We start from the raw sequence: 72,089 nt of genomic DNA on the forward strand, positions 1-72,089 counted from the left end.
ATAGTTTGACTAATTGTGAGTGCCAAGTTCACTTATCTATGGGACTGGGAAAATGATTCAGAAAAGTAAATCTGAATTTTCTACCACTCCTATGTGTATGAATACACACATACATACATTCATTGCTTAGAGCTAAGTGAATTGCCTTTTATATTTTTTCATAGATCCTGAAGTTGTTAAGAAAAAAAATTTTTTTAAAGAATGCTATCACATGAAACTCACTGTATAGTTCTCTAGTGAGCAAGTTTGGACAGAGGACTTGGCACAAATTTGAAGTGAGCAATAGAATGCTAGAGGAATATTTGGCCTAGCATACACATTAGGCTTGAAATTAATTCAAATGCTGGCTGTCTGACATATTTCATATTTCCGCATCTGACTAGTTGGAGGCGATATGAAATGAACAAGTGACACACACAGTGGAAACAGCCTTACTTCTGATCTCATCACCTCAGTGGTCAGCTGCTACTCCGACTGATCAGACTTAGATGGTGACACCGGTGAGTTAAAAGAAAACAAATCAACAAAATAGGGCAGCACATAAAAAGGATAAGTTTTTTGGAGTGCCTGGCTGGCTCAGGTGGTAGAACATGTGACTCTTGATCTCGGGGTTGTAAATTTAAGGCCCATGTTGGGGTTAGAGATTACTTTAAAAAAATAAAATCTTAAAAAAAAGAAAAGGATAAGGGCGCCTGGGTGACTCAGTCGTTAAGGGTCTGCCCTTGGCTCAGGTCATGGTCTCAGGGTCCCGGGACTGAGCCCTGTGTTGGCCTCCCTGCTCAGCGGGGAGTCCGCTTCTCCCTCTCCCTCTGCTTCTGCCCCTGACTCATGTGCTCTCTCTCATGCTTTCTCTCTAATAGATAAATGAAATCTTAAAAAAAAAAAAAAGGATAAGTTTTTTAAAGAACCATCTGGGTTCAAACATTTTTATTCCTATTTATCAGCTGTGTGACCTAGAGTAAATCGCTTAATCTTGGTAAGTCACACTTTACAATCTTTACAATTGTGATATATAGTAGCGCTTAACTCAAAGGATGGTTGTAAGAGTAAAATGGCTTAAGATATGAAAAGTATTTATCCTAGCGTCTGATCCATAGTACGAGCAAAGTGAGCTGTCACTATCATTATTATTATTAAGCTCGGTATACAGTCGTGCATTTTACTCATCCTCTACTCTTGTCTTATCTCACTTTCCTTACAGCCAAATTATCCCAACTATCCCAATTTTCTGCATAGCACACTCAGGATTCTGTTAATTCCTGTTCCTCCATTCCTTCAAATCTTTCCAGCTCTGCATGTCCGTGTTTGTGTAGGAAAATGGCACTCCGCGAATGTAAACTCCTTACCTCTTCCCTCATCTGTGCTCCCTTTGCCTCGCCAGATGGCCCATCCTTTCAGTGCCCAGCAGGTCATTAATTACCGGGTAAGGGTAGTGCCACGCTAACCTACCTCTCCAATAATTATAATAAAATATTAATGCCAAAGCTACTGAAAAATTAAACTGTGTGTGATCTTCCTGAAAATTATGCAGCAGTAACTCTGAGAGTAAACTGTTGTTGCCCAAACAAACTGTTAAAGTAAACTGTTGTGGCAGCTCAGAGAGGCAACCATACTGAGGGCACATATTCTTCATGTCCCTTCTTTTTTGTTATTCGGCAGGAGATGCTCTTAGCATCCAGCTCTGGCTGGTGAAAAAAAAAAAACTGTAGCAGGGAGTTGTTTAAGGATTTCTTTCTCCTGTGAGAGAAGGGAGAGGGTCTGAACAAGGTCAGTTTTAAGGCGGGGTACATCAAGTGATCTTCCCACCCCTTTGCTTGCTCTTTGATTTTACAAATGAGAAAACGGAATCCCAGAAACATTGTCGCTTGCCCCAAATCTTGTATTGAGTACCATATTCAGTGTGTTTCTCAAAATCATCCATTTTCCTCTTTATTCTTTAGTTTCGCCAAGTGTTCCTCCTGCTAGGCCCTAGCTGTCCCAAGCATGGTCATTTTTGAATTACCCTGTTGGTGTCAGAAAAAAGGGGTGGTGGGGGGATGGGGAGAAAGGCTGGTATCACAAGGGCAACAGATGTGGCCAAAGCATCATCTCTGCTTAATTCAAATTAGTGCCCTGTGAACGTCAGCTAGCACCTGATGGTACTTGCCTTTATTTTTATGACTTGGCAGAGTGACCTCCTATTTTTCCCTCATCTTTACTGTGTCGGAATCCTCTTTCATGACTTTATTTTGGTGATTTGTATTTCTATTCTGATCCAAACCACAGGGTGTTGCTCCTGTCTAGCTTCTTTTTTTTTCTTATGATTTTATTCATTTATTTCAGAGAGAGAGAGAAAGCGCACACTCACAAGCAGTGGGGGGAAGGGGGGCAGAGAGAGAAGTAGGCTCCCAGCTGAGCAGGGAGCCTGATGCAGCGCTCTATCCCAGGATGCCGGGATCATGACCTGAACTGAAGGCAGCTGCTTAACTGACTGAGCCACCCGGGTGCCCCTCCTGTCTAGGCTTCTCCTCCTGCAAGATCAAGGCTAGACCTGTCTCTCTGCTTAAGATACTGTCACTCTGTTTCTGACTTCTCTAGGTTTTTCTCACTATTTTATCACCTTACCAAATGGTTATGGTTTAGTCAAAAATCCTAGGTGATAATAAGTGGAATGAAAGAAAGAAAAAAAAGCAGTCCAGGGGCACCTGTGTGGCTTAGTTGTTAAGCGTCTGCCTTCGGCTCAGGTCATGATCCCAGGGTCCTGGGATAGAGACCTGCGTCAGGCTCCCTGCTCAGCGGGAAGCCTGCTTCTCCCTCTCCCACTCCCCCTGCTTGTGTTCCCTCTCTCGCTGTGTCTCTCTCTGTTGAAATAAATAAATAAAATCTTTAAAAAGAAAAGAAAAGAAAAAAGCAGTCCATTTGAAAATTGTGATTTTAGAATTTAGAAAAGGAATGTTAACATCTAGTTGCTATCACTTAGGAGCTGTGTCTTCTTGATCAAATCATTTACCTTATGTGTAATGGAGGATAGATAATATTTGCTTTACATGGTTACTGTGTTTTTTCTTTTTTTTTGGATGACATGGTCGAATGACCTGTTTAAGCTCTAAATGTCTAAACAATTATAAGTCTTTTTAAAAAATAATTCTTAGGACCTGAAAAAGATTGGAAAAGTGTGTATTTAGTGTGAGGTTGTTGACACTATCATTTTAAATGATAATTTTCTTGTAAAAATGAATGTACATGTAAGTGAACGATACATTCTAAATGCGGAGGAACAAAATATATTAAAAGGACCTGAGAGGTAGTGAAAAAACAGAACGAATATATTATTGCAAAAGTTTACCTTTAATTTTCAGGTAGCTAATCAAAATATACTGGGTTCTTTGTCTTTTTTATATGAAAGCAGTCTTACAAGTATGTCTAGAGAGATTTGATTCAGGGACACATGCCAAAATTTCTAGTAGTTATAAAAATCTCCCTTTTTGTTAATATCATAATCATGCTTCATGTAAAGTTAATCATTTCCTACCAATCTCTTTGTCACACTTCCTGTAAATTTCTACACACTTAAATATATATATAGCAATATGCAAATATTTTAGTGTCTTTCACACTAAGATCACTTGTCTACCATTTTACAATGGCAAAGTACAATAGAGGAAAAACCCAAATGTCAAAATCCTGAGCTCTTTCAGCTAGGATATTGACTACTCCAGTGCCACTGGGAACAAATTTGCTCAAAATTGTTCAACAAGGCCAGGAAGGGCATGGTGTTGACCATGTCATGTAAATAAAAATGGCTATTTTTCTCTCAGTCCAGTTACTTCATAATATAATTTTCATTTGAAAATACTGAATTACTTTTGGAGTATTTATCCACGGTAAATCATCGTCATTTTATTTTTTTTTTTCAGAAGCTATTTTTTTTCTGTTACTCTTATGATACCTATGTGAATTCACCTTGCATTTGTCAAAATACTTTGAAAGTGTTGACAAAATCTGCCTCCTCTAATGAAGCAGCTTATTCTATTGAAACGCTTGTTCCTCATGACTTTATATTCTCTTTCTCCTTTTGCTCCGTGGAAATCTTATCTTTTTCTACATTTAAGTTTCTTTTTAAGTCTATGATTCTAAAAATAATTTATAACACACCTAGTTTAAATATCTTCTTGGGACTACTGTTTTGAAGTAGGTTTAATGGAATTTGTTCTGTCCCTTGAGAAATCTTTTCTTCCTACCAACTGCTTAATTTATTCTCTCTTTCCCTGTGTGTGTACACACACACACACACACACACACACACACACACACACACACAATTTATCTACTTTATATTCCCAGAAAATTAAAGCATCTTTACTCATGGAAAAAAATGGTTAAAAAATGCTTCTTGCTAGTAATTCCTGATGCAGCTTTCCCTACTTTTCATATAATGATGACAACAGAAAAATAGGCAAAGTTATCCACCTCATGCTAGAAACTGAGAGGTATTTTCACTAACTGAAGGACTATGGATTACATACGGGAACTCCATGTACAGAGCCATGAGAAAGAACATGGCCTGGTCTGAAAGAACATGAGAATATATTTCATTCTTTCTTCGGTCTTCTCCCTATGCTCAGACATGCAAGATTCCACTGAACAGAAGGCATGGTGGCTGTAATTGTATTTACTGCAAGGCTGTTCCTCTGTGAAGTGGACTGAGGGCTCTTCTCCCAAAGTATCCCTCAGTACCTCTCTGTACATGTCCATATAGTGACCATGAGATCCAAAAACAAACCAGAGCAGTGGGACCTGGTTATGGCAAACCTAATGTCAGGAAAGAGTCTCCCCATCATTAAAACGTGGCAAAATAGTATGGACAGAAGGAGCCTCAGATGCTGCGAACTAGGAGTTTTAGTTTGTCATATGTTTAAAACGAATTCAGAAAGCCAGAGAACTAAGCACAAAATGTAGGAGAAATCTCTTCCCAGTCCAACAGAGCTGCATATTATGAAAACACAAATCTGCTTATATGCAGAAGAAAGGAGTTCATTAATGAGCTAATTGACCTCTAGATTTATAAAGGAGAGCTGACCATCACTCCAGTGAATTGCACAGACAAAGGCAACTCACCCATGTAGCCGCGAGAAGATATCTAGGTTGATTTTATATCTTTCAAAATGATTAACCAAAAACAAAAGCAGCATTTGCTATATAAAATTTATGCATCTACTAAATATGTGTTGTGCCAATATTTGTTCTTGGCTCTCAGGATACCTTTAGGGAAATAGGAAGCAAAAATGACAAGGCAAGAAGATAAGATTAAAAAACCACTATTGAAGATAGAGAATAGATTAAGAAAAGATGACCTAGAATAAAAATTTAAAAAACATTAACAGGAATAGGAGCTTCATTAAAGGAATAGAGTGTTCATTAAAGACAATAAATAGAAGGCATGACAGGATTCTCTTCGCTGTTATTCCTTCCAGTTGCCCTTTTGCTCTATGTATTTGCTATCTTTCTTCCATACAAGTTGTTCCTGTGGAAAACTGTCCCAACTCTCATTTCTGGAGAGAACATTAACTCCACCAATGACACTTTCTCAAGACACTTTCTCAATGACTATCTCCATTCAAGATCAGCAGGGAAATGCCTCTGTTTTATGATCAGCTTGTTAAGGGGGTTTCCTTCAGCAGAATTTTTGGGATCTTAGCAATGAGAGAGAATCTTTCCTTACATATTAGAGTTCCTTCTTTAAATTACATTAGCTTTTTGGGAAGGGGATGTGTTATGGGTTGGACTGTGTCCTCCTCAAAAAAGATATGTTGGAATTCTAACCCCTAATGCTTCACAACATGACCCTTATTTGGAAATAAGATCATCATAGATGTAATCAGTTAAGATGAGTTCATACTGGAGTAGGTTGTGTCCTTAATCCAATATGATTCGTATCCTATAAGAAGAGAAATGATACACAGAAGCAAGGTGGTTATGTGAAACAAGGAGAATGCCATGTGAGGATGGAGGCAGAGGTTGGAGTGATGCATTTACAAACCAAGGAACACCAGGGATTGCCAGCCACCATCAGAAGCTAGGAGACAGGCATGGAATAAATTCTCTCTCAGAACTCTCAGAAGGAATCAACCTTGCTGTCTCCTTGATTTCAGACTTCTAGCCTCCAGGACTATAAGATAATAAGTGTCTATTATTTTAAGCCACCTGGTTTGTGGGACTTTGTTACAGAAGCCCTAGGAAATGAATACAAGCACTATACCTGGAACAATGGCTCCTTCCTACCTGAGGTCTCTAGTGATCAGTCTTCACTACTTTTCCAAATTTTTTGCTCACAGTAATCTCCTTTCAAGGATTCCAGTGTCTTTTCTTCTCGACTTCACACAGCAGTTTAACAGAGACACATCCCTGATGCAGCCAAAGGATTTATTATATGTATTCTTAAAATATGTGTACATACAATATGCATAATACTTTTTCTTTTCATATGTTTTCACTATAATATATATTCAAAGATAGTTTGATTCCTGTTTTCCATCATGCTTAGAAAAAGGAAATTATAATAAATAAATATCCCAGAAATAAGAGAAAGTTTCATGGTTTCATCTGTGAGGGTTTAACTAATTTTTTTCTTAACTTCTACATTGAATTTTGAATGTGTTCGGTTTTCTTAAGTATCCCAAAAACTGAGACACATAATCTTATCATTTTTCTCCAAAAGTGATATCTAAACAAGACATGATATTAAAAAATTATAGATTATCCCTCCAGAAATTTACCTCACTTGAAATTGGATAGAGCACACTAACCCTACAAATGCTAAGATTTCACAGTAACAGGAAGGAGGGAGAAATGTTCGCTACAAGGCTGCAGATGTGAGCTATGGCCTAGGTGATGGAAGAAATCCCTTCCTACATGTGTAGCCTAACAAGTTTTATTTCTATCCTGGGTCTTTCTGTTTTAGCTTTGTCTCTTATTCCATCTCATATAATTAATTCTGCATAAGCCAATGACACTTATTGTGATTTCAATCACAAATTTATGGACTCAAATATAGAAGCCCAACAGTATATAATGGCACCTACATGTAATTTGTGTGTGTGTGTTCAAGTATCTTGCTCACATCCCAAGGGATTCAAATGTTATCCTGCAGATGCTGAATATTCATTGAGGATTTTGCAGTACAAAATAAAATAATATCAGATTTCTAGTTCTAAAAAAGTCTTTAGCGAATGGTGACCTAGAGAGTATGAATTGGAGAGAGACAATACTAGCTGTTAGCAATGAATAATTGCAGTTAGTTTCAAAGTAAAAATTACACTGGACAAAGTGAAACAAGCAAAGAAGACTTTATTCAAGCCCATTGCAATAAAGGGAGAAAGACTAAGCTAAACTATGGTGAAACAAAAGGTGAGTTAGTGAAAAAGTCCTTGAGCATGTTAGGGTGGAGGCTGATCAATGGAATGCGTCAAGCGCGTTGTATTATTCCTGAGGTTGTGATTTTTTCTGTGATTAGACCATCTGTGTTTGCTAATTGGTGTGTCCATCAAAGTAAGTTTCCTACCCTCCCTCCCACAGAGACTGCAAAATAGAGGTGCTATCTCTTTTATGTTCTCATTTCAAAGAGATGGTTTCCAGGTCCTTGCAAAACACATTTGCTGGACTGTAAAACTGGCAAGAGGCTAGGAGACGATTTAAATATATTTCAAAAGGGCAAAGAAAGAATTTACATTTTGCAAGTTTTTTAAAATAAATGCTCTAAGCAAAGGGAGGCCTGGGACCTAGGGGCAGAAAGAAGGCTGTTTAAAGTTTGTTAAGGGGGGCCTGGGTTACTCAGTTGGTTAGGCGGCTGCCTTTGGCTCAGGTCATGATCCCAGCATCCTGGGATCAAGCCCCTCATCGGGCTCCCTGCTCAATAGGAAGTCTGCATCTCCCGCTCCCTCTGGCCCTTCCACCCACTCATGCTCTCTCTGCTCTCTCTCAAATAAATAAATGAAATCTTGAAAAAATAAAGTTTGTCAATCTGAGGGAGTCGCTAAGGACATCTTAGTCATTAATCATTAACTTTAATTATATTCCTGTAATTCTGTTAAGTTCTTTATTCAAATAATCCCACTAAACCTTCAAGCAGTATTATAAAGAAAGTATATATTTATCCTTATTTTATAGGTAAAGAAACTAAATCTTATCAGGGTTAAGTCATTTGCAAAGGTCATTCAGCTGATAAAGGGCACAGTTATGATTTCAAGTCATATCCATCTGTCCTCTGAAATTCATACTCTTCATCACTAAGATACATTGTCTCGAGACATGAAGACCACTATGATTCTATTGTTGTATGTAAGCTGAACAACAACAACAAAATTTTGAGGTTGTGGCAGTAAAGATGAAGAGGTAAGAAAAGACTTAAGGGTCATTTGGTACTTAGAGTCAATAGGTCTTTGTGATCACTTATGTGTACTAGATGAAGCTTCTATTCAATTCCGGGTTTCTGAATTAAAAAAAAAAAATGAATAGCTCATGGTAACTCTCATGAAGACAGGAAAGACCTAAACAACAGTCTGGAATATCAGATGAATTAGGTTTGGGACAATGTGAATCCAGCTGTGATACTGAAGATTAAAAAACAAAAGCAAAAAAGAATAAGGGATGAAAATATGGTATATAGTCTCTACAGTCAGTAACACAGAGTTGTATATTGAAGCCATTAGGGTAGAAGCAATCATTCAGAAATAGTGAATAGTGGGAAGAGGAAAGGATAAGAAAGGGTATTTTAATCAGGAACAAGAGATGCTTGAATTAGTTAGGTTAGCTCTGATGAAGGATGTTGTCAACTATGGAAAGTGCTATTGGTCTTACAGAAATAGACATAATCACAGTGACATGACTCGAGGTAAAGGGAGACTATAAAGTGTGACACAGCTTTGCACTAAGGAGGAAAATAAAATGGGTTCTCTGTGTCAAACAACTTCTAGAGAAATTCAAATACATGTGCCGAAGAAAATCTATACAAGATTTCTGTTGCAACATTGTTTATGTAAGAAAACCAACAAGAAAAAAAAGAAACAAATTATATCTATTAACAGGGGAATAGATTTAAAAATTTATCATTTAGTCACAGGGTGAAATATTATACATATTTTCAAATGAGTGAATTAAATATGCCCATATCAACTTGTCAGAAAAACATAAGGCCTGTAAGAAAAGGATATTACAAAATTGTAGGTAGAGTTTTATAACATTTATGTAAACAAAAAAGCACAATTAAACCCTATGTATGTGTTCTAAATGGATGATTAAAAAGCATCAAGATATGAATGGGAAAGACACACACGTAAAGCTGCCTATGAGATAGGAAGCAAAAGAATGACTGGGAAAGGTTAAAAGAACATTTGGACTTGCCCTAATATTTTACTGCTGATAATAAGAAATTATTAATTCAGACCAAATCTGAAGCTGATGATAAAACAATGTCTGGAGGAAATTGACCAAAAAAAAAGTTTACAAAGCATCACGCAGCTACCAAGGTAATGAGGAATGACGGGACAAAGATCTGAGATGATAAAAGTACAACAAATGATGGGAACTGAGAGAACCCAACCACTCAGAGCCGCTCTTGCTCTGGGAGCATTTCCCAATAAGGAAGAAGTGGTAAAGGGGCTGAGTTGCAATTCTGGTAATGTGTGAAGCCAGTGAGGCAAAAGATAGAATCCAGGGCCTGCCTCAGTTAGGAACACTGGTTAACACCTCCCTCAATGAGCTGCACTTGAGAAACAAGGGTAAACTGGATGAACTCTGGATGAATGGTTGAGCTACATATTATTTATATCATGTTAACTATAAATTCTTAAATTTAGATTAAGTGGATCCAAGTTGCTAGCACAATAAACACCCAAGCCCTTTACTTTCTCTGAAGGAAGATGTAATCATCAGAGATTGAATTATTTCTGAAAATAATTTTCAAACACAATGTCCCCCAAAACTAAAGTTTCTCTGGGCACATGTGGAGATAAGCCATTGTCAGCAGGAAACAACATAAACAAAAGACAATTAAAACAGTTGATTTATCAAAATTATGAGATAGACTTTAAAAATACTAGACTTCTCTTGTTCAAGGAAACTAGAGCCAATCCTATCAGGAGGCAACAGGAAATAGTAATGTATCTTAAAAAAAAAACTAAATAGAAATTTTAGAACTAAATAATAAGCAATATAAGAATTCAATAGATGGGTTAAATCAAGAGTTAGCAAATGATGGCCTGGGCTAAATCTAGCCAACAATTTGTTTTTGTATGGCACATGAGCCAAGAATGGTGTTTACATATTAAATGGCTTACAAATTAAATGTTTATGTGATAATCTACATAATATCCTCAATCTTGCTCCTTGAATGGCAAAGCCTAAAACATTCACTACATGGACCCTTAAGACAAAGTTTCCCAGCTCCTGGGAATGAATTATCTCCAGATATATCTCATTAAATTTGAGTTTAGATTTAAAAATATATTTTAAGGACAGAAAGTTCAAAAGTATTCTGGAGTATGAACTTATCTGGAATGAAGCCAGAAAGACAAAAAGAGAATAAAGAATATAAGTAAGAAACACAAAGGATACCTTAGGGAAAAAAATGACTAGCGAATAGCAAATATTTAATTGGAGTTTCAGGAGGAGAGGCAAAGGAGAATAGGTAATATTTAAAATGATTACAGATAACAATTTTCCACAGCTTATGAATGACAGCAATACACAGAGTCAAAAACCACAATAAATCCAAATCCAGATAAATAAAAAAGAAATCCATACCTAGACACAGCACAGTAAAACTCCATTAAAAAAACTTTATAAAACCAAACATAAAAGATCCACGAGGCAGGCAGAGGAAAAAATTAATAATTTTCCCTTCAAAATAAATGTTAAGATTTACAATTGACTTTGAAAAGCAAAAAAAGGTGATGGTATGGATTTAATTGTTTCCCCCGAATTTATATGTTTAAGCTCTAACCCCAATGTAACTATATTTGGAGATGGGGCTTTTAAAGAGATAAATAAGGTTAAAGGAGGTTGTAAGAATGGGGCCTTCATATAATAGGTCTGGTGACCTTATAAGAAAAGAAAGAGACACTAGAGAACTGCCCCCCATCTCTGAGCATGCACAGAAGGCCATCTGAAGACGCAGCAAGAAAATAGTCCACAAGCCAGGAAGAGAATTCTCACCAGAAACCAACCCTGATGGCATCTCGATTTTGGACTTTTAGGCTTCAGAACTGTGAGAAAATACGTTTCAGTTGTATAAGCTACACAGTGTGTGGTACATTGTTACGGCAATCCTAGTAGACTAATTCAGTAACCAAAAGGTAGAGAATTGTAGTTAATATATTGAGGAGAAATATTTTCCAGACTAGAATTCTATCATCAGCGAAACTGTTCTTTCAAAGATAAAAATAAAAATATAAAAAATGTTTTCACCCAGAGATCCACATTACAGGGGATTTTAAAAGGTGATATAGCAAGGAAGATTAGCTAACCACCAAAAATATACTCTCCTCTAAAATGAAGAGCTATGAATGAAAAGCACTTCTCAAGTCCGAGTCTATATATTTTCAGTCCCCTCTCATCTAGATGGGAAGAAGTTGACTAGACAAGAAGCAATGTGAAATTTAAACAAATTATTCACACCAAGATTTTTAAGTGTCTGGAATGGCTTCTGCAATTTCTATTTCCCTTCTTTGGTGACTTACAAGGTTGTGTTTTGAAAATGCAATTACCATAAATTGGAAGGACTGTGGACCCCTGAGTCGTCAATTGGAAGAGCCTCAACTTATAACACTTGATGTTTGGGGTCTCCCAAAATAACCATGCAATCATGAAGATCTTCATATTTACACGAGCAAAAATCTAAAATTGCATTGTGTTAAGAATAGATGTTTGGATTGCTTGCCACACCATGAAACGTATGCTAACTAGTTAGGTTCTTGATTAAGCAAAAAAGAAATAATCCCAATGTGAGGAAAAGAAGGAAGATTGAGAAATGGGAGCAAAATAAATGAGCAGAATCTGGTGAGACAGAAAGAAAAGAAACAGTAGAGAATATTTTTAAAAGACAAACATTAGTTCTTCGAAAATGTTTTTAAAATTAAAAAAATCCTGAAAAGACAAATCAAGAAAAAAAGCAAAAACATCCATTAATAATGTCAAATATGAAACTGTGACTATCACTGTAGATCTATAGACATTGAAAAGGATAGTCAGAAGTTTGTAAACATAGAAATTCCAAGGAATCCACAAAGAATTAATGGAACTAGTAAATGAATTTAGCAAGATTGCAGGATACAAGGTCAATATACAAAAATCAACTTTATATCTATATATGGCAATGAACAATTACACAATAAGGTTTAAAAATATGTACAGTAGCAAAAAACACATCAGATATTCAGAAACATATTTAACAAAGGATATGCAAATTAGCTACAAAATACAGCTTTGAGAAATTAAATCAGACCTAAACAATATGTTTACAATATGTCTTTTTTTTTTTAAAGATTTTATTTATTTATCCGAGAGAGAGAATGAGAGACAGAGAGCATGAGAGGGAGGAGGGTGAGAAGGAGAAGCAGACTCTCTGCTGAGCAGGGAGCCCGATGTGGGACTCGATCCCGGGACTCCAGGATCATGACCTGAGCCAAAGGCAGTCGCTTAACCAACTGAGCCACCCAGGTGCCCTACAATATGTCTTTACAAGACATTGCTGTGTAAAATTTTTAAAGACATAAATCGAGAGCTCACAGATTGATAAATTCAAAAATTTTAAGATGTGCATATTCCCCTACTTTATCTAGCAAGTCAATGCAATGCTAGTAAAAATTCAATTGGGATATTTTGTAGAAATTGACAAGTTTACTCTAAAATTCCTTTAAAACACAAGGACCTGTAAAATCGTGAAATAAAGAAAAAAAAAGTTAAAATTTTACCCTACCCAATTTCAAAAACTAGTATAAAGCTACAGTAATTAAATGTGATATTGATACAAAGATAGACAAATATAACAATAGAACAGAAAAGAGAGTCTGGAAATAGACGCAAACATAGATGTTCGCTTGGTTTTTTTTTTATGTCTTAGCCAACATATAATACATCATTAGTTTTTGATGTAGTGTTCAATGATTCATCAACTGCATATAACACCCAGTGCTCATCACCACACGTGCCCTCTTAATACCCATCACCTGGGAACCCCATTCCCCCACACCTCTCTCCCTTCTGTAACCCTCACTTTGTTTCTCGGAGTCCGGAGTCTCTCATGGTTTGTTTCCCTCTCTGATTTCTTCCCATTCAGTTTTCCCTCCCTTCCGCTATGGTCCTTGATTTTTGACCAAGTTCCGATTTAATTCAAGAGGGAGTGGCGCTAAAACAATTAGATATCTGTACGGAAGAGAATAAGCCTTGTATTCTAACTCATATAATAGATAAAATTAATTCACATCATGCCATGAACCAAAGAACTAAATGTGAAAACTAAATTTTAAGTATCATCAAGTAAAACATAAATGAATATTTCTATGACTTCTGTCAAAATTTCTCAAGGTAAGAAAGACACTAACCTTTAAAAAAATTAGATATAACATTTAAAATTTTCTTCTGAACAAAAGTGTTTTAAGGAAATAAAAACACAAATTACACATAAAATAAAATAGTAGCAATACATAATTCTACATAGAATTCATTTCCGTAATATGTGAAGAACACTTTCAATTCAGTGATAAAAAGACAATCCAGTAAAAACACTTTACCAACAAACATCACAATGGCCCTTAATTATATGAAAATTATTAGTTATTAGGGTAACACAAATTAAAAGCACAATGGAGTAATACACCCCCAGAATGGCTTTAATAAATAGATAATATCAAGTGTTAGCAATGATATGACCCAGTCAGGATTTCATGTATGGCTAACGGAATTATCACAACCAATACAGAAACTGATTTGACAGTTTCATAAAAAGTTAAATACTGAATAGCCTATGATCCCCAAATTCCTCTTATATAGTCAACAAAGAAACTAGAAGATAAATCTAAAGTAAATATTCATAGTGTAACACATAGCATAAAATCAATGGGAAAAGAAGATTTATATGCCTTTTATAAAGGTCTAACATATTAATCGGAGTAACAAAGAAGATTAGGAAAAAATTGGCAAAGATAATGAAAGAGAATTTTCTAAGTCTGTTAAGAGATATTAAACCACAAATTAGAGAAGTACTTTTAACCTACAATGTAAAACATGAAAAGAAGTTACATCGTGCACATGACGGTAAAATAGCCTAAAATCACCCAATAAAATAATCTTACTTTTAAACAGGTCAAAATGAGACAAACAGTTGACTTATAACAGAAGACAAATAAATGAATCTTTGGAGTGCTAAAATAATTTTCAAGTGGATCCTGTACCTAACAAAATGCCCTTCCAAAATACAACTTTTAGAATAGCCTCAAATGATCAAACAGATTTCAAATAACTACATCGCCTTCCAGAACAATGCCTGACACTCTTTCAAGGAATGCCAAAAAAATGCAGCACTAATAGTGTAAAATTTACAATGTCTGGCATCTAATCAAACATTGCTAGTTATAAAGGGAGCAAGGAAATTTGGCCTGAAATGAGGGAAAAAAACATAGAAATAGGGTCCAGAAATAGCAGATAATGGGATTTTCAGACGAGAACATTAAAATGTGATCATAAACATGTTCAGTATGTACAAAGATTGAAAGGAAAGCATGAATTTAAAAATGGAGTCTATAAGAAAAGAACTAAATAGAACATCTAGATGTTAAGTGCAATTTTTGAAATACAAATTTTACTAGATGAAAATAATAGCAGATCAGATATCTCAGAAAAAAAATGCAAATATACCAAAAAACATAGCAACATAAATTACTTAAAATGAAGAAAGAGAGGGGGGAAAAGGACTGAAAAATAATGAAACAGGGTCTCGGGAGTCTGTAGGGACATAACAAGCAGTCCAATGCACTGGAACTCTATTAGAAGAGGACTAAAGGTCACAGAAAAAATACTTGAAGAAAAAGTGCCTGAAAACTCTCCAAACTGGATAGAAAATCTAAAGCAACAGGTCCAAGAAGCTTCACAAATTTCAACCAGAATAGTTACACACACACACACAGCACACATCAAGGTGCATCATACATCATACATTGCTGAACATTAAATATAGAGAGAAAATCCTAAAAGAAAGGCATAATATGCACAAAGAAATAAAGAAAGAACATAAGCAGATTTTCTGTCAGAATTATGAAAGCCATAATTTAATGGAATGCCATGTACAAAAAGCTAAAATGGAAAAAAAAATCATTTATAACCAGTAAAAATTTCCTTCACAAAAAGTAAAACAGAGACCTTTTTAGATAAGAAAAAGCTTTCTGATGAGAAGGAAACTTGGATGTATGCCCCCAAAATAGAGAAATGGAAATGGTAAATAAGTGGGTAAATACATCAGATGTTAGAATTTCTTTAGAAGGTAATTTATGGTGTGCATGGATTACAATCTATTGCATGGATTAACACATGAAAAAAGGAATAGCAGTAAGCACGAGGAATGAAAGGTAGCAAAAGGAAGTATCCTGTCATAAGGTTCTTAACATTAGATGTGAAGGGCTATAATGCTATTTGAGGATAAACTGTGCTAATTTTAAAAGGTACACATTCTAAACACTACACACTCTGAGATACATAATAAATCAATGGTAGAGAAAAAAATGGAACCCTGAAGTAGTTAACTAAAAGAAAGCATAAGAGGAAAAACATCAGTTGAAAATACACCCAAAAAACCCACAACAACAAAACAACCCAGAAAAGAAGTGGTAAGATAATAGATTTCAACTCAAATATATTGAGTGATATGTTTAATATGAATGGTAAAAACCTTCCATTTAAATGGCAGTTATTGCCAGACTGGCTAAAAAACATAACTCAGTTATATGCTGCATATATGCAATTGGCTTTAAATAAAAAAGCTCAGCTAGGCTAAAAGTAAAAATAAATACAATGCACATCCTAATCCTAAGAAAATTAGAGTTACTGTATTAATCAAAGTAGCCTACAGAACAAAAATTATCACCAGGGATAAAGAGTATTATTTCATAATGACCAGTGAATGAATGAAGACTTAAAATTCCTAAATGTCCATCTTAAAGCTCAAAAATAGAGCGTAAAGATACATGAGGGAAAATCCTGATAGAACTGATAGGAGAAATAGACAAATCCACCATTATAGCTAGAGATTTCAATAGTCATCTCTCAGTAACTTATAGAAGTAGTCAGAAAATCAGTAGGTGTATGGAAGACTCTATAGTATCTAATTGATATTTTCAAGGCCTGCCCTACAAGAGGGGGATACACATACTTTCCAATTGCATGTGAAGCATTCAACAAATTAGACTGTCAGTTAACCTCTAAAGAGTATTAATTAATTTCCAAAACTTGAAATTATAAAGAGGATGTTTCTAACCACAAAAAAAAACCCACAATTAAATTAGAAGTAAATTACGAGAGACCTGGAAAAACCTGAAATAATTGGAAATTAAACAAAACATTAAGAAATAACACATTTGAACTGAATGAAAAATCAAAGCATAATATATCAAAATTTGTATAAATTACTATAAATAGTTGAGACAATATGGTATTAGCATAACAATAAAACATTAATGTTACAGAAAAGAGTCCAGGAATAAACTCACATACATAGTTGCTTGATATTTGAAAATGGTGCCAAGGTAATTCAACAGGTAAAAGATGGACTTTTCAACAAAGAGTGTGGCAGCAGCTGGATATACATAAGGAAAAAATGTGACTTTTATCTTATGGTTTACACAAAAATTAATCCTAAATATTTCAAAGGTAAACTGTAAAAGATAAACTCTAAAACTTGTAAAAGAAAACTTAGGAGGGAAATTTTTGCAGCTTTGGAGTAGACAAAAGATTTTGTAGGTCACAAAAAGCATGACCCAGAAAGAAATATAGTGATAAATCATACTTCATTAAAAGTAAAACATCTGGCCTTCAGAAGACTCTATTATAAAAATGTCCACCTTACAATTATTTGTTAAATTTTACTTATGTTTTATGTATTTTCTCTGTATATTATATTTCCCCAAACTAGAGTCGAATAAGGGGTAATTTCTATTTTATTTCCAAAGGTTATTTAATATTTATCTGAAGCAATATTACAAAAAAATCTTACTGTGGGTCATGTTATCTCAGCATGTTTGTGGTTACATTATCACTAATTTTTCTGACATTCTTGACATTTTTCATAATCAAAACATATATGAAGATCATGTGATATAATGGATTCCATGTGATATTATTAAGAAATACAGTATTTAATTCACCAGATAGTTGTGGGTTTATTTTTGGGCTCTCTATTTGTTCAACTGATCTATGTCTCTGTTTTTGTGCCAGTACCATACTGTTTTGGTTACTACAGCTTTGTAATATATCTTGAAATCTGGGATTGTGATAATTCCAACTTTGTTTTTCTTTTTCAAGATTACTTTGGCTCTTTGGGGTCCTTTGTGGTTCCATACAAATTTTAGAGCTGTTTGTTTCAGTTCTGTGAAAAATCCTTACTGGTATTTTGACAGGGAGTGCACTAAATCTATACATTGCTTTGGATGGTATGAATATATTTAACAGTATTTGTTTCTCCCATAAATTTGTTTGTGTCATTTTCAATTTCTTTCATCAATGTTTTATAGTTTTCAGAGTACAGGTCTTTCGCCTCCTTGGGTGAGTTTATACCTAGCTATTTTATTATTTTTGGTGTAATTATAAATGGGATTGTTTACTTAATTTCTTTTTGTGTTACTTCATTATTACTGTATAAAAATAAAATGGATTTCTGTATGCTTATATCCTGCAACCTTACTAAACTCATTTATCAATTCTAGTAGTTTTTTGGTTTTTTTATATATATTATCATGCCATCTACAAATAGTGAAATTTTACTTCTTCCTTACCAATTTGGATGTCTTTTATTTCTTCTTGCTATATGATGGCTGTGGCGAGGGCTTCCAGTACTATGCTGAATAAAAGTAGTAAGAGTGGACATTCTTGTCTTGTCCTGACAGGGGAAAAGTGCACAGTTTTTCCCTATTGAGTATGATATTAGCTGTGGGTTCCTCATATATGGCCTTTATTATGTTGCGGTATATTCCCTCTAAACCTACTTTGTTGTGGGTTTTTGTCATGAATGGATATTCTGCTTTGTCAAATGCTTTTCCTGCATCTATTGAAATGATCATATGATTTTTATCCTTTCTCTTGATGATGTGATACATCATGTTGATTAGATTTGCAAATATTGAGCTACCTTTGCATCCCAGGAATACATGAAAAGATGCTCAATATCACTGATCATCAAGGAAATGCAAATCAAAACCACAATGAGGTATCACCTCACACCTGTCAGAATGGCTAAAATCGAAAATATAAGAAACAACAAGTGTTGACAAGGATATAGAGCAAAGGGAAAGCTCATGCACTGTTGGTGGGAATGTAAACTGGTGCAGCTACTTCGGAAGGCAGTATGGAGGGTCCTCAAAAAGTTAAAAATAGAACTACCTTATGATCCAGTAATTCTACTACTTGGTATTTACCCAAAGAATATGAAAGCACTATTCAAAAGTATATACGCACCCCTATGTTTATTGTAGCATTATTTACAATAGCCAAATTATGGAAGCACCCCAAGTGTCCATTGATAGATGAATGGGTAAAGAAAATGTGGTGGATATATATACAATGGAATATTACTCAGCCATAAAAAGAATGAAATCTTGCCATTTGCAACAACATGGATAGAGGTAGAGAGTATAAAGCTAAGGGAAATAAGTCAGTCAGAGAAAGGAAATACCATATGATTTCATTCCTATGTGGAATTTAAGAAATAAAACAAAGAAAAAAGGAGATAAACCCCAAACAGACTTTTAACTATAGAGAACAAACTGGTGGTTTCCCAGAGGGAGGTAGATTGAGGGGATGAGTGAAATAGGTGAAGGGGATTAAGAGTACACTTATCATGATGAGCACTGAGTAATGTATAGAATTGTTGAATCACTGTAGTGTACACCTGAAACTAATATAACACTATATGTTAACTATACTGGAATTTAAAAAAAAATAAAAGCCAGAAAGAGAATTTCAAAAAAAATAAGAAATATTGTATTTTAAAATTATTTCTATCTTATTACAAGCTTCATAAAAATAAGAGATGTATATAAAAAATGTAAAAATGAAGACTATCAGTTAACATTTTATGATGGTAGGAAACGGCATACTTTTTCTTTAAAAAGCCTGTTGATTTTTTGACTACAGTTTATGTAATTAGTACATATTACATTTGACACATTCAGAAAAAATCTAATGAGCATTATAATTATGGTATTTCAGATATATTCAGGGTAGTGACCCATTCTTAAGAAAACCAGCCCTGTGCATTTCAGAAAAGGTCATCTTGAGTTCTAAAGTAATGACCTTTCTTTGGGAATGAGACAGACAAACAAGAAACTCCTGTTAAGACAGAGGATGGGGTGGCTGGGTGATAAGACATTGGGGAGGGTATGTGCTATGGTGAGCGCTGTGAATTGTACAAGACTGTTGAATCACAGACCTGTACCTCTGAAACAAATAATATATTATATGTTAAAAGAAAAAAAGAAGATAGTAGGAAGGGAAAAATGAAGGGGGGAATTGGAGGGGGTGAAAAACCATGAGAGACAATGGACTCCCGAGAAACAAACTGAGGGTTCTAGAGGGGAGGGGGTTGGGGGATGGGTTAGCCTGGTGATGGGTATTAAAGAGGGCACGTTCTGCATGGAGCACTGGGTTTTATGCACAAACAATGAATCATGGAACACTACATCAAAAACTAATGACGCAATGTATGATGATTAACATAACATAATAATAAAAAAAGAAAAAGAAAGACAGAGTCAGGCTAAGGAACCATTCTCACCAACAGATTTGCATGTTGCTAACAGCCGATTAATTCAGTGCTCACTGGTGGCACAGTGTGGGTGTCACTAAACTATTTTTAATGCTGCATACGATGGCTTTAAATCAACAGCTTTAAATATAGTGGGACTCATATTTATGTTTGAGTGGCAGGTTGTCACATACTTCTAATACTATGCTCATATTTTTTATTCAAGTGTCAATTCATAAAATGTATAGATGAATAAAATCTACCTAAAAATTGTATTAAGATATTTACTAAGGATGTCAAGTTTAAACAAAACATCCACTAAAAACAAATAAAACCAAAAGCTGTAGTGAAACAAAAATTAGGAGCCCATTTATTCAAATTAGAAGATTTTACTATAAAACATGGGTTTGGATTACAAAATAATACCTAACAACCTGTCTAACAAGGCAATCTCATTTAATGCAATACAAGGTTTTTTAAGTACCAACTATTTAGCAGCTACAGTGACAGGAATTGTACTTGGAAGTGGACATTTGGAGAGAAATGGCCCTTCCCTTAGAACACAGTTCTAGCCTTGCATTCTTTGTTGTTTGTGGTGGTTTCTATTGGAAATACCAATTTTAGATCAAATGCCCATGCCACTTCCCCGAAATGAAATCCATTTCAGCCCAGTTTAGCTTTAGGGCACGCCAATCTGAGGTGGTTTTAGCTTTCTGAACTCGTGCAGAAAGGATTTCAAAATCACCTGTTCTTGCCTGAAATTAACAGGCTTTTTGAATCAAAACCAGGGGCCAATGTCTGTTATCAAATCCAGTCTGTTGCATCTATGGACAAACCCTGTGACCTCTGGGACAATTGAGTTCTATAAACAGAATAATGGGAGGATAAAAGATTAAATCAGAATCTTTTGCACTAAGTTATTAATTAAAAACAAACGGAGGGGTGCCTGGCTGGCTCAGATGGTTAAGCGTCTGCCTTCAGCTCAGGTCATGATCCCGGGGTCCTGGGATCAAGCCCCACATCGGGCTCCTTGTTCAGCGGGAAGCCCGCTTCTTCCTCTCCCTCTGCCTCTCCTGCTCGTCATGCTCTCTCTCTCTCTCTCTCTCTCTGTATCTCTGTGTCTCAAATGAATAAATTTTAAAAAAAATCTAAAAAAATGGGAAGTTGCATTCCTGGGAGGATAGACATATTTTCCCTATCCCTTCCACTAAATACAACTAAAACAAACGTAAAGAAGACTCTGAAAGATGGAGAGAAGGAAGACTGGCTAGAGCCCTCAGAACCTGAGGAACAAAATGGTGGTGAGTTTTCTGGTTTTCTTTTTGCCTTATGTATCCCAAACTTGGAGCCTGAAGAAGCTGAGGAAGCCAGCAACCAGAATATGCCTACAGGTTCAGACCAAAATAAAACAACAACAAAAGCCTGCTCTCTATGCCCAAAGGGCCCAAACAAATACAGGATAGCAAGATGGAAAACTTTGAGGCAATAACCGTTCTATTCTAGCCAAACACCACAGAAATAACTCTGGTCTCTCCCCCATCTATGCCAGTAAAGGCTAAGTGAGGAGCCTAGACTTCTAGCCTTTGGCAACTGTAATGAGGTCCACTACCCCTGGCCCCCACCAGAGCAGTGTCAGAGGAAGATGAGAAGAGAGTACTTTTATCCCTGATGGGTGGTAACAAGCCACCCAATCCCAATGAGATGTCAGTGAAGACCATGTGAGGAGCTTGGACTTTCACCACCGCACAACAGTCATGAGGCATCCCTTAATTTCTCTCTTGGGGTGGTGTCAGAAGAGACCAAACGGGCAGCAAGGACTTTTGCCACCACTCAGCTATAAGACAAAGCTATGGGCCACATTGCCTCTATGCTTTATTTCATAAGGAGGCCATGATGATGGGACCAGTAACAAGGTACATATACCCAGGAAGGTATCAGTGGAGGACTAGTAGGAACCAGCATTCCCACACCCACTTAGCTTTAATAAGGATCACTGCTTGGGCGTCGGCCAAGGACAAATGGGGAACATGGTCTTTTATCCCCACCCAGCAGTAGTAACGAGGTAGTGTCCCTCTGTTCCCAATGGAAGACTACTATGAAAAACAGTGTGGAGGTTCCCACAGAAAATTAAAAATAGAACTGCTATATGATCCAGCAATCCTACTTCTGGGGACATATCCAAAGAAAATGAAAACAGAATATTGAAAAGATATCTGCACTCCCATGTTTATTACAGCATTATTTATAATAGCCAAGATATGGAAATAACCTACATGTCCATCAGTGGGTGAATGGAGAAAGAAGATGTGATTGATACATACATTGGAATCATGGATATATATATATATATGTCCGTCCAATGGAATCTTATTCATCCATGAGAAAAAAGGAAATCGTGCCATTTGTTACAACATGGATGGACCTAGAAGGCATTATGCTAAGTGAGAAAAACAAAGAAAGATAAATAGTATACAATATCCATAATATGTGGAATCAAAAAAGCCCAATTCATCAAAAGAGAGTAGAATGGTGGTTACCAGAGACTGGGCAGGGGGAGGAACTGGGAAGATGTTGATGAAGGACACAAATCTGCATCCAGAAGATGAATAAGCCCTGGAGATCGAATGCACAGCACAGTGACTATAGTCAACAATACAGTATTATATACTTTGAAGTTGCTAAGAGACTAGCTCTTAAATGTTCTTACCACAGAAAAGAAATTATAATCATGTGACATGGTGGAAGTGTTAGCTAATGGGTAATCATATTGCAATATTTAAATGTATCAAAGCAACATAGTGTACGCCTTAAACTTACACAATGTTATGTGTCAATTATAGCTCCATAAGAAAATTAAAATTTAAAAAATGTAATTAAAAAAAATTGGACGAAAATTAAAATTTAAAAAATGTAATTTAAAAAATTGGACGAAAATTAAAATTTAAAAAATGTAATTAAAAAAAAGAATCGGACACCTGGGTGGCTCAGTTGGTTAAGCGACTGCCTTCGGCTCAGGTCATGATCCTAGAGTCCCAGGATCAGGTTCCGCATCGGGCTCCCTGCTCAGCAGGGAGTCTGCTTCTCCCTCTGACCCTCCCCCCTCTCATGCTCTCTCTATCACATTCTGTCTCTCAAATAAATAAATAAAATCTTAAAAATATAAATAAAAAAAGAATCAAGTGAGAGGAACAAGTGTACCTGAATCTTAGATTTATTATATAGCAAAAGCAGTCAAGAGAGTGTCTTACTGGCAGAATGACAGAAACATAGATAAATGCAAGAGAATTGAGAATCCAGAAATAGACCCATGCAAGTATCTCCAATTGATTTTTGACAAAGGTATAAAAGAAATTCAATGAAGGAAAGACACCTTTTAAATAAATGGTGCTTGATCCACTTCGTATCCAGAGGGAAAGTAAACAAACAATGTTGACCTAAGTTTCACACCTTACATAAAATTTAACTCAAGATATATTACAGACTTCAGTGTGAAATGCAAAATGATTTAACTGTTAGGAAAAAGAACAGAAGAAAGTCATTGGAATCGAGAAAGAAACCAAAATTTCATTGTTTGGATACCATAAGCATGATTCATAAAAGAAAAAATTGATAGATAGGGCCCTGTGAAAATTAAAAACTTTGCTCTGCAAAAGACCATGTTAAGAGGATGAAAAGACATACTATAGATTAGAAGAAAATGTTTGTAAACTGCATATACAAGAGCATTTAACACCTAGAATATGTAAGGAACACAAAATAGTTTAAAAAATGCAATTAGAAAATGGGTAAAATACATGAATAGATATTTTCCTGAAGAAGGTGGATGGCAAATAATTACAGGAAGTTACTCGTCTTCATTAGACATTCAGAACGTGCAAATAAGAACTACAGTAAGTTATCACTACCCACCTATCAGAATGGCTAAAATAAAAAATAATGGTACTGACAAATACTGACAAGATGTAGAAGAACTGGATCACTCATACATTGATAATGAGAATGTAAAAATGGTACATTGTGAAAACACTTTGGCAGTTCATTAAAAACAACAACAACAACAACAACATAGACCGAATAACTGTACTTTTGGACATTTATTCCAGAGATGGAAACTTATGTTCACACAAAAACCTCTACATTAATACTTAGAAGAGCTTAAGGGGTGCCTGGGTGGCTCAGTTAAGCGTCTGATTTCAGCTCAGGTCATAATCTCAGGGTCCTAGGGATAGAGTCCCATGTCAGGCTCCATGCTCAGCGGGGAGTCTCCTTGTTGTTCTCCCTCTTCTTCCACCTCTCCCCCTGCTCATGCTCTCTCTCTCAAATAAATAAATAAAATCTTTTAAAAAATGTTTAGAAGAGCTTCGTTCATAATAGCCCCCAAATGGAGAGATATCCTTGAATGGATGAATGGTCACAGAAACTGTGGTATCTCCATACATAGATACTATTCAAGGGAAAAAGAAATAGAGTACCCAAACATACAACCACACCAACCTGGATGAATTTCCAGGGAATTATACTCAGTGGAGGAAAAAAATCCCCCCCAATCACATACAGCATGATTCTCTCTATATAGCATTCTTGAAATGACAATGTTATAGACATGAGAACAGATTAGTGTTTTCCAGGGGTTAGGGAGACATCCAGGGTGAAAGCTGTATATGGCTATGAAAGGGCAACACAAAGTATCTTTGTGATAATTGAAATACTGTGTATCTTAACTATGTCAATGTTCATATCCTAGTTGTGATGTGGTATTGTAGTTTTAGCACTTCACTATTGGAGAAAAGTGTGTGAAGGGTATGTAGGAATTCTGTATTACTTCTTTTTTTTCAAGATTTTATTTATTTATTTGAGAGAGAGATAGCCAGAAGGATAGCACAAGCAGGGGGAAAGGGAGAAGCAGGCTCCCCGCTGAGCTGGAAGCCCATTGTGGGGCTGGACCCCAGGACCCTGGGATCATGACCTGAGCCGAAGGCAGACGCTTAATGACTGAGCCACCCAGGCGCCCACTCTGTATTATTTCTTGTAACAGTGTGGAAATCTACAATTATGTCAAAATAAAAAGTTTAATTAAAAAAGTAAGCAGGGGACAGCCCACATAATAAATTAGAAGACAGTGTGTGATGACAAATGACTATATAAGCAAAGCATTGAGGAATCGAGTTAAGTTCAATAGATGAGGCTTAGGGATGGCATCTCAGAAGAGCTGGCATATAACCAGGCCCATGGAATTAGGTCCTAAAAGGCAGAGAGACTCGTGGCCAAAGGATGCTGAAAGCTGCCTCAGAGGAGCCTAAGGATGGGTGGAGGAGTGAAAGGGTAGGGGCAGGATGGGGGTACTGTCTGTGGAGGCAGTATGGCCTGGAGGGGGAGAATAACAGGGGCATTTCTAGGAAGCAGCTTCCACAAGGTTAGAAAGGAAAAAACTGGAAATTTCACAAGTTAAGAAGAATGTGTTCAGTGGAGCAAGGTGTATCAGAACTGCGATTTGTGAATGCCTGAGGACAAGGACACCTCTTACTCAATATCGTGTCACCAAACTGCTAATACCTGGTGCACAACACCTGCTTCGTTAAATTTGTTGTTGATTTCACTAAATGCAATTTTGGCGCAATGATGGGGCAGTAGACAGATTTCTGTGGGCAAAAGAGTCAAAGGGAAGTAAAAAAATAAACAACTCTTTTAAAAGACGTGGTTCTGAAGGTAAGAGCAAAAATAAAAATTAGAAGGCAAGAGCATATTTAATACTATGTTCTTTCTGTGGATTTTAAGATGTGAGAAACCTGAATATGCATCTTCACTAGGAAAAAGAGCCAAAGAGTTGGTGAGAACTTGAAAATCCAGGAGAGAAGATGAAAGGTGGATATGGAAATGAACCTTAAGGAAGTCAAATAGATGCAGATGTTTGTAGGTGGAGAGGTAGGAGTGCATGCCAGATGGCCTCTATTTTTCATGTAAGTGGGAGGTTAACTGCTCTGCTAGGAGAGAAGAACAAGAACGCAGGCTGGAAGAAAGCCTCAGGTTTGGAATACATGGAAAATAAGAGTAGAAACTGAACTGCAAGCATAAACTCATTTCTCATGGACATTTGTCTCCACTTGAGCCTCACCTTTGCTCATTGATGTATGCTTCTTCGCTTTGAAACTAATAACCCCAACCCCAAAGGAGGCATGTCTCTTCTGAACCAATAACTGAAGACCAAAAGGGCTATGAATAAATGTCTAGAACTATTTTCTAAATCATATTTAATCAACACAGCATATTCTTGGATTTATATAAACATGTTTTTCCAAAGACATATTTCAGCATTATATTTTTGTTCAAGGACAAAATAAATGGAGGAACCTAGAGATGGATTTGCTCACATACCTTTGTAAGTGCCCTCTATTGAACACAGAGTATCTTATGAGTCATAGGACAACATGATCTATTTTTAGACAGATACTTTTACAAATTTCATATGCACTGGTAGAAGAGTATTTTAAATCCTAATTGAACTAAGCTGTCTCATTACCTGGCTATACTGACTGATGAGCGTTGCCATGGTAATGAGGCAATCAAGTTAGCAGGCCCTACTGTGAGAATTTTCTATTCCAGATGCTTTATCAAGTTCCATCTTGCTCATTTTCCAAATGCTTTCTTTTTTTTTAAATATTTTATTTATTTGAGAGAGAGAGAGAGGGAGAGAGAGAGAGCATGAGAGGAGAGAGGGTCAGAGGGAGAAGCAGACTCCCTGCTGAGCAGGGACCCCCGATGTGGGACTCGATCCTGGGACTCCAGGATCATGACCTGAGCCAAAGGCAGTCGCTTAACAAACTGCGCCACCCAGGCGCCCCCCAAATGCTTTCTAATCAGCAGCAATATAAAGAAAATGATTCCGTGATACAGAAACAGGTACCACAAGGGAAAAAAAAGGGTTTTTTTTGGAACAAATCTAATGACAAAGTATGCTGACATAGAATTTACAAAGGAAGAATTTTTTTAAAAGTTCTAACGCTTTAAGCTTCTTGACAACAAATTAAAACATTTCAAGCTATATGTATCGATTTTGACATTTTAAAACTTTTATACATATTCAGGTAAAAATCAGAACTTAAACAATCAAATGTTTTATTGTCTGCACAAATGGTCTCAAAGATAAATATCACTTATGTTATCAACTCAATTGTTTCCTCTCCAAATTCATACGTTGAAATCCTAATCCCCAATGTCATGGTATTTTGGAGATGGGACATGGGGAGATAATTAGGTTGAGATGAAGTCATGAGGGTGGGGCCCCCATGATGGGATTAGTGCCCTTAAAAGAAGAGGAAGAGACACTAGATGGTATCTCTGGCCCCCTCCCTCTCTTTCTCTGCCCCTCTCTCCCTTCATCCCATAGGACACAAGAAATCTGCTTACCCTGCAAGCCCGAAATAGGGCCCTTACCAGGGAAGCAAATTAGCTTGCACTTTAATCCTGGAGTGTCCAGCTTCCAGAATTGTGGGAAATAAATTCCTACTGTTTAAGCTACTAAATCTATGGTATTTTGTTATTGCAGCCAGGATGAGTAATATGGATTGTTTAAATGAGAGTTTTGGGACCCAAATACAACTTACGACTTGGTGAAGGTTGGATATTGACAAACACTAAGTAACTTCCATGCTCAGAAATAAAATTTAAGAGCAAAAGTTCAGAGCAGTTTCAATTTTATCTCAGAAAGGGAGTACAGAACTATAAAGCAGTGCTTGAAACTATAAAAAAATTTAAAATTTTATCACTTCTGTATGTTTGTATTGTTATTTTCTCAGTCTAAGTGGCAATAAAAATTTTCAAATCCTAAAACATAAAATAGTGTTTAGGAGCAGAAAGAAGAGGAAAAACCTGAAAAAACTGTATTTTTTTTTTTTTGCCATTTGCATTATGGGAGGAAAATGGAATAGAATGCTTATGACAGGATTTAATCAAAGTTGCAGATAAAAATGGCAATAGACTAACCACGCCAATAAGTGTCTTCTAAATCTCTCATTAAAATTTCTGTGAAGGCATACTAAGATATAAAACAAAGATGGACAATCACACTGTAAATCCAAAAGGATCCAGGACAATATGCCCAAATCTGGACTTCATTTATACTAACTGGATTCTATGTGCTACAAAGGGAAGTATCAGCTCTATTTTATTTCACTCATGTTTGCCCAGAATCTAGAATAGTCCTTGGCACTCATTGGGTTCTCCATAAACATTTGTCATGATCATTGTTAACAAGATGATTACAGGGAGGGGTGCCTGGGTGGCTCAGTTGGTTAAGCAACTGCCTTCAGCTCAGGTCATGATCCTGGAGTCCCAGGATCGAGTCCCACATCAGGCTCCCTGCTCTGCGGGGAGTCTGCTTCTCCCTCTGACCCTCTTCCCTCTCGTGCTCTCTATCTCTCATTCTCTCTCTCTCAAATAAATAATAAAATAAAATCTTTAAAAAAAAAAGATGATTACAGGGAACTGATTGAGAAGAACCTTTTAAACCACATAGCATATGCTTTTCCCTTAGAAAGACAGCATCATGGAGGGGCGGAGCAAGATGGCGGAGGAGTAAGAGACCTGGATTTCCTCTGGTCTCAGGAATTCAGCTAAATAGGGATCAAACCATTCTGAACACCTACGAACTCAACAGGAGGTCGAAGAGGAGAGTAGCAACAACTCTCTGAACAGAGAAGCGACCATTTTCTGGAACGTAGGACTTGCGGAGAAGTGAATCCGAGGCGATATTCAGAAGGAGAGACGGCGGGGGAGGGGGCCTCCGTCGGCTGCTTCTGGCAAGTGATAGAGCCGCGGAGCACAAAATCGGAACTTTTAGAAGCAGGCTCTGCGGAGGGACGTCGCTCCAGTGGCTAACCGGGGGGTGGAACCCTCGCTAGGACAGGGTGGTCTCAGGACCCTTGGGATCACAGGAAGACCGGGGGTGCCAGAGTGCAGCAGAGCTCCCAGGTATCAGAGCGGGGAAGCCGGCTGCAGAGACGGAGCCGAGGCGCGGGCTCACAGCTCTGGGTGGCCATAAACTGTGATCCGTGGCCAAATTGGGCTACTGCTCCTCCAGCAGGGACCCAACAAGGGGCAGATCCAGGGAGACTCCCCTTCTCCGCTGGGGAGGAGCGGCACGGGAGCGCACCGCAGGGATCTCCTGGGTTTGGAGACTCCACACGGGGTCGGGTGCCAGACATAGAAACGCTCGGTCACAGGCCGGGTGAGCACGGAGTGCGGCCGGAGACGAGGGAGACGGGAGTGACTGCTTTTCTCTGGGGGTGCACGAAGAGCGGGGCCCCGAGTTCTCAGTTCCCCCAGGCGGAGATTGGGAGGCCACCATTTTCACTCTGTTCCTCCAAAGCTGTACCTAGAGCTTGCAGGGAACAAAAGCTCCTGAGAGCAAACCGGAGCAGCTTGCTTAGCCCGGACTCACAAGGGCGGGGCAATTCCGCCTCCGGCAAAGACATTTGGGAACCATGGCAACAGGCCCCTCCCCCAGAAGATCAGCATGAACAGCCAGCAAGCCAAGACCAAGTTTACTGGGCAAAGAGAACGGGAGAACTCCAGCGCTAGGGCAATACTGCACATAGAATTCATGGCTTTTTTACCATAATTCATTAGTTTTTCAAAGTTAATTTTTTTAACTGTTTTTTTTTGAATTTTTCTTTTTCCCTTTTTCAACCAACATCTTATCAATCCCTTTAAAAAAAAAACTTTTTATTTTTCATTTTTAGAGTCATATTTTTATCCCTTCATAGTGGTTACCCTTATTTCTGGCATATATATATAAGTTGTTCTCTCTTTAAAATTTTGAGATACAATTTCTTCTAACAGATCAAAATATACCCTAAATCACTAGTGTATGGCTTTGTTCTATTCTCCTGCATGATCACATTCTCTCCCTTTTTTTTTCTTTTCTTTTCTTTTTAAATCTTCTTCCTTTTAAAAAACAACTTCTTATCAATTCCTTTTATAAAATCTTTTATAATTTTCATCTTTACAGTCATCTTCCATCCCTTCATTGTATCAACCCTTATTTTGTATATATATGAGTCTTTCTTCCTTTAAAATTTTAGCAGGTGCTTTCTTCTAACAGACCAAAATATGCCCAGAAGCTAGTGTGTGGCACTGATCTATGCACTAGCAGGATCATATTTGATCATATTCTGTTTTTTTTGTTGTTTTGTTCTGTTTTTGTTTGTTTTTATCTTTTTCTTTTCCCTTTTTTTTCTCTTCTTTCTTTCTCTTTCATGTCCCCTGGTTTCAGGCCTTTTCTGACTTGTATAGAGTATATTTACTGGAGACGTTGTTAACCTGTTAGCATTCCGTTGTCTCATTCATCTATTCTCCTCTGGACAAAATGACAAGACGAAAAAAATCACCTCAGCAAAAAGAACAAGAGGTAGTACCGTCTGCCAGGGACCTACTCAATACTGACATTAGTACGATGTCGGACCTAGAGTTCAGAATCATGACTTTAAAGATACTATCTGGGCTTGAAAAAAGCGTGGAAGTTATTAGAGAAACCCTTTCTGGAGAAATAAAAGAACTAAAATCTAACCAAGTCGAAATCAAAAAGGCTATTAATGAGGTGCAATACAAAATGGGGGCACTAACTGCTAGGATAAATGAGGCAGAAGAGAGAATCAGCGATATACAACCCAAATGATGGAAAATAAAGAGGCTGAGAAAAAGAGAGAGAAACAACTACAGGATCACGAGGTCAGAATTCGAGAGATAAGCGATACGATAAAATGAAACATTAGAATAATTGGAATGCCAGAAGAAGAAGAAAGAGAGAGAGGGGCAGAAGGCATATTGTAGCAAATTATAGCAGAGAACTTCCCTAAAGTGGGGAAGGAAACAGGCATCAAAATCCAGGAGGCACAGAGAACCCCTCTCAAAATCAATAAATATAGGTCAACACCCTGACATCTAATAGTAAAACTTACGAGTCTCAGAGACAAAGAGAAAATCCTGAAAGCAGCTCGAGAGAAGAGATATGTAACCTACAATGGTAGAAACATTAGATTGGCAACAGACCTATCCACAGAGACCTGTCAGGCCAGAAAGGACTGGCATGAGATCTTCAGAGCACTAAACGAGAAAAATATGCAGCCAAGAATACTATATCCAGCTAGGCTATCATTGAAAATAGAAGGAGAGATAAAAGGCTTCCAGCAAAAACAAAAACTAAAGGAATTTGCAAACATGAAACCAGCCCTCCAAGAAATATTGAAAGAGGTTCTCTAAGCAAAAAGAGAGCCTAAAAGCAGCATGGATCAGAAAGGAACACAGACAATATACAGTAACAGTCACCTTACAGGCAATACAATAGTACTAAATTCATGCCTTTCAATAGTTACCCTGAATGTAAATGGGCTAAATGCCCCAATCAAAAGACACAGGCTATCAGATTGGATTGAAAAACAAGACCCATCCATATGCTGTCTGCAAGAGACACATTTTAGACCCAAAGACACCCCCAGATTGAAAGGGAGGGGGTGGAAAACCATTTACCATGCTAATGGACACCAAAAGAAAGCTGGGATGGCAATCCTTATATGAGACAAATTAGATTTTAAAAACAAAGACTGTAATAAGAGATGAAGAAGGACACTCTATCCTACTTAAAGGGTCTATCCAACAAGAAGATCTAACAATTGTAAATATCTATGCCCCTAACATGGGAGCAGCCAATTATATAAGGCAATTAATAACAAAAGCAAAGAAACACATTGACAACAATACAATAATAGTGGGGGACTTTAACACCCCCCTGACTGAAATGGACAGATCATCTATACAAAAGATCAACAAGGAAATAAAGACTTTAAATGAAAAACTGGACCAAATGTACTTTACAGACATATTCAGAACATTCCATCCCAAAGCAATGGAATACACATTCTTCTCTAGTGCCCATGGAACATTCTCCAGAATTGATCACATCCTGGGGTCACAAATCAGGTCTCAACCGGTACCAAAAGATTAGGATTATTCCCTGCATATTTTCAGACCACAATGCTTTGAAACCAAAATTCAATCACAAGAGGAAAGTCGGAAAGAACTCAAATACATGGAGGCTAAAGAGCATCCTACTAAAGAATGAATGGGTCAACCAGGAAATTAAAGAAGAATTAAAACAATTCATGGAAACCAATGAAAATGAAAACACAACTGTCCAAATATTTGGGATACAGCAAAGGCGGTCCTAAGAGGAAAGTATATAGCAATACAAGCCTTTCTCAAGAAACAGGAAAGGTCTCAAATACACAACCTAACCCTACACCAAAAGGAGCTAGAGAAAAAACAGCAAATAAAGCCTAAACCCAGCAGGAGAAGAGAAATCATCAAGATCAGAGCAGAAATCAATGAACTAGAAACCAAAAGAACAGTAGAACAGATCAATGCAACTAGGAGCTGGTTCTTTGAAAGAATTATCAAGATGGATAAACCCCTGGCCAGACTTATCAAAAAGAAAAGAGAAATGACCCAAATCAACAAAATCATGAAGGAAAGAGGAGAGATCACAACCAACACCAAAGAAATACAAACAATTGTAAGAACATATTATGAGCAACTCTATGCCAGCAAATTAGATAACCTGGAAGAAATGGGTGCATTCCTAGAGATGTATCAACTACCAAAATTGAACCAGGAAGAAATAGAAAACCTGAACAGACCTGTAACCACTAAGGAAATTGAAGCAGTCATCAAAAATCTCCCAACAAACAAAAGCCCAGGGCCAGACGGCTTCCCAGGGGAATTCTATCAGGCATTTCATGAAGAATTAATGCCTATTCTCCTGAAACTGTTCCAAAAAATAGAAATAGAAGGAAAACTTCTGAACTCATTTTATGAGGCCACCATTACCTTGATCCCAAACCCAGACAAAGACCCCATCAAAAAGGAGAATTACAGACCAATATCCTTGATGAACATGGATGCAAAATTCTCACCAAAATCCTAGCCAATAGGATCCAACAGTACATTAAAAGGATTATTCACCATGACCAAGTGGGATTTATCCCTGGGCTGCAAGGTTGGTTCAACATCCGCAAATCAATCAATGTGATACAATACATTAACAAAAGAAAGAACAAGAATCCTATGATCCTCTCAATAGATGGAGAAAAAGCATTTGACAAGGGACAACATCCTTTCTTGATCAAAACTCTTCAGAGTATAGGGATAGAGGGTACATACCTCAATATCATAAAAGCCATCTGTGAAAAACCTACAGCCAATATCATTCTCAATGGGGAAAAGCTGAGAGCTTTTCCCCTAAGGTGAGGAACGCGGCAAGGATGTCCACTATCACCACTGCTCTTCAACATAGTATTAGAAGTCCTAGCCACAGCAATCAGACAACAAAAAGAAATCAAGGGCATCCAAATCGGCAAAGAGGAAGTCAAACTCTCACTGTTTGCAGATGATATGTTACTGTATGTGGAAAACCCAAAAGACACCACCCCAAAACTGTTAGAACTCATACAGGAATTCAGTAAAGTAGCAGGATATAAAATCCATGCAGAAAAATCAATGGCATTCCTATACACCAACAACAGGACAGAAGAGAGACAAATCAAGGAGTCGATCCCATTTACAGTTGCACCCAAAACCGTAAGATACCTAGGAATAAATCTAACCAAAGAGGCAAAGGATCTGTACTCAGAAAACTATAAAATACTCATGAAAGAAATTGAAGAAGACACAAAGAAACGGAAAAACGTTCCATGCTCATGGATTGGAAGAACAAACTTTGTGAAGATGTCAATGCTACCTAGAGCAATCTACACATTCAATGCAATCCCCATCAAAATACCATCCACCTTTTTCAAAGAAATGGAACAAATAATCCTAAAATTTGTATGGAACCAGAAGAGATCCCAAATAGCCGGAGGAATACTGAAAAAGAAAAGCAAAGCTGGCGGCATCACAATTCCGGACGTCCAGCTCTATTACAAAGCTGTCATCATCAAGACAGTATGGTACTGGCACAAACACAGACACATAGATCAATGCAACAGAATAGAGAGCCCAGAAATGGACCCTCAACTCTATGGTCAACTTATCTTTGACAAAGCAGGAAAGAATGTCCAGTGGAAAAAAGACAGTCTCTTCAACAAATGGTGTTGGGAAAATTGGACAGCCACATGCAGAAGAATGAAACTGGGCCATTTCCTTACACCACACACAAAAATAGACTCCAAATGGTTGAAAGACCTAAACGTGAGACAGGAATCCATCAAAATCCTAAAGGAGAACACAGGCAGCAACCTCTTCGACCTCAGCCACAGCAACTTCCTAGAAACATCGCCAAAGGCAAGGGAAGCCAGGGCAAAAATGAACTATTGGGATTTCATCAAGAGAAAAAGCTTTTGCACAGCAAAAGAAACAGTCCACAAAACCAAAAGACAACCGACAGAATGGGAGAAAATATTTGCAAATGACATATCAGATAAAGGGCTAGTATCCAAAATCTATAAAGAACTTATCCAACTCAACAGCCAAAGAACAAATGATCCAATCAAGAAATGGGCAGAAGACATGAACAGACATTTTTCCAAAGAAGACATCCAAATGGCCACAGACACATGAAAAAGTGCTGAACATCGCTCGGCAGCAGGGAAATCCAAATAAAAACCTCAGTGAGATACCACCTCACACCAGTCAGAATGGCTAAAATTAACAAGTCAGGAAACGACAGATGTTGGCGGGGATGTGGAGAAAGGGGACCTTCCTTACACTGTTGGTGGGAATGCAAGCTGGGGCCACCACTCTGGAAAACAGTATGGAGGTTCCTCAAACAGTTGAAAATAGAGCTACCGTATGATCCGGCAATTGCACTACTGGGTATTTACCCCAAAGATACAAATGTAGGGATTCGAAGAGGTACTTGCACCCCAATGTTTATAGCAGCAATGTCCACAATAGCCAAACTGTGGAAAGAGCCAAGCTGTCCATCGACAGATGAATGGATAAAGAAGAGGTGGTATATATACACAATGGAATATTATGCAGCCATCAAAAGGAATGAGATCTTACCATTTGCAACGAGGTGGATGGAACTGGAGGGTGTTATGCTGAGTGAAATAAGTCAATCAGAGAAAGGCCTGTATCATCTGACCTCACTGATATGAGGAATTCTTAATCTCAGGAAACAAACTGAGGGTTGCTGGAGTGTTGGGAGTGGGAGGGATGGGGTGGCTGGGTGATAGACATTGGGGAGGGTATGTCCTATGGTGAGCACTGTGAATTGTACAAGACTGATGAATCACGGACCTGTACTTCTGAAACAAATAATGCAATATGTGTTAAGAATAAATAAAAGAAGAAGAAGATAGCAGGAGGGGAAGAATGCAGTGGAGTAAGTCGGAGGGGGAGATGAACCATGAGAGACGATGGACTCTGAAAAACAAACTGAGGGTTCTAGAGGGGAGGAGTGTGGGGGGATGGGTTAGCCTGGTGATGGGTATTAAAGAGGGAACATTCTGCGTGGAGCACTGGGTGTTATGCACAAACAATGAATCATGGAACACATCAATAACTAATGATGTAATATATGGTGATTAACATAACAATAAAAATTATTTAAAAAAAAAGAAAGACAGCATCATGGACAGCTTCTAAAGAAAGTAGACACACATGATTCCCCATCTCAATATAAATTTAATGACACAGGGTTTACACTGACCAGAGGAAAACACACTACCTAAGTGCTATCATGTAAGCCATTCAGAACAAGAATAATTTATTTCCTTTTTTTTAAAGATTTTATTTATTTGAGAGAGAGAATAAGATAGAGAGAGAAGGAGAGGGGGTAGGGTCAGAGGGAGAAGCAGACTCTCCGCTGAGCAGGGAGCCAGATTCGGGACTTGATCCCAGGAGCCTGGGGTTATGACCTGAGCCGAAGGCAGTCACTTAACCAACTGAGCCACCCAGGCCCCTAATCTATTTCCTTTTAACAACCGTTCTTACATATATCTGGCTCCATAACTCCCAGGACTTTCCAGCACAGTAACAAGAGAGGTGTGTAAGGTATTATGCTGCAACGTGGTGAATACAGACACAGATACCTACAGAAGTTTGAGATAACCAAATTTAGGGGCAATTAATTCTGGGTTATTTAGACTTTCATATCCTACATGATACAAAGGAGATGATAAACAACATTTGCTTCTTGGCTTATTCCTAGAATTGAACGGTCAGAGGAAAGTGGTTCAATTGGAATTAATTCCAACACATCCACACACAAAAAACCCCACAATACCCATTGACATGGCAAACCAGAATGGAGTGGGATGCTTATTTGCATAACATCCACCTCTAGATCTGACTGGGAAAAGGTGATATCATCTAAGTGAACAACAAACACTGAACCTAGGGTCATTCCATCTATGCTTCCTGGAGGTCAACATTAGAACACCAAACTATGAATTAAACAGAACACTGACCAAAGCAATGATAAATAGGACTTATGGAATGCTAGTTTGAAACTTGGAAAGGGTCACAGGGAAAACATGATTGAAAGTAACTTTTCTAAAAGGAAAAGAAGGAAAAAACATATATGTATATATTTATCACCAATGACTGCATTATTTTCTTTCATGCACTAAACATAGATTGAGATTCAGTAATAATTAAAATTATAACCTCTAATATAAAACCGAACCTTCCTCAAAATACTATTTTAGCACAAATATGCAGTATGAATGTGTAAAACCCTGGTTCATTGGTCAGTGATGAAACTTCTTATCACTGCCTAATTAGCCATGCTAATATTCTATGGGAATTCTGACAACTTTTTATGGCTTTGGACAATCTTTTAAGTTTGTTTTGCTCATTTCAACAAAACACCATTAGTAAAATGTGGTATGTCTTGAATAAAGAGAAGTGGAGCTCTCAGTAAGAAACTGAAGTTGGTGGAAGCATTTGTATCACTAACGTATTTTACCAACTACTGGCCCACGACCCTGAGAGGTACATAGTTACACCCACAGCCCAATTGATCTCCCATTCCCTTTCTCTATGACCGTAACTGTGCATGTTCTTTCTCTCCCTCCATTTCCTGTCTCACCAGCCAAACAGAAAGCCCATTTATAGTTTAGATTAGGAAATATTGATATAATGCCTGTAAAGAAGAATAGAATCTTAACCAGGTGATTCGATAGACTCTTTGTTCTCTGATCTTTTCTATTTGAGTTCCTTGGTTTCCCCTTCAACTCATAACTCCTCCAAAATTATTATACTGTAAATTTTTGTCAACTCATTCTTTTTTCCCTTCTTTTTTCTACCTCCCCATAAATTTCTATAACCTGGGTTTTCTACTAGGCTTGCTAGTGTTTTTATTTGGATGACCATATTGACACATGAAGTAACCTTTTCCAAAAATTCCTGTAAAAAGAAGCCAATTCACTAGATTTTCTTAGGATATGGGATAAGATTGCTCTAGTTTTTTATTTTTCCTCCTCCGCCCTGTAAAGTGTCAAAAATATCCCGACAAAAATTGAAAGAAATAGCTGTTGTAGAAAGTTGCATTTTTCTAGTTTTCCTTCTTCCTTCCCTCTATATTCAACAATCTACTAGGCTAACTGTCTCTTACAACAACAGATACTAATATTGCAGTAAATAAAATTTTGAAAATATTTCTGGAATTAGTTTTATGAGACATAAAATTTGGGGCTAAGTGCTCCTTTAGAATCACCATGGCTAGTCAATATTTCTGATTTGGGGAAATAGACTTCCAACAATCTCATGATTTAAAGTAGTAACTTTGTGGTAAGAGCCGACAAATACCTAATTATCCCACGTGTCATAAATGTGTTCTGTGGACAATTAAGCATGCCAACTTTATACAGACTTACAGAGATAGAAGATGTGACTTTAAGGTACGTGAATCCATGGAGGAATTCGTTATGAGACTGCCTTCTGCATTAGAAAAATGCAAACAAATTTTGCTTATGACCCAATAAAATCTGTAGAGCTATATTTTTGACTTGCAGTAAAATCCTTAATTCTCAAATTTCCTGTCTTCCTATGCACGCCCTTCTTCCATTCTTTATATTAGCAAACTTTCCACTATATCAGAGGGTTGGCTTGTACCAGGCACAGCTTTTTCAAGGCTGTCTCCCTGCTGATTTGTCTCCCCTGACTAGGTTCAGTTGGCTTTATAAAACACTTTCTGCATAGTTTTGAACTTGATCGATTTCCTTGAGACATGAGCTCACATTAGAAATGCATCTTTCCAGATGCTGAAGCACATGCTTTCTCTTTCTGGAACCCTGTGAGGCATGAATTCTGGTGACCCAGCCTGGCAATTGGAGTTTCTGTAGCAATGTATCACTAGTTTTCTTTAAATTGTGGCAGTGTGCAAATGCTTAAGCATTTGCTTACCAGAGCAAATGAAGAAATGTCCTTAGACCTATCTACATGCTATGATGTCACTCACCAATAATGCTTTCTCTATGAGGTCAGAAAGAATAGTCTACGTCCCAGACTGGGCCTCTGCTTGTCCCAGAATCACACATGATCATGGCAATTTTCTTCCATCAACTACAGCAGATGTTATCTTTAGGATCTTCACTGTTGATTAAACTTGATACATTCTAGTATTAGCAACTTGGCATTTCTCAACCAATGGTTGACAGAAAGAACATGATTTTTTTTTCTTGAGCATATATGATACATCTGGTACAGTATATAAGCTATATACCTATGTCAATATAGTAATATCAATGAACTTTGGGGAAAAATATGACTGTTTTTTTAGAAATGAAAGAAATCAACGTTCAATAGGGCTGATAAATGACTCACGACTACACCACCCCTCACTTGGAATAAAGTTTCATTAGGTTTTTACCATTTTTAAGGCTCCAGCCTTCTTTCCCAACATCCACTGGAGACTTTAGAATACCATTAACAGATTTCATTTCTACCTCAACCCCTGCCATCGTCTTAGAAATTCACTAATTGTGTCACACCTGCAAGTGCCCCACTTTCAAATTTCAAACTCTGTTTCACATTTTACCTTGACCTCACATCCCACCGATTCTGTTTTCCTTCCCTTGGAAACATGTGCTCATAACTCTGTTGAGCCTTCCATCACCTCAAGTCTCCTGTTGTCTTCTAGTCTTCCCAGATCTAGAATGGCCTCATTTTTTCAGCTGTCTCTCCCTGAAACTGCCCTTTCTTGAGCCCTATCACCTTCTCTACATACTACACCTGTGCTGCCCCTGCCACAGACTCCATAAATTGGTCCCGTTTAACCTACATTCCCACTGTCTTCATCTGAGGTATAGAGACTTCACTGGACAGCTAGGTAGCAATTTTAAATCCATGGTTTTCAAGTCTTTCGAATCTCAAAGTTAGATTATCGTGTTCCTTCTTTTGTAAATTTATCTTCTCTCTTTTAATACATCCCTCCAACTGGTATGTAAATATGTTCATGTTTTTCCCTTTTTAAAAAACACAAACAAAAATATCAGGATCCTACAACACCCTCTAGTCTCTGCTATTTCTCTCCTCTGCTTTACATCTAAACTTCTTGACTAGTCATCTATACACAATATATTCATTTGTATTCTGGATTTTATTCCCATTAAGACAGCTCCTGATAATGCCACTTATTGCCAAATCCAGCAGGAATTTTCCATCTTCATCTTACTTGACTTGTCTGGGGAAATTCGTACTACAAACCATTCCTTTTAGTAGTCCTTTGGACATCACTCTACTGAGCTTCTTCCTAGCTGTCAAGGTTTTCCTTCTCTGCCCATTTTTAGACTCATTCTATTCCTCATAGCCATTAAATATTGGAGTTTCTCAAAATAAGGCCATTTTCATATTTCAATTTCCACTTTTATACACTTGACTGATAAATGAAATCTCTATGCCAGAACTGTCCACTAGAACATTTTGCAATATTGGAAATATTCTATAATTTGTGTCATCTAATATGGCAATCTTATGGCATACAATGCTCAGTTTCTTGTACTGCTCCTAAGAGGAGCCCATTAGCACATGTCCAAGACCCTGCAGAATCATGTCTCTTAGCTTTCTCCTTCTTGCTCTAGCATCTTAGGCATCCTGAAGTAACTTAACCTTTTTTATTCTGCAATATTACATCCAGTTTTCCTCCTACTACAAGACTTTGAATGCTTCCTCAGGGAAACTTCCCTTGACTTCCATTATTATATCAATTCTCTCAATTATCTTCTGGAAATTTGTGTTAATTTCTGTGATTCTTTGTTTAATATTTGACTAACATGAGAACAAGGGCTTTTGCTTTTTGCAAATGTTTTATACACCATTTTATTTGTAGTGCCTACTAAAGTTACTGGAATATAATGGATATTCACTAAATATATGCTGAATGAATACATGAATAAATCTTTCCTTAAGTTCTAGACTTTCTAGATATCTCAAACTTCTCCCAAAATATCCTGAACTGTATGTCCCAAAGGCATCTGAAAATCATTTCAGTGCTTTCTCTCACTCCTACATAGACACACACACACACACACAAAGACACACACACACACACACACACACACACAAAGACACACACACACACACACACACACACACCTATTATGAGAGCATGATGGACTCTGTCATTCAAAACTGAAGATCTGGAAGTTTACTTTAAATCTGCTTTTACTGGGGCACCCGGGTAGCTCAGTTAGTTGAGTGTCTGACTTCGGTGGGGGTCACGATATCGGAGTCCTGAGACTGAGCCCTAGGTTGGCCTCCGTGCTCAGCGGAGTCTGCTTGTCCCTCTACCCTCCCCCTGCTTGTGTTCTCTCTCTCTTTCTCAAATAAATAAATGAAATATTTAAATCTGCTTTTACTTTCTCTTTAGCTCTCTACAGAGAAAATTACAAGTCATTATAGAGAATTATTAAAGAAATGAAAAAATATAACTTGTATATGATTTAGAAGACCCCAAATGTAAATAATGCTGTATAATTTTACACAAGTTCATCCATAGATTCAGTACAATTTCCGTACCCCTAATAATAGTATTGCTGTATTATGTTTGGAATTGCATTGAATCTACAGACCAATTTGGGGGCAACTATACAGTATTATTCATAGTACTGGGACCCTAAATCCTGTAGATAGTACATATTGTTGGGCGAGAATTTTGACACCCAAATTAACATTGGACTACAAAAGCCAAAAAATATTCAGAAAAAAAAATCTTGAAAAAGAACAAGTTTATAGGAATTACAATAGTACTTAGGTAATTAAGATATAAGGTCCTAGCAATTAAGATAGTTTAGTATTAACACATGGATAGGCAAATCATCCAAAGGAAGATAATAGATGGTCCAGAAATATACCTACATATACACAATCCCCTGATTTGTGACAAAGATGTCATTGCAGAGCAGTGGGAAAGCATGGCCTTTCTAATATATCATGCTGGGTGGGTGGTTATGCGTATTAAAAATCTATGGCCCTATCCGCAAAAATCAATTCAAGGTGGACTATACATCTAAATGTAAAAGTTGAAACAATAATTTCTGGAAGAAAATATAAGAAAAGAGCTTCATAACCTTGGTGACAGGGAAAGATAGTATAAATAAAGGACACAGGAAAATTTCCTGGGTTGATGGAAATGTTTTTGCAACTGTTTCATACACGATTTTTGGACGAGGATTACCAGGGAGTATACAATTTTTGGGCAGAACACTTAAGAAGCCTATTTTCCCAAACCTTGAATCTGAGTTGGCCTTGTTATTTGCTTTGGCCAATAAAATAAGGCAGAAGTGATGTTGTTCCACTCCTGAGCCTATGCTTCAAGAGGCATTGCTTGTGACTTTTTCTCAGAACTGTGCTGCTGCCCAGATTACTCTTTTGGACAGTGAAAGATCATTGGAAAAAGAGCCTAGTTTTCTCAACCTCCCAAATAGTGGCCATCCTACAGTAGATTGCCCTCAGTCAACTCCCAGCCTGCCATAGATACCTGATTCTTGCTGAGACCAGAACTATGCAGCAGACTAATACACTAGTGAGCAATAATAAATGCTTATTAAGTCACTTAATTCTAGATTGGCTTGTTATGCAGCAATAGCTCACTGATACATATGAAAGCAAAATTTGTCTTCCAGTTTTGTTGTGAAGAAAAAGTGACTTAACAGACTTAAAGGAGCATTTAAAGGAGAAATGAAAACTATTATAAAATATAAAAATTTGATCAGACAAGTATCTCCTTTACAATTTTCTCTGGGCCAATCAAGGTACTAAGAAAAACAACCCTAAAATATTAGAGCTGTATTTGAGATCTATTCAGATGTTATTTAGAGATGGGAGACGGATTTTATTATGTCTTATGTAAAATCTCATTGAGTAGGAATCACTGCCTGAGTGCTGCACCATGAAAGACTGTATAGTAAGATGTGTATTCAGGCAGAAAGATGACTTACTAATACCTGCATTAGGCATGGAACACACAAATGGTTTCTATGCCTTGTTTTGTCCATTCTCCTCATTTTGAGATGAGACCATGAGAGAAAAAATGTCTTAAAAAGTCATTAGTGGGGGCACCTGGGTGGCTCAGTTGGTTAAGGATCGGCCTTTGGCTCTGGTCATGATCCCAAGGTCCTGGGATTGAGTACTGCATCAGGCTCCCTGCTCAGCAGGAAGCCTGCTTCTGCCTCTGCCTGCAGCTCCCACTGCTTGTGCATATGCTCTCTCTCTCTCGCCCTCTCTCTCTGATAAATAAATAAAATCTTAAAAAACAGAAAAGATAAGATAAGCAGCCTCTTCTTCCTCCCCAAGTAGATTGCATTGATACTATGTTCTGTTTCTGAATACTATTAACCTAAGACTTACTATGATAAATACATTTGTTAAAAAGAGGGAGTACCCATTCTTATCTCTGATAATTCCATTTGAAGAGGATGCTGGGTCACCACAATTCCCAGCTGCAGTTCAAATCAAGTTTTTACCTCATAAGTAGTAGAGTCAAAGGCAAGCAGTAAGGAGAGCGACTTGTAGAAAATCATTGACTCTGGGGTAGGTAGAAACCAAGGAGAGTCCCATGGGAAAATTCAGTCAGAAAAAATCAAGCTGATTAGAGGAGAGATATTTTCACATTTGGAGGGAGATGTCAATTATACATGCATCCTTTGTGGTGTCCTCAAGAGATATGCAATAGAAACTGGCCTAAAAGACTTCTTAGTTTAGCCAAAAGAATATGATATTTAGGCTTCAGAGTTATAGTAGTTGACGTAGTATATTATCATATTCAACAAATTGGATCCAGGACATATCATCTCATTTACTTTGAATATGAATAACTTTTCACATCAGGGGTGACCAGAGAAAATAGTGCCAGAGCTCATTGAAGGGCTCTTCATATAAGAGAACAACATGATGTCCTATGGGGCTTCCAAATTGGGATAGATTTGTAGGCAGAGCCATTAACATATTGTGTCTAGTGGATCTGCCAATAGGCGACAGATGTGTCCAGTGTCTAGCCCTGGCATCCACTCATTCTTGCCTGGGCCCTAACAGATGTCATGCACTTCTCCAAAATGATGTGATGGAAACACTATCGATTTGGGATCAAACAGACTTGGGTTTAATTCTGGCTCTGACACAAACTGTGTGACTTTGCTCAAGTGAATTAACCTCTTAGAATTTCAGTTTCCTCCTTTTTTCAATGTGAAAAGTCCTTCATAGGGTTGCTTTAAATGTCAACCTCACAATTAATGTAAGTCATGAAAGTAAGGAATGTATATGTATAAGAAAGTGTCTAATCTATATCATGGGCTCAATAATGTCAGTATCCTTCCACCTAGAAGGCAAGGATCATGCCTCCTCCATTGTCGTCCTCAGTGATTGACAAAATGAAAGATAATAAATAATAGCAAAACTGCTATCCCTATTTCCAACACTGATACATTCATTTGAACATGGGAGGCTTTTTTTTTTAATTTTTTTATTGTTATGTTAATCACCATATATTACATCATTAGTTTTTGGTGCAGTGTTCCATGATTCATTGTTTGTTCATAACACCCATTGCTCCATGCAGAACGTGCCCTCCTCAATACCCATCACCAGGCTAACCTATTCCCCTACCCCCCCTCCCCTCTAGAACCCTCAGTTTGTTTTTCAGAGTCCATCGTCTCTCATGGTTCGTCTCCCCCTCTGACATACTCCCCTTTTCTTCCTCTCCTGTTATCTTCTTCTTTTTCTTTTTTCTTAAAATATGTTGCGTTATTTGTTTCAGAAGTACAGAACTGTGATTCAACAGTCTTGCACAATTCACAGCGCTCACCGTAGCACATAACCTCCCCAATGTCTATCACCCAGCCACCCCATCCCTCCCACCCCCAACCACTCCAGTAACACTCAGTTTCTTTCCTGAGATTAAGAATTCCTCATATCAGTGAGGTCATGTGATATATGTCTTTCTCTGATTGACTTATTTCACTCAGCATAACACCCTCCAGTTCCATCCACGTCGTTGCAAATGGCAAGATCTCATTCCTTTTGATGGCTGCATAATATTCCAATGTGTATATATACCACTTCTTCTTTATCCATTTATCTGTCGATGGGCATCTTGGCTCTTTCCACAGTTTGGCTATGGTGGACATTGCTGCTATAAACATTGGGGTACACGTACCCCTTCGGGTCCCTACATTTGTATCTTTGGGGTAAATACCCAGGAGTGCAATTGCTGGATCGAACGGTAGCTCTAATTTCAACTGTTTGAGGAACCTCCATACTGTTTTCCAGAGGGGTTGCACCAGCTTGCATTCCCACCAACAGTGTAGGAGGGTTCCCCTTTCTCCACATCCCCGCCAACATCTGTCATTCCCTGACTTGTTAATTTTAGCCATTCTGACTGGTGTGAGGTGGTATCTCATTGAGGTTTTGATTTGGATTTCCCTGATGCCGAGCGATGTTGAGCACTTTTCCATGTGCCTGTTGGCCATTTGGATGTCTTCTTTGGAGAAATGTCTGTTCATGTCTTCTGCCCATTTCTTGATTGGATTATTTGTTCTTTAGGTGTTGAGTTGGATAAGTTCTTTATAGATTTGGGATACTAGCCCTTTATCTGATATGTTATTTGCAAATATTTTCTCCCATTCTGTCGGTTGTCTTTTGGTTTTGTGGACTGTTTCTTTTGCTGTGCAAAAGCTTTTTATCTTGATGAAATCCCAATAGTTCATTTTTGCCCTGGCTTCCCGTGCCTTTGATGATGTTTTTAGGAAGAAGTTGCTGCGGCTAAGGTCGAAAAGGTTGCTACCTGTGTTCTCCTTTAGGATTTTGATGGACTCCTGTCTCACGTTTAGGTCTTTCAACCATCTGGAGTCTATTTTTGTGTGTGGTGTAAGGAAATGGTCCAGTTTCATTCTTCTGCATGTGGCTGTCCAATTTTCCCAACACCATTTGTTGAAGAGACTGTCTTTTTTGCCATTGGACATTCTTTCCTGCTTTGTCAAAGATAAGTTGACCATAGAGTTGAGGGTCCATTTCTGGGCTCTCGATTCTGTTCCATTGATCTATGGGTCTGTTTTTGTGCCAGTACCATACTGTCTTGATGATGACAGCTTTGTAATAGAGCTGGAAGTCCGGAATTGTGATGCCGCCAGCTTTGCTTTTCTTTTTCAGTATTCCTCTGGCTATTCTGGGTCTCTTCTGGTTCCATACAAATTTTAGGATTATTTGTTCCATTTCTTTGAAAAAAGTGGATGGTATTTTGATGGGGATTGCATTGAATGTGTAGATTGCTCTAGGTAGCATTGACATCTTCACAATGTTGATTCTCCCAATCCATGAGCATGGAAGTTTTTTCCATTTCTTTGTGTCTTCTTCAATTACTTTCATGAGTATTTTATAGTTTTCTGAGTACAGATCCTTTGCCTCTTTGGTTAGATTTATTCCTAGGTATGTAATGGTTTTGGGTGCAATTGTAAATGGGATCGACTCCTTGATTTGTCGCTCTTCTGTCTTGTTGTTGGTGTATAGGAATGCCACTGATTTCTGTGCATTGATTTTATATCCTGCTACTTTACTGAATTCCTGTATGAGTTCTAGCAGTTTTGGGGTGGAGTCTTTTGGGTTTTCCACATACAGTATCCTATCATCTGCAAAGAGTGAGAGTTTGACTTCCTCTTTGCCGATTTGGATGCCTTTGATTTCTTTTTGTTGTCTGATTGCTGTGGCTAGGACTTCTAATACTATGTTGAATAGCAGTGGTGAGAGTGGACATCCCTGCCGCGTTCCTGACCTTAGGGGAAAAGCTCTCAGCCTTTCCCCATTGAGAATGATATTCGCTGTAGGATTTTTCATAGATGGCTTTTATGATATTGAGGTATGTACCCTCTATACCTATACTCTGAAGAGTTTTGATCAAGAAAGGATGTTGTACTTTGTCAAATGCTTTTTCTGCATCTATTGAGAGGATCATATGATTCTTGCTCTTTCCTTTGTTAATGTATTGTATCACGTTGATTGATTTGCGGATGTTGAACAGCCTTGCAGCCCAGGAATAAATCCCACTTGGTCATGGTGAATAATCCTTTTAATGTACTGTTGGATCCTATTGGCTAGTATTTTGGTGAGAATTTTTGCATCCATGTTCATCAAGGATATTGGTCTGTAATTCTCTTTTTTGATGGGGTCTTTGTCTGGTTTTGGGATCAAGGTAATGCTGGCCTCATAAAATGAGTTTGGAAGTTTCCCTTCCATTTCTATTTTTTGGAACAGTTTCAGGAGAATAGGTATTAATTCTTCTTGAAATGTCTGATAGAATTCCCCTGGGAAGCCATCTGGCCCTGGGCTTTTGTTTCTTGGGAGATTTTTGATGACTGTTTCAATTACTTTAGTGGCTATAGGTCTGTTCAGGTTTTCTATTTCTTCCTGGTTCAATTTTGGTAGTTGATACATCTCTAGGAATGCACCCATTTCTTCCAGGTTATCTAATTGGCTGGCATAGGGTTGCTGATAATATGTTCTTATAATTGTTTGTATTTCTTTGGTGTTGGTTGTGATCTCTCCTCTTTCATTCATGATTTTGTTGATTTGGGTCATTTCTCTTTTCTTTTTGATCAGTCTGGCCAGGGGTTTATCAATCTTGTTAATCCTTTCAAAGAACCAGCTCCTAGTTTCGTTGATCTGTTCTACTGTTCTTTTGGTTTCTAGTTCATTGATTTCTGCTCTGATCTTGATGATTTCTCTTCTCCTGCTGGGTTTAGGCTTTCTTTGCTGTTCTTTCTCCAGCTCCTTTAGGTGTAGGGTTAGGTTGTGTATTTGAGACCTTTCTTGTTTCTTGAGAAAGGCTTGTATTGCTATATACTTTCCTCTCAGGACTGCCTTTGCTGTATCCCAAAGATTTTGAACAGTTGTGTTTTCATTTTCATTGGTTTCCATGAATTTTTTTAATTCTTCTTTAATTTCTTGGTTGACCCATTCATTCTTTAGTAGGATGCTCTTTAGCCTCCATGTATTTGAGTTCTTTCCGACTTTCCTCTTGTGGTTGAGTTCTAGTTTCAAAGCATTGTGGTCTGAAAATATGCAGGGAATGATCCCAATCTTTTGGTACCGATTGAGACCTGATTTGTGACCTAGGATGTGATCTATTCTGGAGAATGTTCCATGGGCACTACAGAAGAATGTGTATTCCTTTGCTTTGGGATGGAATGTTCTGAATATGTCTGTGAAGTCCATTTGGTCCAGTGTGTCATTTAAAGTCTTTATTTCCTTGTTGATCTTTTGCTTAGATGATCTGTCCATTTCAGTCAGGGGGGTGTTAAAGTCCCCCACTATTATTGTATTGTTGTCAATGTGTTTCTTTGCTTTTGTTATTAATTGCCTTATATAATTGGCTGCTCCCATGTTCGGAGCATAGATATTTACAATTGTTAGATCTTCTTGTTGGATAGACCCTTTAAGTAGGATGGAGTGTCCTTCCTCATCTCTTATTACAGTCTTTGTTTTAAAATCTAGTTTGTCTGATATAAGGATTGCCACCCCAGCTTTCTTTTGGTGTCCATTAGCATGGTAAATGGTTTTCCACCCCCTCATTTTCAATCTGGGGGTGTCTTTGGGTCTAAAATGAGTCTCTTGCAGACAGCATAGTGATGGGTCTTGTTTTTTAATCCAATCTGATAGCCTGCGTCTTTTGATTGGGGCATTTAGCCCATTTACATTCAGGGTAACTATTGAAAGGTATGAATTTAGTGCCATTGTATTACCTGTAAGGTGACTGTGAACTCTCTGTTTGTGTTCGTTTCTGCTCTTTGCTGCTTTTAGGTTCTCCCTTTGCTTAGAGGACCCCTCTCAATATTTCTTGGAGGGCTGGTTTCGTGTTTGCAAATTCCTTTAGTTTTTGTTTGTTCTGGAAGCTTTTTATCTCTCCTTCTATTTTCAATGATAGCCTAGCTGGATATAGTATTCTTGGCTGCATATTTTTCTCGTTTAGTGCTCTGAAGGTATCTTGCCAGTCCTTTCTGGCCTGCCAGGTCTCTGTGGATAGGTCTGTTGCCAATCTAATGTTTCTACCATTGTAGGTTACAGATCTCTTCTCCCGAGCTGCTTTCAGGATTTTCTCTTTGTCTCTGAGACTCGTAAGTTTTACTATTAGATGTCGGGGTGTTGACCTATTATTATTGATTTTGAGAGGGGTTCTCTGTGCCTCCTGGATTTTAATGCCTGTTTCCTTCCTCACATTAGGGAAGTTCTCTGCTATAATTTGCTCCAATATACCTTCTGCCCCTCTCTCTCTTTCTTCTTCTTCTGGGATCCCAATTATTCTAATGTTGTTTCGTCTTATCATATCACTTATCTCTCGAATTCTGCCCTCGTGATCCTGTAGTTGTTTCTCTCTCTTTTTCTCAGCCTCTTTATTTTCCATCATTTGGTCTTCTATATCGCTGATTCTCTCTTCTGCCTCATTTATCCTAGCATTTAGTGCCCCCATTTTTGATTGCACCTCATCAATAGCCTTTTTGATTTCGATTTGGTTAGATTTTAGTTCTTTTATTTCTCCAGAAAGGGTTTCTCTAATAACTTCCACGCTTTTTTCAAGCCCAGCTAATATCTTTAAAGTCATGATTCTGAACTCTAGGTCCGACATCGTACTAATGTCCGTATTGAGTAGGTCCCTGGCTGACGGTACTACCTCTTGTTCTTTTTGCTGAGGTGATTTCTTTCGTCTTGTCATTTTGTCCAGAGGAGAATAGATGAATGAGAGAACAAAATGCTAACAGGTTTACAACGTCCCCAGCAAATATACTGTATACAAATCAGAAAAGACCTGAAACCAGGGGAAAAGAAAGGGAAAGAAAGAAAAAAGAAAGAGAAAAAGAAAAAAAAAGATAAAAAACAAAAACAAAACAATACAAAAAAGGCAGAATATGATCAAATATGATCAGGCTAGTGCATAGATCAGTGCCACACACTAGATTTTGGGCGTATTTTGGTCTGTTAGAAAAAAGTGCCTCCTAAAATTTTAAAGGAAGAAAGACATATATGTACAAAATAAGGGTTGATACAATGAAGGGATGGAAGATGACTGTAAAGATGAAAATTATAAAAGATTTTATAAAGGACTTGGTAAGATAAGTTGTTTGAAAAAAGAAAGAGGATTTAAGAAAAAAGAAAAGGAAAAAGGGAGAGAATGTGATCAGGCAGGAGACTAGAACAAAGCCATACACTAGTGATTTAGGGTATATTTTGATCTGTTAGAAGAAACTGTACCTCAAAATTTTAAAGAGAGAACAACTTATATATTATGCCAAAAATAAGGGTAACTACTATGAAGGGATAAAATATGACTCTAAAAATGAAAAATAAAAAATGTTTTTTTTTAAAAAAAGGGATTTATAAGATGTTGGTTGAAAAAGGGAAAAATAAAAATAAAAAAAAAACAGTCAACAAAAATTAACTTTGATGAAATAATGAATCATGGTAAAAAAAAAAAAAAAAAGCCATGAATCTATATGCAGTATTCCCCTAGCGCTGGAGTTCTCCTATTCTCCTTGATCGATCAACTTGGTCTTGGCTTGCTGGCTGTTTGTGCTGATCTTCTGGGGGAGGGGCCTGTTGCTGTGGTTTCCAAATGTCTTTGCCGGAGGCAGAATTGCCCCGCCCTTGTCGGTCCGGGCTAAGGAAGCTGCTCCGGTTTGCTCTCAGGACTTTTTGTTCCCTGCAAGCTCTCGGTACAGCTTTGGAGGACCAGGGCAGAAATGGTGGCCTCCCAATCTCCACTCGGAGGAGCTGAGAACTCGGGCCCCACTCCTCAGTGTGCCCCCAGAGGAAAGCAGTCACTTCCGTGTCCCCGGTCTCCGGCCGCACTCCGTGCTCACCCGGCCTGTGATCGAGCGTTGCTATCTCTGGCACCCGACCCCGCGCGGAGTCTCCAAACCCAGCAGATCCCTGCAGTGCGTTCCCGCACCGCTCCTCCCCGGGAAGGAAGGGGAGTCTCCCCGGATCTGCTGCTTGTTGGGTCCCTGCTGGGGGAGCCGTGCCCCGACTGGGCCGCACAGCACAGTTTATGGCAACCCCGAGCTGGGAGCCCGCGCCTCTGCTCCGTATGTGCAGCCGGCTTCCCTGCTCTGATACCTGGGAGCTCTGGCGCACTCAGGCACCCCCGGTCTCTCTGTGACCCCAAGGGTCCTGAGACCACACTGTCCCGGGAGGATTCCACCCCCCGCTTAGCCACTGCAGCGACGTCCCTCCGCCGAGCCAACTTCTAAAAGGTCTGATTTTGTGCTCCGTGGCTCTATCACTTGCCAGAAGCGGCCGGCGGAGGCCCCTCCCCCGCCGTCTATCCTCCCGAATATCGCCTCGGATTCACTTCTCTGCACAACCTACCTTCCAGTAAGTGGTCGCTTCTCTGTTCAGAGAGTTGTTGCTACTCTCCTGTTCGATCTCCTGTTGAGTTCGTAGGTGTTCAGAATGGTTTGATCCCTATTCAGCTGAATTCCTGAGACCAGACGAAATCTAGGTCTCCTACTCCTCCGCCATCTTGCTCCCGAACATGGGAGGCTTTTAACTTTCATCTTCCTGAATCTCTTATTAATTATAAAATCAGTTGGATAGAGTTTCATCTTAAGCTCTAATTGACCAAACCCCTGGACCTCATTTATGCTATTTGTAGCCAGGTTATCTGTTGTCATTGAATGCTAAAGTTGCCAACTTACGAAAACACTATATATGTTTTGGGTATAAATCAGAAATAATCTTATAGTTTCCAGGGCAGACAGGCAACAACAGAAAGAGATGATTTTACAAAAATAAAGGGAATGAAATTTTTTCCATTAGCTATCTTCTGTATGATTTGAAAAAACAAACAGGATTCACCCTGTCATACAGTCTCACACTGTGACAGTCTCATTTATCAAAGTTATGGATTTTAGATATGAAGACATCAAAGAGAATTTGCAGCCTCCTCAGTAAAATCCAATGGTATATTATGTAGTCGTGTGTATATTATGGTAGAAGAATATCTCAGTCCAGCTGCAGGAAAAGAAACAGAGCTGAAGAGCCGCTGAGCTAACACCCTGCCAAGATCTGGACCCTTTGAGACCTGGCATCTTCCATCCTTCCCACCTAATTTCCCCCGACTCCCATCCCTATCATCTTCTAATAGTAGCCTGGAGCATAACTGCTTCTTTCTGAGAACCATGGACCTTTGACATTTCTTTATTAATCTTCCATTGTTATAATATTTTCAGAGAGAAGGAAGGGTGATTGTAAGTACAAAAATCAGGCTAGATTTAAGATTCATTGACTCCTCTTAATCCTATAGCTTTTGGGGCCACAGTGAGTAAATCAACTCACTTACCTGACCTGGAGCAAATCAATTCCCTTTTCTGAGCCTTGGTTTCCCCAAGTATAAAGAAAGGGAGAAGACTAGAGGAACTCTTCAGCGTTGAACCAATTCTAAGGCCTTTTCCAATTCATTGTCATCTCCTTTCACAGTCCACACTCTTCAAATGGAACCAATCCATTTATCTACTAGAGCAGCCACAGCTTCTATGGACAAACGGCTGGGGGCAGGCATAGAAAGGCAGTTCTAAGGCTATTTCTCCCTGTTATTGGCTAGTCAGTCACGTAGGAAGAAATTCCAACTACCACATTTTCAGAACCCAGATACTCTTCCTTTTGGTATTTCAGTACCTCCCATGGGTAACCTTAGTCTCCACTCTGAAACTCTGGGTTTTGTTCACACTTCCATGGTCACTTGGGGGGCCGCAAGTCTTTTTGACCCGTGCTCTTTCCTTCAGGTTGTGCTTAAAAACTATTGTGAGGAGGAACCTGGCTGGGTTAGTCAGAAGAGCACGAGACTCTAGGTCTCGGGGTTGTGAGTTCGAGACCCTCCTTGGGTGTAGAGATTTACTTAAAATAAAAAACTATTGTAAAAGCTCTGAGTCTATGTTTTAGGAACAACTGTTCTGAGTCAAGGTTGTTTCTGTTCCACAGCAGTGAATTAGCTCAGACTAACTTTTCTCCCCACCATAATGGGCTTGCTGGAGTCATCCTGTGGGACCGATGTCTGGCAGGGTAAAGTAAGTAGGCAGAACAAGGAAAGGATATGGAACAAGCCGGCAGCCCCTGGATGACAGGTCTCCCCAAGAGAGCCTCCCCCAGCGGGAGCCAGCCAAGCCTAGCCTTTCAGCTGACAGATGCTCCTGCTTCCAGCCATGTGTCTCCCAACATGTTATTTGAAAAGGCCTATAAGGTAGCTCTGTGGCCTCATTTTTCTGAGGATCTCCGGGGAAGCCAGCTTTTGTGGCAACTATATAATCTATACCTACTCCCCTTGCTTAAAGGCTCTCAAAGCCTCCCTATCACCTAAAGAATAATATGTAAGCTTTTTGGCATGACCTGCAAAGATAGCTTTCTCATCTGTAAAATGGGGATAATAATATCATACTCACAGGGCTGTCCTAGAAATAAATTACATAATCTACACTATGCCTAGGTTATTGCATAGTAAGTGGGGGTACTCAAAAATGACCAGCTTTCTTCCCCTTCCTACTTCCTGATCCGGTCCTTAACCATTTTATAGGCACATCACTTACCATTCACATCCCTCATTTTAGTTAAACAAACTACTTGAGTTCTTTAAACATTTTTCAAATTCTGGGTCTTTTCACACACAACCTGTCTTCAAACTGATGCTGACCTTTTTTTCTTGGGGAAAAAAACCCCTAACACTCCAGCACTTTAGTGAAACCTTCCTTCAGACTCCCTCTTTCTCAAAGAATGCACACTCTCCCTACCCCTTCCAAACCACTGCTGCCTGATACAGTTCCGCTACTGCACTTAGCATTTTGTCATTAATAGTAATAACTATCACCCCGTAAGTGTCTATTGTTTACCAGGAACCGTATTATTCACTTTATAAACATTATCCTTACTCTTCAAAATAATCCTACAATTGTGGCTATGTAGCCTGTATTTTGGGAAAGGAAAATGAAGTTGAAAGGAGATTGTATTGCCATAATATACAGCGTAGTTGCCTATTTGTCTTCTCAACTAGACTGTATTTAAATAATCGTGTAAGAGAGCTGGTCCTCAATGAATGACTACTCACCAAAGATAGGAATGTCTCAGAAAAGACTCATCTTTGGCCCTTGATTCTTTTCTTGCCCACAGCATGGGCTTCTCTTTTTCCTTTAAAGACATTTTTCTTTAACCCGGTTTTGTTTTAGTATACGCCATCAAAGAATTACAGAGGGACTTGACAGATCGATCAAGCAAAACATCTCTTGTTTTACAGATGTGGAAAAGCCTTGGAGATGATGGGCAAACAGCCTCGGAGACATTCAAGCCCTTGCTGAGGTCAAAAGTGAAGTAGTGAGGGGGCTAGAATTCCAATGACATGCACTTTGTTTTCAAGCCAGGGTTCTCTGCACAGCACTGGTTAGCAGGTTTGCAGAAATGATTTCTTCTCAAATCTATAAAAATTTAAGCACAACTAGAAAGGCTTCACAACCTGTGCGGATCAGTTGAGAGCTGATCTAAGTCAGGTTGTCCATTTATATTTAGAATCTTTGGTAAATGTTGGCATCTTCCTCAAAATAAGAGGTGGATAGAAATTATATGTCTGCTCTCCCCACAAGCCCAACTGAGTGGTATACAGTGAAAGCAAGTTCTAGACAAAATACTGTCACCTGAAGGACATATCCTGGCTAAGCAGGCATATAACCATATTACTACCAATTCTTTAAACTTGTTGAAGTCCTGACTCTCTGTCGAGTAGAGGCCTGACATGAAGCCCTTGTCTGAAAGACTCACCCCAAGGCAAGGCGACAAATATGTTGATAGCATGATCAACTATTCTTATAATGTCCAGTGGCAGGATATGGAAAACACCACACGGAATTTTAGTTCTAGAGTACTAGTGTGAGGGGTTGAATTATGTCAGAGTAGATGTAAGCACACAAATTATTATAGCCAAATAGCCAAGTACATATATTAAACACCATAAGTTTTCACTAATGAAGTGTTTTTTTTTCTAATGTATTATATAATTGACAACCCCCTGAACATATTCTGATACCAGTATTTGAAACACACACCTCTAGAGTGCCAATCTCTATGTGTAAAGGTAACTCACCATACCTAGGACCTGAATTTCTTATTAGAAATCTTTGGGTGTTAACCAATTCTCCTAGCATATACATTAAATTGATTCACATACACATGTGTTACCTTGTCTACAGACAAGTAAATTGTAGATGATATAACACTACCTCCTTTGTGATTCTGCTGAAAACCTCATACTTCTCTGTTGGAACCTTCAGTGCATGGAGTAGTTGTTCTACGTAATATGTCTACCAGTGACAGCAGAAACTTTAGTTATTTCTGTCCTCCTAAGAACTCATCTGGCACCATGACCGGCATAAAATGAACATGCAATAAATGCATATGACCTTTGAATGAATGACTAAAGTAATGAATACAATGAATAGATTAGAATAAGCAGCTTTAGGAATGACTGCTTGTAGTAGTCAACTCAGGCTGCTATAACCAAATACCATAGACCGGGTGGCTTAAACAACAAACATTTATTTCTCACAATACTAGAAACTGGAAGTTCAAGACCTCAAGACCATGGTGCCAGCAGATTCAGTTCCTGGTGAGAACCCTTTTTCAGGCTTGCAGAAGGCTGCTATCTCTCTGTCCTCACGTGGCAAAGAGAGAGAGCGAGCTCTGGTCTCTCTTCCTCCCATAAGGACACTAATCCCATCATGGAAGCCCCACTCTCATGATCTCATTTAAGCCTAATTAACTTCCAAAAGTCCCAACTCCAAATACCATCACATCAAGGGATAGGGAGGGCTTCAATATCTGAATTTGCGGGGGAGACGCACAAACATTCAGTCCATAAAAGCACTCTAGTCCGCTTCCTCCATTGTGATCATTCTGAACAAAACAGCAAAAATGGTAGGAAAAGCACTCTTCTCTCTTAGAAACAGCTGATGACATAGAAGTGGATGAGGAAAACTAGAGTTCTGTATTAAGTTAAATTCCACTTGTATCTGACTTTCTCATCCATCAGAGGGGCCAATATGCTCCTTGGAGAACCAGTGTTTTAGGGTAGGCTGACCTCACTATGGAAGGCAGAATCTCTGTGGTCAGCTGTGATATGCTGGGGGTGTGCAGGGGCAGAAAGAGGTTCCAGGTTAGTAGACAATTTGCCATTCCAAAACCAGCTTTGTTCATTCTTACTCTGTTTGCTTTACTGCAAGAGTCTTGATTCTAATGTTACCCAGATAGAAACTGGCCTTCAGAGTTTACTGCATATCCTGAAATGAAGGGTTCTCATCATCTAATTTGCATTCTAATAGGCACAAAATTGATTGACAAAACCTTGGTGCTGCTTAACAGGACAAATGAATCATTTGCTTCCCAAATTACAGGGAGCTTTGAGGTCAGGCAGCCTGGGTAACCATAGTGCCTCTCCCTCAAAGACAGAGGAATGCAGACAAGCAGCCCCTGGCTTTGGGAGCCATCTCCATTCTGAGTGGTCATTGTCATCATCCTATTACAGTCCTCAGGGGATCAGGGTATTGGCATGCCCAAGCCAGCATATGGTGCACATCTTATTAACTTAATCGTGGGACAACAGCAAGCTGTTTTCAAGATAATTTGGGCCCCTGTGAATAGTCATCCCTCTTCCTGGCCCCCGTTCAGCTCTGGAAGTGATGATGCATGTATATCTCCTTTGCCCAATAGACTCCAATGAAATCTTGCCAGTGTTTGTAATGTCCGCAAAACCCCTCTGTAAATAACACCCAGGCCACACTGAGCAGATTGAAGGCATGAAGCTCAGTTCCGCCTGACAGCTTTTCCCCCAAGTTGTTATATTTGCAGTTCGGAAGGGAAGAAAGACCCCTGAACAGAAGATTCACAGCAGTCTTAACTTAGACTTTTTTTACGGCTGCTTTATGGAAGGTCATTTTTTATATTTTTGAAGGATAAAGTAAATTCAGCTTCTCCATCTGGAAGCCTCTTTTTATGCTGGTCAGAGACAAGTTTTTTTGTTGTTTTTTGTTTTTTGTTTTTGTTTTGCTTTGTTCTGTTTTAAGAATAATGGTAAAAAGTAGACCTTAGTTATAAAAACACACATGTAAATTGGTCTCTGTTCAGGCAAGGACCTCCCTCCTCAGCCTCAATCCCTGTATCTTCAAGCCTTTCAACCATGAATACCAAGGTTTGCAAGGGATTTTTTAGCAAACAGTGTCCTGGGAAACATCTCATCTGGAAGATGAGAAATATATTAGATATGTATCTTTAAGATAAAATAAGAGACTTCATTCAACCTTCAGAAGAAGTATTTGTGACTGATTCCTAGAAGAGGGAAGATCAATAGGGACATTTCTGTACCCACAGGTACAGGAGAAATGGAGACACGGTAGAAGAAACTAATATTTATCACCTACTTATGGAAATAAACAATGACCACCCAAGTGAGATAAGTACAGGCTATTTATTCAGAGCTTGTTAAACCAAAGGAATTAGCCAACATCTCTTGTGTTCAGCAAAGACTCAAAGGTAGGCAGAGGAGTGGGAAAGCTTTAGAGTGGGGAAAAAGGGAAGTTTCAGGTGTGCCCTGAGTGGAAGCCGTTGGTATGGAAACTGTAGGTGGCTGACCAGAATTAGGTACATCCTATGTGATTGGATTGGGAAGTTTTTAGCCTTCTCTGGTTGGTTCTGTGTCAGAAGCAGAGGAATCAGATACGGAGTCATTAAGCAAGCCCTGGCCCTTCTGTGCAGATTGCTACAAAGGCTATGGCTTGACTTTCTGGATTGCTTGCTGAAGAGCTTATCAGTCAGGGTTCAATTATCCTGTATTTTTTCCACTTGTCATGCCGTGTCATGTCCAGTGACATTTTCTCTGTTATAATCTCTCAAATGGCAGGTACCATAATTTCATTTAATCTTCACAATGGTTCCATAAAATAAAATTTTAAAAAAAGACACTGTTTCTCTGTCTCCCAAAAGAAGAAACTGGGGCAAGTTGTTCAAGGTTAAAGAGCTAGTAAGTGGCAAGTCTAGGTCTTGGATGTTGGGAAGTCTGACTTAGAAGCCCCCACTTCAACTGCAATTCTATGCAGCTCCATTGACTGAGGTGGGAATGTGCACTCCTGGAGGCCACTGTTGGGAGCAACTGCAGAGATCAGGGGATGTAGGATGGAACCGGTTCTTCTGTTTCTAGGATGTTAGGTCCAGCCTGGCTTCAATATGGTCTTTGCGCCTATCAGCTAATAACTAAAAACTATTCCAAAGTTTACACTAAGGTATCTGTTTCTAAATTAAGAGGGATCTCTAGTCAAGTAGGGGATGCCTACTGTTGAGATCATTATCTCAAGTAACATAGGCCATTAAAACTTTTTTTTTTCAACTGAGCTTTTATAATCTGAATCATGCTTTAGGTTGCATTAGGAGGAAACAATATTGAAAAATGGTGCCCCCCCCTAAGGTCAGGAATGTGGCAGGGATGTCCAGTATCACCACTGCTATTCAACATAGTATTAGAAGTCCTAGCCACAGCAATCAGAAAACAAAAAGAAATCAAAGGCATCCAAATCAGCAAAGAGGAAGTCAAACTCTCACTCTTTGCAGATGATATGAAAATTTATGTGGAAAACCCAAACGGCTCCACCCCAAAACTGCTAGAACTCATACAGGAATTCAGTAAAGTGGCAGAATATTAAATCAATGCACAGAAATCAGTGGCATTCCTGTACACCAAGACAGAAGAGAGACAAATCAAGGAGTCGATCCCATTTACAGTTGCACCCAAAACAATAAGATACCTAGGAATAAATTTAACCAAAGAGGCAAAGGTTCTGTACTCAGAAAACTATAAAATACTCATGAAAGAAATTGAGGAAGACACAAAGAAATGGAAAAACGTTCCATGCTCTTGGATTGGAAGAACAAACATTGTGAAGATGTCAATGCTACCTAGAGCAATCTACACATTCAATGCAATCCCCATCAAAATACCATCCACTTTTTTCAAAGAAATGGAACAAATAATCCTAAAATTTGTATGGAATCAGAAGAGACCCTGAATACCAGAGGAATGTTGAAAAAGTAAAGCTGGCAGCATCACAATTCCGGACTTCCAGCTCTATTACAAAGCTGTCATCATCAAGACAGTATGGTACTGGCACAAAAACAGACACATAGATCAATGGAACAGAGTAGAGAGCCCAGAAATGGACTCTCAACTCTATGGTCAACTTATTTTGACAAAGCAGGAAAGAATATCCAATGGAAAAAAGACAGTCTCTTCAACAAATGGTGTTGGGACAATTGGACAGCCACATGCAGAAGAATGAAACTGGACCATTTCCTTACACCACACACAAAAATAGACTCCACATGTTTGAAAGGCCTAAACGTGACAGGAGTCCATCAAAATCCTAGAGGAGAACACAGGTGCATCCTCTTCGACCTCAACCTCAGCAACTTCTTCCTAGAAACATCACCAAAGGCAAGGGAAGCAAGGGCAAAAATGAACTATTGGGATTTCATCAAGAGAAAAAGCTTTTGCACAGCAAAAGAAACAGTCCACAAAACCAAAAGACAACCGACAGAATGGGAGAAGATATTTGCAAATGACATCTCAGATAACGGGCTAGTATCCAAAATCTATAAAGAACTTATCAAACTCAACACCTAAAGAACAAATGATCCAATCAAGAAATGGGCAGGCGACATGAACAGACATTTTTCCAAAGAAGACATCCAAATGGCCCACAGACACATGAAAAAGTGCTCAACATCGCTCGGCATCAGGGAAATCCAAATCAAAACCTCAATGAGATACCACCTCACACCTGTCAGAATGGCTAAAATTAACAAGTCAGGAAATGACAGATGTTGGCGGGGATGCGGAGAAAGGGGAACCCTCCTACACTGTTGGTGGGAATGCAAGCTAGTGCAACCCCTCTGGAAAACAGTATGGAGGTTCCTGAAACAGTTGAAAATAGAGCTACCATACGATCCAGCAATTGCACTCCTGGGTATTTACCACAAAGATACAAATGTAGGGATCCAAAGGGGTACGTGCATCCCAATGTTTATAGCAGCAATGTCCACAATAGCCAAACTGTGGAAAGAGCCAAGATGCCCATCGACAGATGAATGGATAAAGAAGAGGTGGTATACATACACAACGGAATATTATGCAGCCATCAAAAGGAATGGGATCTTGCCATTTGCAACGACGTGGATGGAACTGGAGGGTGTTATGCTGAGTGAAATAAGTCAATCAGAGAAAGACGTATCATATGACCTCACTGATATGAGGAATTCTTAATCTCAGGAAACAAACTGAGGGTTGCTAGAGTGGTGGGGGTGTGGGAGGGATGGGGTGGCGGGGTGATAGACATTGGGGAGGGTATGTGCTATGGTGAGCACTGTGAATTGTGCAAGACTGTTGAATCACAGATCTGTACCTCTGAAACAAATAATGCAATATATGTTAAGAAAAATAAAGAAGAAGAAAATAGCAGGAGGGGAAGAATGAAGGGGAGTAAATTGGAGGGGGAGATGAACCATGAGAGATGATGGACTCTGAAAAACAAACTGAGGGTTCTAGGGGGGACAGGGGTGAGGGGATGGGTTAGCCTGGTGATGGGTATTAAAGAGGGCACGTTCTGCGTGGAGCACTGAGTGTTATGCACAAACAATGAATCATGGAACACTACATCAAAAACTAATGATGTAATGCATGGTGATTAACATCACAATAAAAAAATTAAAAAAAAAGTGGTGTCCCCCCACTCCAGATTAAAGGAACTTAAAGTGAAGCCCATGGAGTTTCTAAATGTATACCTGGGGGCCTAAAACATACACCTAAAGAAATATGCAAAATATTGTGCTTCTAAATATGTGTGCATTTTTCTTCCCTGGGTAAAGTCCTGCCCTTTTATAACATTTTGACAATATTTATTGACCTCCAAAAACAAAAGTCCTAACATCTGTAATTTAAACAAACAACGAAAGCATTCCACAGTCGATGGTAATGTGCAGTCAGGACTGAGAACTGCTCTAAAGACAGAAGAATTTTGTTTTATTTATTTTTTTTAAAGATTTTATTTATTTATTTGACACACAGAGAGAGCAAGAGAGAGAGAGAGGGAGAGAGCACAAGCAGGGGGAACGGCAGGCAGAGAGAGAAGCAGGCTTCCTGCATGAGCAGGGAGCCCGATGTGGGGCTCGATCCTAGGACCCTGGGATCATGACCTGAACTGAAGGCAGTGGTTTAACCAACTGAGCCACCCAGGCGCCCCAAGAATTTTGTTTTAAATATGGTTAACTTTACAAAGTCTCTGCCATCTTTGTTCATAGTTTGAATGCTGTGTGTCCACCTCCAAGTGGGAGAGCACCAGGCATCCACTGCTGTAGGCGCTGCTGACACAAAAGCAGCTTCTTCCTGCCTCCTGTTTACATTTCTTTTCCTAGATATCTGAAATATTTATTGGTCCTATGAGTTTCAGGTAATATTTTGTTTGAAAATAGGCTATAGTGCAAATTAAAGTTTTGAAAATTACTAAACAAAATGAACTTGAACGATTCTTTTAACTCTAAAAAATATCAAATTTTATAGGTAACTTTTCTTTAGTGTCTGTCACCTATGAAAGAACCAAATAAAAGACCTTCCCAGAAAAGAATATTCATGACACGCCCCTCTCTCCTCCAACCTCCTAATGGTTTCCACAGCTAACCTATTCCCATGAAAAGGAAGGGGAAGTTGAGAGTTACATTCTGCCACCTGATCCTTTCGATTTAACAACTGTCATATAACTATGGTTCTCATGGGCAGAACCAGTCTTAAAATTAGGGAAAAGCAAATTAGTTCTTTTAGGAATTTACCTCCTTTTTTTGTTTGTTTGTTTTAATTTTATTTTATTATGTTAATCAAGACATTACATCATTAGACCTTGATGTAGTGTCCCATGACTCATTGTTTGCATCTAACACCCAGTGCTCCATTCAGTATGTGCCCTCTTTAATACCCATCACCAGGCTAACCCATCCCACCAACACCCCTCCCCTCTAGAAGCCTCAGTTTGTTTCTCAGAGTCCATAGTCTCTCATGGTTCATCTTCCCCTCCAATTCCCCCCGTCATTATTCCTTTCCTACTATCATTTTTTTTAACATATAATTTATTATTTATTTCAGAGGCACAGGTCTGTGATTCAAAGGTCCTACACAATTCAAAGCACTCACCATAGCACATACCCTCTCCAGTGTCTATTACCCAGCCACCCCATCCCTTCCACCCCCAACAACTACAGCAACGTTCAGTTTGCTTCCTGAGATAAAGAATTCCTGATAACAGTGAGGTCATATGATACATGTCTTTCTCTGATTGACTTATTTCACTCAGCATAATACCCTCCAGTTCCATCCACGTCATTGCAAATGGCAAGATCTCATTCCTTTGATGGCTGCATAATATTCCGTTGTGTATGTATACCACCTCTTCTTTATCCATTCATCTGTCGAGGGACATCTTGGCTCTTTCCACAGTTTGGCTATTGTGGACATTGTTGCTATAAACATCGGGGTGCACATACCCTTTGGACCCCTACATTTGTATCTTTGTGGTAAATACCCAGTAGTGCAATTGCTGGATCGTATGGTAGCTCTATTTTCAACTGTTTGAAGAACCTCCATACTGTTTTCCAGAGTGGCTGCACCAGCTTGCATTCCCACCAACAGTGTAGGAGGGTTCCCCTTTCTCCACATCCCCGCCAACATCTGTCGTTTCCTGACTTGTTAATTTTAGCCATTCTGACAGGTGTGAGGTGGTATCTCATTGAGGTTTTGATTTGGATTTCCCTGATGCCGAGCGATGTTGAGCACTTTTTCATGTGTCTGTTGGCCATTTGGATGTCTTCTTTGGAAAAATGTCTGTTCATGTCGTCTGCCCATTTCTTGATTGGATTATTTGTTCTTTAGGTGTTGAGTTTGATAAGTTCTTTATAGATTTTGGATACTAGCCCGTTATCTGAGATGTCATTTGCAAATATCTTCTCCCATTCTGTCGGTTGTCTTTTGGTTTTGTGGACTGTTTCTTTTGCTGTGCAAAAGCTTTTTATCTTGATGAAGTCCCAATAGTTCATTTTTGCCCTTGTTTCCCTTGCCTTTGGCAATGTTTCTGGAAGAAGTTGCTGCAGCTGAGGTCGAAGAGGTAGCTGCCTGTGTTCTCCTTTAGGATTTTGATGGACTCCTGTCTCACATTGAGATTTTCAACCATTTGGAGTCTATTTTTGTGGGTGGTGTAAGGAAATGGTCCAGTTTCATTCTTCTGCATGTGGCTGTCCAATTTTCCCAACACCATTTGTTGAAGAGACTATGTTCCATTGGACGTTCTTTCCTGCTTTGTCGAAGATGAGTTGACCATAGAGTTGAGGGTCCATTTCTGGGCTCTCTACTCTGTTCCATTGATCTATGGGTCTGTTTTTCTGCCAGTATCGTACTGTCTTGATGATGACAGCTTTGTAATAGAGCCGGAAGTCGGAATTGTGATGCCGCCAGCTTTGCTTTTCATTTTCAAAATTCCTCTGGTTATTCGGGGTCTCTTCTGGTTCCATACAAATTTTAGGATTATTGTTCCATTTCTTTGAAAAAAGTGGATGGTATTTTGATGGGGATTGCATTGAATGTGTAGATTGCTCTAGGTAGCATTGACATCTTAACAATATTTGTTCTTCCAATCCATGAGCATGGAACGTTTTTCCATTTCTTTGTGTCTTCCTCAATTTCTTTCAGAAGTATTTTATGGTTTTCTGAGTACAGATCCTTTGCCTCTTTAGTTAGATTTATTTCTAGGTATCTTATGGTTTTGGGTACAACTCTAAATGGGATTGACTCCTTAATTTCTGTTTTTTCTGTCTTGTTGTTGGTGTATAGGAATGCCACTGATTTCTGTGCATTGATTTGATATCCTGCCACTTTACTGAATTCCTGTATGAGTTCTAGCAGCTTTAGGTTGGAGTCTTCCGGGTTTTCCACATAAAGTATCATATCATCTGCAAACAGTGAGAGTTTGACTTCTTATTTGCCGATTTGGATGCCTTTTCTTTCTTTCTGTTGTCTGATTGCTATGGCTAGGACTTCTAGTACTATACTGAATAGCAGTGGTGATATTGGACATCCCAGGCACGTTCCGAACCTTAGGGGGAAAGCTCTCAGTTTTTCCGCATTGCGAATGATATTTGCTGTGGGTTTTCCATAGATGGTTTTATGATATTGAAGTATGGACCCTCTACCCCTATTCTCTGAAGAGTTTTGATCAAGAAAGAATGCTGTACTTTGTCAAATGCTTTTTCTACATCTATTGAGAGGATCATATGGTTCTTGTACTTTCTTTTATTAATGTATTGTTTCACATCGATTGATTTGGGATATTGAACCAAACTTGCAGCCCAGGTATAAGGCCCACCTGGTCATGGTGAATAATCCTTTTTAGTGTACAGTTGGATCACATTGGCTAGTATTTTGGTAAGAATTTTTGCATCCATGTTCATCAAGGATATTGGTCTGTAATTCTCCTTTTTGACGTGGTCTTTGTCTGTTTGGGGAGAAGGTAATGGTGGCCTCATAAAACGAGTTTGGAAGTGTTCCTTCCATTTCTATTTTTTGGAACAGTTTCAGGACACTAGGTATTAATTCTTTAAATATTTGGTAGAATTCCCCTGGCAAGCCATCTGGCCCTGGGCTCTTGTTTGTTGGGAGATTTTTGATGACTGCTTCAATTTCCTTAGTGGCTATAGGTCTGTTCAGGTTTTCTATTTCTTCCTGGTTCAGTTTTGGTAGTTGATACATCTCTAGGAATGCCTCCATTTCTTCCAGGTTATCTAATTTGCTGGCATATAGTTGCTCATAATATATTCTTATAATTGTTTGTATTTCTTTGGTGTTGGTTGTGATCTCTCTTCTTTCTTTCATGATTTTGTTGATTTGGGTCATTTCTCTTTTCTTTTGGATAAGTCTTGCCAGGGGTTTATCCATCTTGTTAATTCTTTCAAAGAACCAGCTCCTAGTTGCGTTGATCTGTTCTACTGCTCTATACTTTCCTCTCAGGACTGCCTTTGCTGTATCCCAAAGATTTTGAACAGCTGTGTTTTCATTTTCACTGGTTTCCATGAATTGTTTTAATTCTTCTTTAATTTCCTGGTTGGTCCATTCATTCTTTAGTAGGATGTTCTTTAGCCTCCATGTATTTGAGTTCTTTCCGACTTTCCTCTTTTGATGGAGTTCTAGTTTCAAAGCATTGTGGTCTGAAAATAGGCAGGGAATAATCCTAATCTTTTGGTACCGGTTGAGACCTGATTTGTGACCTAGGATGTGATCAATTCTGGAGAATGTTCCATGGGCACTAGAGAAGAATGTGTAGTCTGTTGCTTTGGGATGCAGTGTTCCCGAATATGGCAGTGAAATCCATTTTGTCCAGCGTGTCATTTAAAGTCTTTATTTCCTTGTTGATCTTTTGCTTAGATCATCTGTCCATTTCAGTCAGGGGGGTGTTAAAGTCCCCCACTCTTATTGTATTGTTGTCAATGTGTTTCTTCGCTTTTGTTATTAATTGCCTTATATAATTGGCTGCTCCCATGTTAGGGGCATAGATATTTACAATTGTTAAATCTTCTTGTTGGATAGACCCTTTAAGTAGGATAGAGTGTCCTTCTTCATCTCTTATTACAGTCTTTGTTTTAAAATCTAAGTTGTCTGATATAAGGATTGCCACCCCAGCTTTCTTTTAGTATCCATTAGCATGGTAAATGGTTTTCCACCCCCTCCCTTTCAATCTGGGGGTGTCTTTGGGTCTAAAATGAGTCTCTTGCAGACAGCATATGGATGGGTCTTGTTTTTTAATCCAATCTGATAGCCTGTGTCTTTTGATTGGGGCATTGAGCCCAGTTACATTCAGGGTAACTATTGAAAGGCATGAATTTAGTGCCATGGTATTGCCTGTAAGGTGACTGTTACTATATATTGTCTGTGTTCCTTTCTGATCTATGCTGCTTTTAGGCTCTCTCTTTGCTTAGAGGACCCCTTTCAGTATTTCTTGGAGGGCTGGTTTCATGTTTGCAAATTCCTTTAGTTTTTGTTTGTCCTGGAACCTTTTTATCTCCCCTTCTATTTTCAATGACAGCCTAGCTGGATATAATATTTTTGGCTGCATATTTTTCTCGTTTAGTGCTCTGAAGTTATCATGCCAGTCCTTTCTGGCCTGCCAGGTCTCTGTGGATAGGTCTGTTGCCAATCCAATGTTTCTACCATTGTAGGTTACATATCTCTTCTCCCGAGCTGCTTTCAGAATTTTCTCTTTGTCTCTGAGACTCGTAAGTTTTACTATTAGATGTCAGGGTGTTGACCTATTTTTATTGATTTTGAGAGGGTTTCTCTGTGCCTCCTGGATTTTGATGTCTGTTTCCTTCCCCACATTAGGGAAGTTCTCTGCTATAATTTGCTACAATATGCCTTCTGCCCCTCTCTCTCTTTCTTCTTCTTCTGGGATCCCAATTATTCTAATGTTGTTTCATCTTATCGTATCGCTTATCTCTCGAATTCTGCCCTCGTGATCCAGTAGTTGTTTCTCTCTCTTTTTCTCAGACTTTTTATTTTCCATCATTTGGTTTTCTATGTCACTGATTCTCTCTTCTGCCTCATTTATCCTAGCAGTTAGTGCCCCCATTTTTGATTGCACCTCATGAATAGCCTTTTTGATTTCGACTTGGTTAGATTTTAGTTCTTTTATTTCTCCAGAAAGTGTTTCTCTAATAACTTCCACGCTTTTTTCAAGCCCAGCTAGTATCTTTAAAGTCATGATTCTGAACTCTAGGTCCGACATCATACTAATGTTCGTAATGAGTAGGTCCCTGGCTGACGGTACTATCTCTTGTTCTTTTTGCTGAGGTGATTTTTTTCGTCTTGTCATTTTGTCCAGAGGACAAATGAATGAGAGAACAAAATGCTAACAGGTTAATAACGTCCCCAGCAAATATACTCTATACAATTAGAAAAGACCTGAAACCAGGGAAAAAGAAAGGGAAAGAAAGAAAAAAAGAGAAAAGAAGGGGAAAAAAAGCCAAAAGAAAAAGATAAAAACAAAAACAGAACAATATGAAAAAAACTGAATATGTTTAAATATGATCAGGCTAGTGCATAGATCAGTGCCACACACTAGATTTTGGTGTATTTTGGTCTGTTAGAACAAAGTGCCTCCTAAAATTTTAAAGGAAGAAAGACTTATATATGTACAAAATAAGGGTTGATACAATGAAGGGATGGACGATGAATGTAAAAATGAAAATTATAAAAGATTTTATAAAAGTAATTGATATGATAAGAAGTTATTTGAAAAAAGAACTAAGATTTAAAAAAAAAGAAAAAAGGGAGAGAATGTATCAGGCAGGAGACTAGAACAAAGCCATACACTAGTGATTTAGGATACATTTTGATCCATTAGAAGAAACTGTATCTCAAAATTTTAAAGAGAGAACAACTTATATATATATGCCAAAAATAAGGGTAACTACTATGAAGGGATAAAGTATGACTCTACAAATGAAAAATAAAAAATGTTTTTTTTTAAAAAAGGGATTGCTAAGATGTTGGTTGAAAAAGGGAAAAAGAAAAATTAAAAAAAAACTTTTAAGGAAATGAACTTCAAAAAACTAATTAATCATAGTGAAAAAGGCCATGAATTGTATGTGCAGTATTCCCCTAGTGCTGGAGTTCTCCCGTTCTCCTTGATCGGTAAACTTGGTCTTGGCTTGCTGGCTGTTCTTGCTGATCTGGGGGAGGGGCCTGTTGCCGTGGTTCCCAAATGTCTTTGCTGGAGGCAGAATTACCCCACCCTTGTCCGTCAGGGCTAAGCAAGCTGCTCGGGTTTGCTCTCAGGAGCTTTTGTTCCCTGCAAGCTCTGGTACAGCTTTGGAGGACCAGGGTGAAAATGGTGGCCTCCCAATCTCCACTCAGAGAGGGTGAGAACTCGAGGCCCCGCTCCTCAGTGCGCCCCCAAGAGAAAAGCAGTCACTCATGTCTCCCCATACCTTACTGGAGGTAAGGTTCAGAGAGTCTCTGTTCAGAGAGTTGTTGCTACTCTCTTCTTTGATCTCCTGTTGAGTTCGTAGGTGTTCAGAAGGGTTTGTTTCCTATTCAGCTGAATTCCTGAGACCAGACGAAATCTAGGTCTCCAACTCCTCCACCATCTTGATCCGCCCCCCAAAATAAAATGGATTTTTAAAAAAGACATTGATGAGATGTTTGTTGAAAAAGGGAAAAAGAAAAATTCAAAAAAATATAGAAGAAAAAAAAGAAAATTAAAAAAATTAACTTTGGAAGACTAAAGAATCAGGGGGAAAAATGCCATGAATTTTATGTGCAGTATTCCCCTAGTGCTGGAGTCCTGCCATTCTCATTGATAGGTAAATTTGGTCTTGGCTGGCTGTTCTTGCTGATCTGGGGGAGGGGCCTGTTGCCGTGGTTCCCACATGTCCTTGCTGGAGGCAGAATTGCCCTGCCTTGCTGGTCCGGCCTAAGTAATCTGCTCAGGCTTGCTCTAGGGAGCTTTTGTTCCCTGCAAGCTTTTCAAACAGCTTTGGAGGACGAGAGTGAAAGTGGCGGCCTCCCAATCGCTGCCCTGGAGAAGCTGAGAACTTGGGGCCCTGCTCCTCAGTGCGCCCCCAGAGAAAAGCAATCAGTCCCATCTCCCCGGTCTCCGGCCGCACTCGGTGCTCACCCGACCTGTGACCGAGCATTTCTATCTCTGGCACCCGACCCCGTGTGGAGTCTCCAAACCCAGCAGATCCCTGCGGTGCGCTCCCGCGCCACTCTTCCCCGGGGAGGAAGGGGAGTCTCCCCAGCTCTGCCACTTGTTGGGTCCCTGCTGGAGGAGCAGTGGCCCGACTGGGCCGCGGATCACAGTTTATGGCCACCCCGAGCTGAGAGCCTGCGCCTCCGCTCTGTCTCTGTAGCTGGCTTCCCCGCTCTGATACCTGGGAGCTCTGCCGCACTCAGGCACCCCTGGTCTTTCTGTGACCCCGAGGGTCCTGATACCATACTGTCCCGTGAGGGTTCCACCCCCTGCTTAGCCACTGGAGCGACGTCCCTCAGCGGAGCGACTTCTAAAAGTTCCGATTTTGTGCTCCGCGGCTCTATCACTTGCCAGAAGCGACTGATGGAGGCCCCCTGCCCAGCCCTCTAGCTTCCAGAATATCGCCTCAGATTCACTTCTCCGCATGTCCTACCTTCCAGTAAGTGGTCACTTTTCTTTCTTTTTTCTTTTTAAGATTTTATTTATTTGAGAGAGAGAATTAGAGAGAGAGAGAGAGAGCACATGAGACGGCAGGGTCAGAGGGAGAAGCGGACTCCCTGCCGAGCATGGAGCCCAATGCGGGACTTGATCCTGGGACTCCACGATCATGACCTGAGCCAAAGGCAGTCGCTTAACCAACTGAGCCACCCAGGCACCCAAAAGTGGTCTCTTTTCTGTTCGGAGAGTTGCTGCTCTTGTTTTCTTTGATCTCCTGTTGAGTTTGTAGTTGTTCAGAATCGTTTGATCCCTATCTAGCTGAATTCCTGGGACCAGACGAAATTTAGGTCTCCTACTCCTCCACCATCTTGCTCCTTCTGGAATTTATGTCCTTTTCCCACATACCTTCAACACCAGAACCACCTGCCCTCCCTATATGCAGAGTGTCAGTTGGATGTGTTAACCTCCTGGAAAGGATCATGTATCCCCTTCCCCCAAGTCCCATCACTTTACACAGTTTAAAGCTGGTTCCAGCTGTCATTGGACCTATACTACAAATACTTAGTCTTAAGATTTCTTATATGATTTTATCTTGATGTTTTGAAGCTAGATTATATGACCATTAAATACTGATATTACTCAGGACTCTGCCCTGGACCATCCCTGGGTCCTCATCCCTTCTTCTTCTTTTAAACACATTTATTGAGATATAATTCAAATGCTATACAATTTTCCCATTTTAAAATATACAATATGAAGGTTTTTAGTATACTCACAAATATATGCAACCATTACCACATCATCACATTCATTTTTAGAACATTTTCATCACCTCAAAAAAGAAACCCTACACCCTCTAGCTATTAACCCCCAGACCCGAGCAACCACTAATATACTTAATTCTTCTGTGACTTAGTCCTTTCATATAACATGTTTTCAAAGTTCATCCATGTTGTAGCATGTATTGACTACTAGATTCCCTTTTTATGGCCAAATAATATCCCACTGTATGTATTATAATATTTTATTCATCCATTTGTCAGTTGATGGGCATTCAGTTTACTTCCCTCTTTGGGCTATTATGAACAATGCTTCTATGAACATTTGGATACATGTTTTTGTATGGGCATATGTTTTTACTTATCTTAGGTATGTACCTAGGAACACTCCTAGGTATATGACAATATATTGCTGGGTCATATGGTTACTCTATTTTTTTTTTTTTGGTTACTCTATTTTTAATAGATTGACCATTAATAGCCAAAGCAGCTGCATCATTTTAGATTCCTACTAGCCATGTTCCAATTTCTCTACATCTCCACCAACACTTTTTGTGATCTGACCTGTTCATTCTAACTATCCTCATGACTGTGAAATGGTATCTTATTGTAATTTTGATATGCATTTTCCTAGTGACTATTGATAATGAACATCTTTTCATGTGATTATTGACTTTTTTTATATTTTCTTGAAAGAAATACTTTCCTATTCAGAGGCTTTGACATTTTTTAATTGGGTTGTCTATTAGTGAGTTGTAAAAGATCATGATCTATTCTAAGTATGAATGCATTATTAGCATATGATAGAAGATAATTTCTCCCATTCTATGCATTTGATTTTTCACTTTCTTAGTCATGTCTTTTGAAGAACAAATTTTTAATATTGATAAAGTTCAATCTATTTTTGATGCCCATGTTTTTGCTGTCATACCTAAGCATCCTTTGCCAAACTCAAGAACATGAATATTTATCCCTGTTTTCTTCTAAGAGTTCTATACCTTTAGCTCTTAGTTCTTGACTGATTTTGGGTTGATTTGTGTATATAATGTGAGATAAGGTCCAACTTCATTCTTTTGCATGTGGGTACCGAATTGTCCCAGGACTGTTTGTTGAAAAGACAATATCAATAGTCTTTTCTCATTAATAATCTTGGCACCCTTATTAAAGATCAAAAGACCATACATTTATGAGTTTATTTCTGGATTCTCAATTCTATTCCTTTGATCTGTATGTCTATCTTTGTGATAGTTTCACATTGTCTTGATTATTGTCGTTTTGCAGAAAGTTTTGAAATCAAGAGGTGTGAGTCTTCCTACTTGTTCTTTTTAAGGATTATTTTGGCTATTCTGGGTCCTTTGCAATTCTATAAGAATTTTATTTTATTTTAAAGATTTATTTATTTATTTGAGAGAAAGCACACATGCGGGGAGAGGGAGAGGGAGTGGGAGAGGGAAAGTAGCAGACTCCCTGCTGAGCCTGGAGCCCAATGCATGACTTGATCCTAAAACCCTGAGATCATGACCTGAGCTGAAATTCAGAGTCAGACTCAACAGACTGAACCACCCAGGCACCCCAACTATAAGAATTTTAGAATCAGCTTTTAAATTACACAAAGAAGTCAGTTGGGATTGTGCTGAATTTGTAAATTGATTGGGGGCTATCTTGATAATATTAAGTATTCCAATCCATGAACATAGATGTTTTCCATTTATTTAATGTTTAAACATTTGAAAAATGTTTCCATTTATTTAAACTTTCTTTAATTTCTTTTGACAATGTTTTGTAGTGTTCAGAGTACAAGTTTGCACACTTTTTATTAATTTAATCCCAAGTATTTTGTGCATTTTGAGATTTAAAATGTAATTGCTTTATTATTTTTAGATTGAATACTGCAAGTATACAGAAATACATTTGATAATTGATTTTATGTATTTATCTTATAACCTGTAACCCTGCTGAGTACATTTATTTCTAGGGAGTTTTTCAGTGGCTTCCTTAGGCTATTCCATATATAAAAATCACGTGATTTTTGTTCTTCAACTCCTCTTTTACTGCTTTATTTTTCATTTTCATTAAATGAATGTTTTCTAATGGAGTGTTTAACTTAATGGTAATAACACGATAGTTTTTTACTTCTTTTTTTAGTGGTTGCTCTAGGATTTACCATGTATATATTATCAGACTCAGCTTCAGGTTTATACTGGTCCAATTCAAGTGATATAAAAAATGCTACTCTGATATATTTCAGTTCCCTTTTCTACCTCTTGTGGTATTATTTTTACACATGTAATGTCTATTAACGTTACTAGTTCACTTGGGCTGCCATAACAAAGTACACAGATTGGGTGGCTTAAGCAAAAGAAATTATTTTTAATTTTTTTATTGTTATGTTAATCACCATACATTACATCACTAGTTCTTGATATAGTGTTCCATGATTCATTGTTTGTGCATAACACCCAGTGCTCCACGCAGAACGTTAAGCAACAGAAATTTATTTGCTCACAATTCTAGAGGCTAGAAGTCAAAGACCGAGGTGTCACTCTAAGGCCT

This window comes from Zalophus californianus, chromosome 15 (genome assembly GCF_009762305.2).
Source record: "Zalophus californianus isolate mZalCal1 chromosome 15, mZalCal1.pri.v2, whole genome shotgun sequence".
NCBI classification, from domain to species: domain Eukaryota; kingdom Metazoa; phylum Chordata; class Mammalia; order Carnivora; family Otariidae; genus Zalophus; species Zalophus californianus.